The following is a 60,948-nucleotide window of genomic DNA, read 5'->3' as shown; positions in this document are numbered from 1 at the left end:
GGGCAATTACAGAAACTGGAGGAGAGATAGTCTTGCATTCCTGGCTGTACAGCCTGGAGTGGAGCTTCTGTCTCACTGGGCTGGGAGAGGGCACACGCATTGGCTCAGATACCACAGACTCACACAGTTCTCACTAAGCTTTAGTCGATTTTCTTGAATAAATGTTTCTCTATTTGAAATGGCTACAGGGCCATTTGCAGATGCTTTAAATGGTTGTTGGGGGTGGGGTTTCGTTTGTTTTTGTTTTTAAAGTCTTCACCAGTTTCACATGGAAGTGGATCTCTGGAGTTCCCCCTCATTGTCACGCTGCAGTGGGACTGCCCTGTGACTTTATTATTTCATAGCATTTGAACATAAGATAATCACAAGCTTTCAAAGGACTAAATGTTCGATGAAGAAAATGGCACAGAAAAAAAAAATGTCCCTTCTAAATAAGGACTCACTTGGTCCTCCACCAGCAACCAGGAGCACTGCCAAGTGTGTCTCTCTCCTTATGACGTGACCTTTTATCTTTAAAGGACACTGAATTTCACTCACATTATTATTTCTTACACAGTGTGTTTTTATTATTCAAGGTCACTAAGACTTTCTCCTGTTTTATTCCAAATGTTTTATTGTTTTATATTCAACATTTAGGTCTATGATGGGCATAGAGTTAATTTTATATAAAGTATGAGGTTGAGGTTGAGGTTTTGTTTTCGTTTTGTCTACGGCGGTTCAATTGTTCCAATGCCATTTTTTGGAAACGGTTCTCCTTTCGCGCGCTGGTATGAATGCGTTCCCCAAAATTCATGCGCTGTAACTTAACCCCTGTTATGGTGTTACTAAGAGGTGGGGTCTCTTGAGAAGTGATCAAGTCAGGGCTTTGCTCTCAGGCATAGATTAGTGCCTCATTAAAGGGCTGGGGGGGATGAGCTTGGGTCCTTTTTGCCCCTTATGTTTTCCACCAAAAGGACACAGCAAAGAGCCTCCACCAGATGCAGAATACTGGCACCTTGATCTGGGGACGTCTAGCCTCCAAAACTGTGAGAAATGTACTTCTATTGTTTGTAAAATACCCAGTCACAGGTATTTTGTGATTGCAGCAGACACTTCTCCATTTAGTTGTCTTGCCCCTTTGTCATAAATTAGCGCAGTCTTGTGTGTGCGAGTGACATCTCAACTCCGTGCTTTTCCCTTGATCTGTGTGTCTACCCCTCTGCCCATACCACACTGTCTACATTGCTGTCGCTTTATGGAATGTCTCAAAGTCAGCTAATGTCATTCTTCCAACTATATTTCTTGTTTCAAAATTGTTTTGGCTATTCTATTTTCTTTTCTTTTTTAAATGTTTTCTTATTACACTTTAAGTTCTAGGGTACATGTGCACAACGTGCAGGTTTGTTACATATGTATACATGTGCCATGTTGGTGTGCTGTACCCGTTAACTCGTCATTTACATTAGGTATATCTCCTAATGCTCTCCCTCCCCCCTCCCCCCACCCCACGACAGGCCCCAGTGTGTGATGTTCCCCTTCCTGTGTCCAAGTGTTCTCATTGTTCAGTTCCCACCTATGAGTGAGAACATGTGGTGTTTGGTTTTCTGTCCTTGCGATAGTTTGCTGAGAATGATGGTTTTCAGTTTCATCCATGTCCCTACAAAGGACATGAACTCATCATTTTTTATAGCTGCATAGTATTCCATGGTGTATATGTGCCACATTTTCTTAATCCAGTCTATCATTGATGGATATTTGGGTTGGCTCCAAGTCTTTGCTATTGTGAATAGTGCTGCAATAAACATACGTGTGCATGTGTCTTTATAGCAGCATGATTTATAATCCTTTGGGTATATACCCAGTAATGGGATGGCTGGGTGAAATGGTATTTCTAGTTCTAGATCCTTGAGGTTATTCTATTTTCTTTTGCCTTTCCTCATAAATTTCATAAACAGCTTATGAATATCTACCAAAAAATCCTGCTAAGATTGTTGTTGGAATCCAATTAAATCTGCACATCAGTTTTGGGGAAGTTGACGTCTTTATTATTTTGTGTCTTCAAATCTATGAATGCACGACTCTCTCCACTTATTTAGGTATTTTTTGATTCCTTTCATCAGTGTTTTGTATTTATAACATGTGCATTCTGTACATATTTTGTTAGATTTATAACTTTTTATTTTTGGACGTATTTCAGAAAACACACTATGTTTTAGGGCAGTTTTAGGTTCACAGCAAAATTGAGTTGAATGTATAGAAAATTACCGTATTTCACCTGCTGCCACACCTACATAACGTCCCCTGCTGTTAGCATCCTACACTAGGGTGGCCCATTTGTCATCATTGATGAGCCAACATTGACACGTGGTGAGCACCCAAAGTCCAGACCTAACCTTCACCTCCACTCTTCATGTTGTACGTTCTACAACACAAATGATGAACGTGGAATGCCATTTATTCACCATCACAGTATCATATAGAACAGTTTTGGGCCGGGCACGCTCACTCCTGTAATCCCAGCACTTTGGGAGGCCAAGGCAGGTGGATCACCTGAGGTCAGGAGTTTGAGACCAGCCTGGCCAACATGGTGATATCCCACACACACCTCGGTCATGTGTGTCTGCTCTTTTTTCTTGTCTGTCTTGCTACAGGCTTATCTTTTTTGATCTTTATTTATTGATCTTTATTGATCTTTTCAAAGAACCAGATTTTGGTTTAATTAATTTTCTTGTTTTATTTTTTTTATTTTTTTGAGATGGAATTTCACTCTGTTGCCCGGGCTGGAGTGTGGTGGCACGATCTCAGCTCAGTTCTCTGCAACCTCTGCCTCCTGGGTTCAGCTATTCTCCTGCCTCAGCCTCCCAAGTAGCTTACATTACAATCATGGGCCACCACGTCAGGCTAATTTTTGTACTTTTAGTGGAGATGGGGTTTTGCCGTGTTGGCCAGGCTGGTCTCGAACACCTGACCTCAAGTGATCCACCCACCTCGGCCTCCCGAAGTGCTGGGATTATAGGCGTGAATCACCACGCCTGGCTGGTTGAATAAATTTTCTCCGTTGTTTTGCTATTTTCTATTGCATTGATTTCTAATTTTATATGCATACATACACACTTATCCATAAATTTATATATTTTTTCCTGCTTGCTTTCAGATTATTTGTTCCTTGAAGGTTATGTAGAATTAACCAATGAAACCATCTGGCCTTGAAGGGTTTTTTTGTGTGGGAAGGCTTTTAACTACAAATTCTGTTTCTTGATAGAGATATTCAGGCTCCCTCTTCCTTCTTGAGTTTGGTGGTTCATGTCTTTCGAGCAATTGGTCCCTTTCCTCTTAGTTTCCAAATGTATGCGGCGTGCAGTATTCCTGCATTATCCTTTTAATGTCCGTGGGACCCGAAGTGATATCCCTTTTCTCATTCCTGATATTGGTAATTTGCATCTTCTTTCTTTTTCATCTTGCCAGTCTTGCTAAAATTTAAAAAATATGTTGATCTTTTCAAAGAACCAGCTTGACTATATTCTTTGTTTATATCTTTTTAATGGTTGTTCTAGAGTACGGGTATATTGCTTACTTTTGCACTGTGTACTTAGAATCGATATTTCACTAATTTAGGTGGAATCCAGGAATCTTCCCGCAATAGAGACCACTTGTCTCATAAATGACAAATACTCATTTTGAAAACCCCACCAGAGAATGGTGTGATTTTTGTTTACAACATCAAACACATTTTGAAGAGAATAACCCATTAGATTTACCCATATGTTCACCTAAAACTCTGAGGATAGGAAACTTTCTCTCTCAGAAGAGCCTTCGTGGTCCCAAGACAGTGGGTGAGCCCATTGTTTTAAATATTTAGCTGGTATTTTATCTCCTCATGTCCTCATTCATGGCCCTTGGTGTCTCCATGTGTCTCTGACTGCGGGTGCTGGCTCTTGCCCACGGTGGCTGCTTTCCTTGTGTGCTTGTGGTTTTCTGCTGTGAGCTCATGTTTGCCTCGGCTGTAGGTGGGGAGCTCAGGGCCTTGGCTGAGGACACAGACTTTGTCTGAAGTTTTGCTGCACTTCCTTCCACCGGGCTGCTCTGGGTCCTATCAATTCAGGACCACTTTAAGTGACTTGCTCAGCTTGTGGTTTTCTGGACCACAAAACTGATGCCAATGTGTGCCTCCCACCTGGATAATGGTGGGCCTGAAGTTGTCACTTCTCAAAGGAAATGTTTTTATCACCCATCTCAGACTCAGCAAACGTATTTCTCTGCTGTCTCCTTCTGGCAGTGGCTGGGTTGCCTTCTAGCTGCCCCCATGAGAGGGCACAGTCCCTTCCTTCTGGCAGCGGCTGGGTTGCCTTCTAGCCACCCCCATCAGAGGGCACAGTCCCTTCCGGGATCTCTGCTTTGGGCAGCAGCTCTGAGCTCCAACCACCCACTGTGCAGAACAAAGACTTGTCTTCTGCATTGCACCCTCCCACGCAGCTCTTAAAACCAAATCCTCTGAGTGCGTGTGCATGCTGCGCTGCACTCTTACAATTCAGGACCCAGCAACAGCCGCGAACGGGGCAAATTCCATGCAACACAGTGGATGAACCTCGCCAACATAGTCTGGGGCCAAAGGAGCTGGCCATGAGAGGACACGGCCTACGATGGCGTTTTATGAAGTCCAGTAACAGACAAAACTGGTGTCTGATGGGATAATTCAAGCTCATGGTTACTCTTGGTGGGGAGTGGGTAGCAATTAGAAATGGGTGCTTCTGGGGTGCCGGAATGTTCTATTTCTTGTTCTGAGGGCCAGTTCTAGGAAGGTGTTCAGCTTTTGTGGAAACTTATTGAGTTCTACATGGATACCTTGTCCACTTTTTTATAGTTTTATTTTAATACAATGTGGCAACAGCAGCGAGGGACCCTCTTCCCTGAGGGGCACCTCTATTCCACAGCTGTCACCCCAACTGACTCTTCACTCTGAAACGTGACAGAGCGTATTTCTGCTGTAAACTGTGCTGCTCCCTCCTCCAGGTGATGAAGCCTATGTGTCCCCTCTTTCCCTTTTTGCTCTGACTGCTAGGGAGCTCACATTAAAGGCTGGGCTCTCTGGTTGTCATTTTCCTGGATCTGGATGCCATGATATCGATGTCTCTTCTACCCTTTCTGGTCTTTTTTGGGTGGTTTTATTCCTGGGGAACTTTCACTCTAACATAATCCACACTTTTTGGGTGAGGCAGCCGGCATCCAAGAAAATCAGGGTAGCATCAGGCCTTGGGGACCAAGTGACATGGGCTGAGATTCTGGCTCTGTGGTTTTCACTTCCGTAACCGGGATAGAGGATGCAAAGCATTGAACTCAGAGCCTGGCAACATGATACAGACTCCGTGAGTATGAGTGCGATGATTATTTTTGAATCATAATGCATCCATGGACACACTGGAAGCACCAAATTAGACCCGAATGGAGTGGTCAGCAGGGAGACCTCCTGGCCAAGGATGGCCAGGCAGAAAGATGAGAGGCTGCTCCCCAGGGCCACCAAGTCACTGATGGCCTGGGGCTCAGGGGCTGAGGGCAGAGACAGTCAGGAAGGACTGGCAAGGCAGCCATACTGGGGCCTCAGGAAAAGGCGCCACTGACTGGCCAAGGTCCTCCCCAGGGCCTGCCCTGCACTACCTCTGCCCCCACATTTGCTGTCAGAGCCATGGTGAGACGGGGCCTGGGATAGGAGGTATCTTCCTGGTGATGTCCCTGAGTGTGGCTCCCGAGAGGAGAGCAGTCTCTGGCCAAATGTTCTGTTGTGGTTATGAGCAGCATTTGCAGTCGGACTGAGAGGTTAGAACTGCACCCATGCCACCTGCGTGTGGGGCCATGCCCAGGTGTGTGCCAGCTCTGCATCTCAGTCACAGCTGCTATGGGAGTCAAGAAAAAGGACACCCACCTTGTGGTCCCTGGAGGACTGGATAGGCTGTCTCCACCCAGGACCTGAGCTGCAGGGGAGGGTTCTGATTCCCTGTCAGCTGTGAGCACGTGGGATGCAGGAGGAGCTCAGTAAACACACATTCAGTGACGGGCCGGGAATGGGCTGACCCTGCAGGCAGATTCACTCAGGCAAGAGCTGCAGGGAAAGAGATGCAGTGGTAGGCGGTGCTTGTTATTTTGAGGTGTGTTCCTTCAGGACCTAGTTTATTCAGAGTTTCTGGCATGAAGGGATGTCAGCCAGGCACAGCGGCTCACGCCTATACTCCCAGCACTTTGGGAGAGCAAGGCGGGCGGATCACTTGAGGTCAGGAGTTTGAGACCAGCCTGGCCAACATGGTGAAACCCCGTCTCTGCTGGGCGCGGTGGCTTATGCCTGTAATCCCAGCACTTTGGGAGGCAGAGACGGGTGGATCACAAGGTCAGGAGATCGAGACCATCCTGGCTAACATGGTGAAACCCCGTCTCTATTAAAAATATAAAAAAAAATTAGCCGGGCGTGGTGGCAGGTGCCTGTAGTCCCAGCTACTCAGGAGGCTGAGGCAGGAGAATGGTGTGAACCCGGGAGGTGGAGCTTGCAGTGAGCCGAGATTGCACCACTGTACTCCAGCCTGGGCGACAGAGTGAGACTCCGTCTCAAAAAAAAAAAAAAAAGAAACCCCGTCTGTACTAAAAATACAAAAATTAGCCGGGCATGGTGGCAGAAACCTGTAATCCCAGCTACTCGGGAGGCTGAGGCAGGAGAATCACTTGAACCTGGGAGATGGAGTTTGCAGTGAGCCAAGATCACACCACTGCACTCCAGCCTGGGCAACAGAGCGAGACTCCATCTCAAAAAAATAAAAAATAAAATGAAGGGATGTTGAATTTTAACAAAAGCCTTTTCTGCCTGTATTGAGATGATCATGTGGCTTTTGTCTTTAGTTCCGTTTATGTAATGAATCACATTTATTCATTTGTGTAGGTTGAACCAACCTTGCATCATAGGGGTAAGGCCTACTTGATCGTGGTGGATAAGCTTTTTGATGTGCTGCTGGACTCATAAATCATTCTATCATAAACACACATGCACACGTTTATTACAGCCCAATTCACAACAGTAAAAACAAGGAATCAACCAAAATGCCCATCAATTGTAGACTGGATAAAGAAAATGTGGCACATATACACCATGGAATACTATGCAGCCATAACAAAGAATGAGATCGTGTTATTGGCAGGAACATGGATGGAGCTGGAGGCTATTATCCTTAGCAAACTAACTCAGGAACAGAAAACCAAATACTGGATATTCTCACTTACAAGTGGGGGTGGAATGAGGAGAGCACATGGACACACAGAGGGGAGCAACACACTGGGGCCTATCGGAGGGTGGACGGTGGGAGGAGGGAGAGGATCAGGAAAAATAACTAATGGGTACTTGGTTTAGTGATGAAATAATTTGTACAACAAACCCCCATGACACGAGTTTACCTGTGTAACAAATCTGCACATGCTCCCTGAACCTCAAATAAAAGTTTTTTTTGTTTGTTTGTTTGTTTGTTTTAAAGCCACAGTGAGAGCAAGCCTCATGGGTGGGAAATGTGTTTATTTAAAGGGTCTCAGGTCCTGCTGAACCTTAACTGAGAGAGAAGCCGCGAGAGTGGCCGTCTCCTGGGGAGGAAGGTTTGGAGCCTTTGGGGATGGGGGCAGATCTCCACTGCCTCCCCGACCTGCAGCTGCTCTAGAGAAGGAGGACAGGAGGACTGATGGACAGGGAGGGCCCTGTCGCAGCAGGACCTGGCAGGGAGCTTGTTGGAGGAGATTGCAGGGCTCTGGGAACTGGGAAGGTGTTGGGCACCAGGAGAGAGGAAGAGAGTTCTCATGAAGAATGACCAGAAAGGGAGTCAGGAAAGGCCAAGAACCTGGAGTCATCACCTTCTGCAAAATTCAGGGGACACAACTCCTGGAGCTGTGGGACAGCCAGAACTGAAATGCAGCACTGGTCACTTCTTGGGTGGTGTGGATATGCTGGACTCACCTGAGGTCCAAAGTCAGAGCCTCAGATTTTGCACTGGCAGCAAATGGGGACACAGCAGCTGGCCTGGGAACAGCAGGGCTTGCAGCAGCTGGACTGGCAGCAGGATGACCCACAGCCTGAGGAACAGTAGCAGGGCTTGCAGCAACTGCACTGGGAGCAGCCACAAGAGCCACAGCCTCCCTTGGAGCCCCCACAAGAGCCACAGCCCCCTTTGGAGCCCCCACAAGAGCCACAGCACCCCTTGGAGCCCCCACAAGAGCCACAGCTGGTGCAGGAACAGGCTGGCACACAGCAGCACACGGGCTTGCAGCAGCAGATGGGCACACAGCAGCTGGACCCACAGCCCCCACAGCCAGAGCCACAGCCCCCACAGCCGGAGCCACAGCCTCCAGAGCAGCCACAGCAGCCCATGGTTCTGGTGGATTGAGGGTGGAGCAGGTAGAGGAGCAGGTGAGAGGGAGGTGTGCAGGTATGGAGCTCCCTGAGCCTGGGCCCTTTATATCCCTGCCCAGGATCAGGTGTGATGCTGGACACACAGTCATTTCCTGGTTCCTGTTTGTGCCATTTCCTTAGGGAAACTGTGTTTGTTTGCTTAATCTTAAAATAACCTCAGTGGTGTACATAGTTTTGCACTTTTTCTTTAGTTCATGATTTCCCTCACATGTCCTCTGAAAAATGACAAGGCCCCTGTCCTTCTGTGTTAGTAAGGGCAACGGGAGCAGGGACTTGGCTTTGATGCTGCGCTCATCTTTGCTACCAGTGTTCATTTCCTGGGGCTGCCATAACAAATGGCCCCCAACGGGAGCCTTAAAGCGGACATTGGTGCCTCGCGGTTCAGGCAGACAGAAGTTCAAGATCAAGTTCTCCGTGGGCCACACACTCTCTGAAGGCTCCAGGGAAGGATCCTTTCTGCGTCTTCCAGCTTCTGGTGGTGGCCAGACATTCTTGGCTTGTGGCTGCATCCCCCGTCTCTGCCTCCATCCTCAAGTGGGCTTCTCCACTGAGTGTCTGTGTCTGACCTCCTCCCCTCCTTTCTCTTACAGGGACACCAGACATTGGATCAGGGCCCACCCTACTCCAGTACAACCTCATCTTAACTTGATTACATCTGCAAAGACCCAGTGTCCAAATAAGATCACATTCAGAGTTTCCAGGTGGACAGGAATGAGGGGGTCCTATTCAACCCACTTCTATGCTGATGCTGATGCTGACTTGACTCCGAAAGTCTCAGGGGAAGTTTACAGAAGGCACAGGGAGACCACGCATGGAGACACCCTAGAGCAGGTGACCCCATCCTGGGCTATCACCCGTGGGTAGAACAGGATGAAACCCAGGATCTCATAAGAGCCAGGATCAGGAAATACTCAGGATCAGAATAGGACTCAGGATCAGGGCAGGCTCAGGACAGGACTCAGAAACAGGGCAGGAACCAGGATCAAGACAGGACTCAGGATCAAAACAGGACTCAGGATCAGAACAGGACTCAGCATTAGGGCAGGTCTCAGGATCAGGCAGGACCCAGGATCAGGACAGGACTCAGAATCAGGGCAGGACCCAGGATCAGGGCAGGATCAGGACAGGACTCAGGATCAGGGCAGGACGCAGGATCAAGACAGCACTTTGAATCACAATAGGACTCAGGATCAGGGCAGGATCAGGACAGGACTCAGGATCGGGGCAGGTCTCAGGATCAGGACAGGACCCAGGATCAGGACAGGACTCAGGATCAGGGCAGAACCCAGGATCAGGGCAGGTCTCAGTATCAGGGCAGGACCACAGGATCAGGGCAGGAATCAGGATCAGGACAGGACCCAGGATCAGGGCAGGTCTCAGGATCAGGGCAGGACACAGGATCAGGGTAGGACCCAGGATCAGGACAGGACTCAGGGCAGGATCAGGTCAGGACCCAAGATCAAGACAGGACTCAGGATCAGGACAGGATTCAGGATCAGGACAGGTCTCAGGATACCTGGGATCCTGCTGTCTTGGTTGGAAAGAGGGGGCCTGAGTGCAGACCCAGGAATCGTGACCCTGCAGAGTCATTTCCCTGGAGCTGGATGACTCCAGGCTCAGTGGTTTAGGGCTTAGAGATGCTGTCAGTCAGCACACTGTGAGGCACCAAGGGCATAGTCCAATGAACCGGCAGAGTTGGAGAAACAAAGGAGGTGGCAGCTCAGGAGCCCCCCACCTTTGGGCTTTGCTGACAGAGGAGGACACAGGGATAGAAACTCTGAGAAAGCCAAAGCTGTGGGAGGGTCCCAGTGCCCCACCCCACACACAGGACAATGGCCGCCCACAGACCACGGGGCCTGTGGCTTGTATGCCCAGTCAGGTGACGACGCCATTCAGAAACTAGATCTCATAGGGTGCCCAGCTGCTGAATCTCAGGCCAGGTCTGCAGTGAGTGCAGTGCCCCAGGCCTGGAACACTCTGATACCATAGGGACCCAATGCTGAGTGCACCCAGGAGCTGTGGGTCTGAAACAGTGGTCAGAGGTCACCGACATGTGGAGGAGGCCCCTAGAGTGTGGGAGACAGAACCCCCAGGTGTCAGTCTTGGCCGAAGGCTTTGCAGGACTGAGCAGGTGGGGAAGAAGGGCAGGGAGCAGGGCTGCCATAGGAGAGACCTGTCCTTGGATGTGGGTCTCCAGAGCAGGGCAGGGCAGAGCACCGGCGTGGAGGTGTTTTGTGCATATGCTGGATACCTGGCAACTATGGCAGCGTGGGCTCAGGACGGGCTCCCGAATTTTCAGGGTCCAAAGCAACGTGACAGCGCAGGCCCCTTGTCCGAGCATGGCAAAGGAATTCAAGACCATCAGAGCCTCACGCTGAGCAGGGTCCTTCTCACTTGCATGGCCCCTGCATCTCCAATCCCCACTGCATCCCGTGCGCCCGGATATCTTCGGGAATTAGTGCATTCTTGTGAAACACGGGGTTTTATTTTGAGGCGCGTTTTCAATTCTGCAACGGGGGTGTGCACGGCCTTGCTCTACCGGTCACCCTCCTGCTTCAGCTCTGGGTCTGAAGGTGGCTCCACGTGGCTCCGGGGTCACTACATCCACACCCAGGGACCCCCACCTCGGCCGCTTCCAAGCTCTGCCCCGCCGTGTGCCTCGAGGACAATCGCCTGGGGACAGACCCGCCCGCCGCCCCACCAGTCGTGTGACATCAGGCAGTCCACAGCCTCCCTGGCCCTCAGTATCTTCATCTACACAACGAGAGGAGCATTGACCACTTTGCAGAGCTGCTTTGGAGGCCAGAGGTCATGAAATGAAGTTGCCGGCCTCCGCTGACCCACGGTTGTCGTTTTAGCTCTCCGCTTCCTGACCCGGGGTTCTCGGTCTCCCCTTTAGTCTCTCTTCCTCCCCAAAGCGCAGTGCCTCCTCCCCCGGGCCAGTAGGGCCCAAGGCTGCAGGGATGCGGCTGGAGGAGCGCAGCGGGAGGGGTCAGAGCTGCCCGCGGCAGAAGCGCAGATGAGCAGTCCTTGAGCGCCCCCTGGGGGCCGTGAGCTCCGAGCCTGTGGCCGAGGGCGGGGAGGCGCCTGCTGGGCTCTGCAGAGGTCACAGGCAGGGACTTGGGGGTTCCTAGGGGCCCCGGCACAGGCTGGCACGGAGGAGGAGGCATCGCCCGGCCCCCCCTCGGGGCTGTAGCTCAGAGCAGCCCTGGTGCCATGACCACCCCCCAACCCCTGGCCCAAGCGGGCAGAGCCCTCGGTGTGGGGAGACCTTCCCTTCTGCCCCTTTCTCCTGCGTGTTGACCTCACAGAACAGGAAGGGGGCCAGCAGGAACATGGCAGGGGGCGTGACAAGGGCAAGGCCCTGGGGTCGGCTCGCCTGCTCCTTGCCCTGTGCCAGCCGACCTGGGCCTCCCTGTCTCCGCCACATCCCTCGCCTGTCTCGACCACGGCCTCCGTCCCCAGGCACTGGCCCCTGGTCCCCAGGCTCTAGGTGGTGGCAACCCCTCGCTCGGGGCCACTGGGGGCAAAGAGGGGGGGCAGCTCCTGCCTCTGCTGTCTCTGGGTAGACTCCCTTTCTGTCCCCACGGTAGCAGCTCTGGTTTTCTCTGCACCTGAGTCCCTGTCCCCATCCCCCAGAAGGTTCCTGTGTCCGGGGAAGGGTCCTTCGTCCCTTGCGACTTTCTCCAAGTTGCTATATATGCACTCCGAGTCTCCTTTTCTGACCTGTAAAATTGTGATGGGAATAACAGGGCCGTCGCCATTCCTGGGGAAACGAGACTGCAGGTCCTGCGGCCCGGGCTGGCCGAGAAGCGCCACCTGGTGGCAGGAGGGCCCCGCGGGGCGGCCGGCGAGTGGGAAGCAAAGGCTCCTCGCAAGACCACTCCCCTAGCCCCGGGGTCGGCAGCTCTCCAGGGGCCATGTCCCCGGCTGGTTCGGCGCCCAGGGACAGCACCCCAGACCAACTTGCGCATTCCTTCCAATCACAATGACTTTGATGCTTTTGAAAAAACAAAAATTAAATTAAAAAATAAAATAACACATCCTTTAAGTTTTGTATCTGTGGGCTCCTCTTTCTGGGACTCAGGGCGAGTGCCTAGCCCGCCCGTGCACACCGTCAGAGCAGCGCAGCCAGACCCCAGCCTCTGCTCAGCCAGGGTCTCTAGGGAAGGTGCCTGCAACCAAGCCCTCGTTTCTAGTTTGTAATGCACGGCTTCTATTTTGTGGCATGCACTGATGCTGGTTTAGAACGGCTCCCACCCTTCCCTGTCTTCGTAGCAGGTAGTGAGTAGCTGTGACCCTCTGAGAACAGGACAGGGGCTCACCCCTCCAAGCCATCTCCTTCCTGCTCCTCAGCCCTGGAGAGTGGAAGTGGGTGCGTGGGAAAGTTGAAGGCTTCATGCTCAGGGCTGGCATGGCCAGGGGCACCGAAGGAGGTCGGGGGAGGAGGGACATTCGAGAGCCGGGCTCTCAGAACCTGGGTGTCTGTGGCTTCCTGGGGATGCAGGGATGGATGGAGTTGTGCCTGGCCAAAATCTCACCCTGCACCGTCACTCCAGCCCCTGCCCCTCCCCGGGGTGAGAGGCGGCCTCTGGCTTCCCACCTGCCCACAGGGCCTTGCCTGCCTGGGGCCCAGCAGGTGGTTCAGCTTAGCTCCATGACTAATTTCCCTCCGCCTTCACCTGAACACACAGGTGCACCCCGAATCTGCTCCCACACCCCCTCCTCCAGCAGCTTAGGGTCGAGGACCAGAACCAGTTTTCAATGCATTTAATGACCTCTGAGGAAGTCCCCTTAGAAGATTGCGGCAGCAACCGGGGATGGGAAGGGGCTGTTTCCAAATGAGGTGAACCTGGGGAGGTTGCCTGAGCCTCTGGGCCTCAGCCTCTGTTTTCTGGCAGGCAGAATGGAATGAGCATTCCCTTTTCTCCTGGGCCACTGGGAGACTTTGCCATTGTGAAGGCAAAACGCCTGGCAACAAGTGGGTCTTCTGTGACCATGGCTCTCGCCGTAGGCTTACAGCAGCAGCCGCTGCTTCCTGGGCCTCTGTCCCTCTGTGAAGGTCCCCGGTCTCTCAGACAGAATCTTCTGTCTGGGTCAGGGTCTGGCCACACTGTCCCTGAGCTCTCCTTCCAGGCATCCCAGCTGGGGGCAGAAGTGAACCCACAGAAACCCCCATCCACCCCGGACATTGAGGCTGCCCCTGGGAGCTGGCAGATCCTGAACTCTAATAAGGCCTGTCCTAGGCGTGGAGCTGGCTGGTAGCTTGAGGGTTTCAAGCCCTCTGGATCCCACCTACACAGGGATTCCCTGGAAACACCCGTCCCTCCTACTCCACACCCCAACCTGACCTCCTGAGGCAGTGGCTGCAGGGGCCCTGGGGGTTCAGCCCCAGCAGTGAGATGGGCCATGGGGCTCTGGAGCCCTGGGTCGTGTGGGGCTCAGGCCTCAGGGCAGATACCCTGGCCCTGGCCTTGGCAACAGCGCCCCTCTTGTTCCCTGGGGCATTGCTCTGCTGCTCGTCTCCTTTTTGCAGCCACCATTTATGTAGCGCCGACTATGTGCAGAGTCTGGGAAGGTGACACAGAGAAGAATAAGAAGAGGGAGTGGTCCTGCCCCAGGGGTGCGGGGCCAGCTGTGAGGCGTTGCAAAGCGCGAGGAGGGGTCCGCGGCTGGTCCGGGGGCCCATGCCTGCGCTTGGGGGACGTGCTGGACAGGGCACGTGGAACCAGGCCAGAGCTGACTTTGTTCTGGGAATGGGAAGAGTTTGTTATTTAGCTTGTTCCTTTCATCTATTTGCATTGCAGAAGTAATCCTTAAATCCAGCCCTTATCTAATCACTAGAAGAGTTACAGAGACAACCAAAGTGCTCTTTGATCCTTCCCCACATCCCAGTCATCTGGGAGCACCCAGGGAGTCACATGGGAAGGGCTGGGATCAGATCTGAGGGTCTAGCAGGGTGTGTCCCAGGGCAGAGCCCTTGCCAGGGGTGAGCAGTGTCCGGGGAGGGAAGGGCCCCAGGGACAGAGCACAGCTGGGCCCTGAGAAGCCTGGGAGGCTGAGGTGGGCAACATGGAGCTGGCTGGCTTCTGAGCAGCCCAGTACCTACCAGGCCCACCCACCCTCAGCCACTGCCAGGAAAACCTGCTCAGGCCCCACTCAGAGCCACTGTGGAAGTGGGAGCTCCACCAAACCTGAGCCCCCAAAGGTGTTTCTCCAGGATCCCCTGCCAGCCCCACCTCCCACAGCCTGAGCACAGACCCCGGGATGCCCCACAGGACCACCTGCTCCCACACAGCCCCGTCACATTCCCCACAGCCCTGTCGCACTCCCCACAGCCCTGTCACACTCCCCACAGCCCTGTTGCACTCCCCACAGACGTGTCAAAACTCCCCACAGCTCTGTCACACTCGCCACAGACCTGTTGCACTCCCCACAGCTCTGTCACACTCGCCACAGACCTGTCGCACTTCCCACAGCCCTGTCACACTCCCCACAGCCCTGTCACACTCCCCACAGCCCTGTCGCACTCCCCACATCCCTGTCACACTCCGCACAGCCCTGTCACACTCCGCACAGCCCTGTCAAAACTCCCCATGGCCCTTTCAAAACTCCCCACAGCCCTGTCGCACTCCCCACAGCCCTGTCACACTCGCCACAGACCTGTCGCACTCCCCACAGCCCTGTCCCACTCCCCACGGCCCTGTCAAACTCCCCATGGCCCTGTCACACTCCCCACGGCCCTGTCCCATTCCCCACGGCCCTGTCCCACTCCCCACGGCCTTGTCCCACTCCCCACGGCTCTGTCACACTCCCCACGGCCCTGTCAAACTCCCCAAGGCCCTGTCACACTCCCCACAGCCCTGTCACACTCCCCAAGGCCTTGTCACACTCCCCACGGCCCTGTCGCACTCCCCACATCCCGTGGCATCTGGCTGTACATGGAAGTGAGGAAGCTGCTGTCTCCCCCAAAGAACATTGCTCCCAGCCAGGGCTCAGCCCTGTGGGGCAGGACTCAGAGGCTCCTGGTTCAGAGACCAAGGCCCTTGTCACTTGCAGCGTGAACAGCAGGGAACTTTGCCCCCGAGTCCCACAACAGAGGTGGGGACCTTGTCACGGTGGGCCCAGGTGACAACACAGGGCCAGCGATTCTTCACCCGGCAGCAAACACTGCGGCAGACGACAAACATTGCAGCCCTTGGCAAACAAAAAGCACGCAGCAAACAGCGTGGTCAGCGAAAAGACCCTCCCCTCCCCGGGGATCAGACAGTGCAAGGCCATCCCCGGGATGACCTGCACCCACCCGGCTGCCTGTGTGACCAGCCACAGAACCCACTCTGCATTAGCACCCACGGCCGGGACAGGCAGGGAGCTGCGCCCGTGGCTTCCTGCATCTGCCGACACCACCCGAGGCTGCCAGGCCACAACATGAAGTCAGCTGTGCCAGGAAATCCCAAGCCTCACCCACACCTGGCCCCGGGCTGTCGCTGCATGCCAAGGGGTTGTGGGACCTCGCAGGCCTGCAGGCAGCATGGGTGGGCGCTGGGCTGGGGTCCGAGTGTGCCCCTACTCTAGGGCATGGCCGGTGGGCAGGGACAGGGGAAAGGGAAGGAGCAGGATGCCCACCTGGCTGTGGCTGTCTTACCCCATGGAATCCAGGCTCCAACTGACCTCACCATTCTGTGGGTTAATTTTCATTCTTAAAACCTTCATCTAAAGACCTTTGCTTCCTGGAATACAGGCCTGGGTTTTCCCAACAGTCGTGGGCACCCGGCCTGGCACGTGCTGCTCAGTGGAGGGACCTCACAGCCCGTTCTATGTGAGCCGTGCAGGAAAAGCTCCACGGACAAACTCACTCTCCGTGACAATCAGGAGGTTTCTTCTCCAACCACCAGAAGGAGCTGGGGGAGCTCATGAGGCCAGGAAGAGAACAGTCCTAATCCCATCCTTCCCCTCCTCAGCAGTGACCCCAGGGTCTGCTGTCCTGCCCCAACCCGCACTTCAAAGAAGGAAGGACACCTGCCTTCCCCTGCTACCTCACACCCCGAAGCATGGGGAGCATGGGGACCCTCGGCAGAGTCCTTTTGTAGTGAAGAATAACAGACTAGTGTAAAATAGCAGAAAAGAAGCTAATGGCCAAACACATCCAAGCTGGGGAAAACACCTGTTAAATATAATGACAGAATATGCTCTCATCAAAACCCAGGAAACTTTAAGAATACACTAAACCTCACAAAATGGGGGCGAAATACAATGATGACCACACGTATGAGAAATGGTCAATGGTAGAATTGAAAGAAATGCAAGGGAAATAAAAGGTAAGGGGTCCTTTCCGAGCAAAGTGGCAACGTCACAACAGCTCACAGTCAGGCTTGGCGGGACAAGAATGCTGGGCAGTGCTGGTTTGCAGGGAGGGGTCAACTTTTCTGGAAGCAGCCCAGCAAAGTGCCCCAGAGCCATCAATTATTCCTGTGCTTCGCAGCCACAGCCCACGAATGCAGGTGCAGCCACAGAAGCGCTGGCAGAGGGGAGGCTGAGAGTGGCGCTGGTTGAAGATTTCTCACAGGAAACAAAAGGCACAGCCTCCACGTGGCTCATGGCCATGAAAACCCTTGACTCAAACCATTCCACGTCGTGAGGAAGACGCGGGTCAGCTGCCCTAGTTGGGTGATGATGATGCTGTCAGGGAAAGCGTCGGTGCCTATGTGGGGAGAGTAGGGGAGTGAGAAACAAAAGCAAAGCGTGGTGGCTCTGTGGCTCCGGTGCCCCGGAGGCCATGGCTCACTTTTTCACAATGAACATGGGCTATTTTCATTTTTTAAAGTCTGCTAATGTTTCTAAGGAGACCATACAGAACCGAAAATTCTGAATAACCTTGTCTTCCATAAGGCAGACTTTTCATTTCTGTCATCTTTCCGGAAGGGCTGGACACAGAGACTGTGGGTCTGTGATGGAGGTGCCACCATCTCACCCCGAGTCCACGGCCCTCAGTCTCTGTGCTCCCCGAGCCGAAGGTGAGGAATCCATGCCTTATGGTTGGCGAGGGCTGCTGGGGCACCTGCCATCTCATCTGCATCCTGGGAAGCAGGAAGGAGCACAGAGGAAAACACAAGCCTGCTCTGGCCAGCTCAGTGTGCTCCTTCCAGAAACAGGTAAACACAAAATTACCCTGCGAAGCCGCCATTCCATTCCTAGGTCTATCCCCAAAAGAAATCAAAGCAGGGACTCAAATACTTGCACAGCCCTTACCACGACCTGGATGTAGTCAGTGCATCTGTTCCCAGCAAAACTCTTGTTGAAACGGGACCCCCAGTGTGGCAGCGTAGGGAGGTGGGGCCTGAGGGGAGGGAGACGTGTGGGTCGTGGGAGTGACTCCCTGGGGAGTCCGTGGTGCTGGGAGTGATTCTCCTCTTGTGATACAGGGTGAGTTCCCATGGGAATGGATTTGTTCCCATGAGTGGGGCTTGTTCTGAAGCCAAGACATCCCTGAGCTTTATCTCTCTTCCCGTGTCTGCTTCCCCTTTGACCTCCTCCAGCAGAAGCCAGGGCCATGCCATTGAACTTCTCAGCCAGCAGAACTGTGAGCTTGATGAATTACCCCATCACAGAGGTTCTTTTATGGCTACACAGAATGGACTCAGACACCCATGCTCACAGCCGTGCAGTCACAATAGCCCAAAGGTGGAAACAACCCAGCAGGTGAGGGGATCTGAAATGGGGTAGACAAACACATCGGGGTCTTACGGAGCCTGGAAAAGGAGTGTGCTCTGACGCCTGCAGCAACGCCACCAACCTTCACAGCCTCGTGCCGAGTGAAGCCAGCCAGTCACAATAGGACCAATGCTGTGACCCCACAGATGGAAGGCCCCCAGAGGAGTCAGATTCAAGAGGAAGATGGCAGAATGGTAGTCAGCAGGGCCAGTGACAGAGGCCGATGGGAGTGAGTGATTAGTCAGGACGGAGCTCCAGTTTCGCGCGATGAAAAGGTGCTGGAGCTGCATGGTGGCGACAGTGGCACAGCCACGTGCAGGTTCCCAATGCCACGGAACTGTGCACTTACCATGGGGATGGTGGGAACTCTCATGTACCCGCATTTGACCAGAGAGGAAGGAAGGAAGGGAGGGGGGAGGGAGGAGGGAGGGAGGTAGCAGAGAAGGAAGGAAGGAAGGGAAGGGGGAGGGAGGAGGCAAAGAAGGAGGGAAGAGGGAGGCAGGGAAGGGGGGAGGGAGGGAGCAGAGAAGGAAGGGAGGGAGGCAGGGAGGGAAGAAGGAAGGAAGGAAGTGAGGGAGGGAGGAAGGGAGAGAAGCAGGAAGGAAGGAAGGAAAGAAAGAAGGAAGGAAGGGAGGGAGGGAGGAGGAGGGAGGAGGAAGGGAGGGAAAGAGGGAGGGAGGGAAAGAGGGAGGGGGGGAGCAGAGAAGGAAGGAAGGAAGGGAAGGGGGAGGAAGGAGGCAGAGAAGGAGGGAGGAGGGAGGCAGGGAAGGAGGGGGAGGGAGGAGGGAGGGAGGGAGCAGAGAAGGAAGGGAGGGAGGCAGGGAGGGAAGAAGGAAGGAAGTGAGGGAGGGAAGAAGGAAGGAAGGAAGGAAGGACGGACCAGCCTGTTAGGCTGACTGACAGAGTACCCCCTGTCCTCCAATGCTGCCCACGGCAGGCATGTGGCAGTGGCTGACAGGGAGTGAGTCTGGAAGCGACCCTTGTCGGGGCAGCCTCCTTGGTCCTGTGATTCAGGACAGGGTGAAAGTCAGTGGCGGCCATTGGTGCCTCTGGCTGGGGTTCCTCACAGGGGCCCGCAAGGGGACAGCGAATGGAGCGTGGAGGGTGGAGGGCTCCTTCTCCGGACCGGAGCGATGGGTTCGGGAGCCATTCTGTGCCTGTCTTTGCTGCTGGGCTGAGGAGCTGGATGGCATGCTGGGAGTAGTGGGAGCTGCTGAGGAGTTTGGTCCTGGAGCGAAGAGGCTGAATCCGCATGTCTGGAGTCACCGTGGAGGGCACAGCTAGAGGGAGCAGCAGGGTGTCCCAGGGAGAAGACACCAGGGCTGGAATTAGAGGGACATCAAGGCTGATACTTAGAGGCATCCAATATATGGGGCCTGCCTGATGGGCTGCTCTCAGGTGGGATTTGGGGGGTGTGAGAGGGGTCAGTGCCCAAATGACCATGGGGTCCGTGGCCTGTATGCCCAGTCAGGTGACGACGCCATTCAGAAAGTAGATCTCATGGGGTGCCCGGCTGCTGAGTCTCAGGCCAGATCTGCAATGAGTGCGCTGCCCCAGGCGTGGAACACTCTGGTGCCATCGGGACCCAAGGCTGAGTGCACCCAGGAGCTGTGGGTCTGAAACAGCGGTCAGAGGTCACCGACATGTGAAGGAGGCCCCTGGAGTGTCAGAGGTCACCGACATGTGAAGGAGGCCCCTGGAGTGTGGGATACAGAACCCCCAGGTGTCCAGCTAGGCAGGAGGCTTTGCAGGACTGAGCAGGTGGGGAGGAAGGGCAGGGAGCGCGGCTGCCAGAGGAGAGAGGGCACTGGGGGTGGCTCGACCTGACGAGGCTGCTTGAAGGAGACACTCTTGGAAACTGACAGGGCTGCAGGCACTCCTGGGAGCAGGAGGAGGGTGGCCTGTCCTGGGCAGACCAGCCTCTCTGGGCTGTGTGGCCCCAGCTCCCTGAGCCCAGAGGGAGGTGAGGGTGAGAAGGCCTGGACCAGGCAGGACGCAGCCCCCAGGGCCCCTGCTGGGAAGAGGTCAGAACCTCCCAAGGACCCAGAAGGCCAGGTAACTGAGAACGGGGCTGCTCTCTGAATCTCCAGGGAGGACAAAGGCGGCCATGGCAGCAAGGGGACAGGGCAGAGGGGAAGGCGGGCAGGTGGATGTTGGAAGCCGCAGATTCCCATCCAGTATCCTAGAGGAGGAGACCCAGGGCTGTGTCCTAGGAGGCCCAGGAAGCCTGGTCAGCCTGGAGGCTGAGGGCGGGCCCGGGAGATCTGGTAAGGACATCAGTGTCTCCACGAAGAGCAGCAGGGTCTCAGCCCATGGCAGCCGCAGGCCCCATGACTGGGGCCGCAGCCTCCAGAGCCGCCACAGCAGCCCATTGTTCTGGGGGGTCAAAGGTGGAGGCTGTCAGAGGGGCAGTGCAGGGGGCTGCTGGGGTGAAGCCCCCTGTAGCAGCAGCACCCAGCCTGCTGTGGCTCTGCCCTCCTGGACCCCCTGTCCTCCTGGACCCCCTTCCCTCCTGGGCCCTCCTGGACCCCCTGCCCTCCTGGACCCCCTGCCCTCCAGGACCCTCTGCCCTCCTGGACCCCCTGCCCTCCTGGACCCCCTGCCCTCCAGGACCCTCTGCCCTCCGGGACCCCCTGCCCTCCAGGACCCTCTGCCCTCCGGGACCCCCTGCCCTCCAGGACCCCCTGTCCTCCTGGACCCCCTGCCCTCCTGGGCCCTCCTGGACCCTCTGCCCTCCTGGACCCCCTGCCCTCCTGGACCCCCTGCCCTCCAGGACCCCCTGTCCTCCTGGACCCCCTGCCCTCCTGGGCCCTCCTGGACCCTCTGCCCTCCTGGACCCTCTGCCCTCCTGGACCCCCTGCCCTCCTGGACCCCCTGCCCTCCAGGACCCCCTGTCCTCCTGGACCCCCTGCCCTCCTGGGCCCTCCTGGACCCCCTGCCCTCCTGGACCCCCTGTCCTCCTGGATCCTCTGCCCTCCCGGACCCTTTGCTGTCCTGGGTCCTCTGCCCTCCTGGACCCCCTGCCCTCCTGGACCCCCTGTCTGTGGCCCCTGCTCCCCTCCTCCTTCCCCGACACATGACTGGACCCCCCGATCTGCAGCCGGGGTCTGGGCACTGGGGGTCCTGTGGGCCTCTCGGTGTCTGGGGACAATCACAGGTTCCCGTGCCCACACCCAGCCTCTGCTTCCAGAACACACTAGAGGGTCCCGGCATCCTGATGAGTCCACTGTCCCCGCGATGGTTTTCAGGGATGGAGAAGGCTCCCTGTCCTCCGCTGGAACCCTGCAGCCGGGCTGACGGTACCCCCACCACCCACCCAGGGGCCCCCAGACCCTCCCCATCTCCACCGCCAACCCAGGCCCCGGCTGCGCACGCGGGGCCAGGCCGTGAGCTGCTGTCCCCGGATGGGGCCGCCCCGGGCTGGCCTGGCTCACTCCGTGTCACAGATATTCCCACAGAGACCCCAGCGAGACCTGCAGAACATTACAGCAGAATGAAGGAGAGCCAGAGGAAGAGGCAGATGTGCTGGCCTGTAAACAGTCTGATTTCCAATGTAAACCAGATTCAGGCCCACGACATCAGGTAAACATCTGCATCAGAGCCCCCGGCCCCCCACCGCCCGGGAGGCCCCGGGGTCCACACGGCCGACTCTGGGACCCGTCACAGTGACCGCCGAGACATTTCGTAATTAGGCAAAATTGATCCTTGCATTCCTTCCCTAAATCCCAAATCTCTGCAATTTTACTTCTTCTCAAAAATGAAAACATTTGGCAATTAGCTGATCCAAGTGAAAAAGGTAGAGAATGTGCTCTCAACTGGAAAATGCCAATTAAGGAAGCAGCTCTGACTTCCCACCCGCCCTGGCTAAGCTGGGAGCTTATCTTCCCCGAGAAGAATCTGCTGGGATAAGGGGGCTTGGGAAACACCGAGGGCAGGGCTGCCTCCTCACCTCCTCAGCTTCCTCTGAGAGCAGATTAGCCGTGGCCTTGTGCCAGCAGGGCCTGGGTGCCACACCGGGTGGCAGCGGGTGGCAGAGCCGGGCCCCGCTCCGGCACTGGGATTTGGGGTGGCGGGACCCAGTGGGGCACCCGCTTGTGGGCAGCACTGAGGGCGGTGACGTAGGCAGCGGGTGCCGGTGTCTGCCCCTCCATCTGGCCGGGCTCCCCACCCTGCTCCTGCAGCCCTGGACCTCAGGGCCCATTTGCGGTGCAAGGCGGCTCTTGGTCGGTCTCCACTCCTAAACATTTATGCGTTGAAAATGCCCATTTGTTTGTTTTCTTGTGTTCCATTTATGTGTTCTGTATCCTTTTTTACTTAATTTAAATAATTTTTAAATGTGAAATCGTTAAGTAACCTCAGACGCTCAAACTTTCTGTTCTCCACTCACCGAGTCCATGAGTTCTGTCTCCTTCTTCCCGTGGTTTCTGTTTGCAACAATAACGGAATACCTGCATGTCTAATTTTTTTTTTATTCAAAAGGCAGCATACAATGTATATTCTCTTTATCAAGCTCGTGATTTCTTTTAAAGATTTTATTTTGAAATCATTACAGATTCACAGGAAGTCTCAAAACTAGTACAGAGATTTCCACATGCCCCTCAACCAGTTTTCCCAACGGCTTCGTCTCCCTTAGCTGGAGTGCGTGTCTAAGCCAGGAAGCTGACCGTGCTACAGTGTGTGTATCTGGGTTTTTGCCATGTTGTAGGATGTGGGAATTTGTGTACACACCACCAGGAACAGGACACAGAGCTGTCCCACTGCCACGGCCATCTCCGGGGCTGCCTCATCCCAGAGACTCACTGCCCATGTCCCCGTTCCTTCCTCCTCACACCCTCTGGCCTTTTCCTATGGCTATAAATTTGTCATTTTGCAAATGTGATGTAAATGGAATGCGTGGGACCCTTTCAGATGAGCTCTTCACTCAGGAACATGCCCTTGAGACCATCTAAGCTGCTTCCTGTGTCAACAGTTAGTTCCTTTTTACTGATAAGTAGCCTCCCCTGGTAGGAAAGGACCTCTTTGTTTACCATTCACCTACTGAAGCTTTTGACTATTACAAATAGCGCTGCCATGAGCAATCACGTATAGGTGTTTGTGTGAACATAAATCTTTCTTTCTCTGGGACAAATGCCCAGGAGTGTGACTGCTGGGTCAAATGGTCAGAGTCTGTTTCGCTTTTTTAAGAAACTGTCAAACTCTTTTCCATGGTGGGTGCGCCATGTTACATTCCACACGCAGTGAATGTCATACCGTTTCTCCGAATCTCTGCCAGCATTTGGTCTTGTTATTATATTTTGCGTTAGCTGTTCTAATAGGTACGGAGAAATATTGGGTCATGGTCCCAGCCTGTGTTTCCCTGGGGCCACGCGGGTTGAAGGCCGTTTTGTGACTTCATCTGCCATCTCCACCTTGTCTCCATGATCCTTCTTTCATTGGATTATTTGGCCCTGTTCCGTTGAGTTTTGAGAGTTCTTCTTATATTCTAGATACGAGTCCTTTGTCAGACATGGGTTTTGCAAACATTTTCTCCCAGCCCACAGCTTATCTTTTCATCCATCCTAACAGGATCTTTCACGGCATAAAAGTTTTTAATTTCAATGAGATCTAATTCATTGATTTAAAATATATATGAATCATGCTTTTGATGTTATATCTAGGAAGTCCTTGCCAAGCCCCAGGTCCTGGACACTTTCTTCTATTCTAAAAGTGTTATTGTTTTTGATCCAATTTGAGTTAATTTCCTTTATTTTTACTTTTTTTTTTTTTTTGGGGGGGGACGGAGTCTTACTCTGTCTCCCAGGCTGGAGTTCAGTGGCGTGATCTTGGCTCACTGCGACCTCCAACCCCCAGGTTTAAATGATTCTCATGTCTCAGCCTCCCAAGTAGCTGGGATTACAGGTGCCTGCCACCACGCCTGGATAATTTTTGTTTATTAATGTATTTATTTATTTCGAGACGAGTCTCTCTCTGTTGCCCAGACTGGAGTGCAGTGGCATGATCTTGGCTCACTGCAACCTCTGCCTCCTGGGTTCAAGCGATTCTCCTGCCTCAGCCTCCCAAGTAGCTGGGATTACAGGTGCCTGCCACCACGCCCAGCTAATTTTTGTATTTTTCATAGAGACAGGGTTTCACCATGTTGGCCAGGCTGGTTTCGAACTCCCGATCTCAAGTGATCTGCCAGCCTCGGCCTCCCAAAGTGCTGGGATTACAGGCATGAGCCACTGTGCCCAGCCCCAGTTTGAGTTAATTTTCATATGAACGTGTAGGTCTACGGCCATTTTTGAACCCATGAGTCTGCTCTAGCATGGCTTGTTGGGAAAGCGGCTCTTCTGGCATTGACGGCTCTTGGTCCCTTGTGGGAGGCCAGGTGGCCGTGATCCTGGGGGTCTGCACGCCCCTTTACCTCCACTCTCTCTCTTCCCTGGGGTGACACTCTCTTTTTCAATTTTCTATTTTTTTAATTTTAATTAATTTTTTTTTTTTTAATTTTAGAGATGAGGTCTCACTATGTAGCCCAGGCAGGTCTAGAACTCTAGCCTCAAGAGATCCTCCTTCCTCAGGCTCCCAAAGTGCTAGGATTACATGCATGAGCTGCTGTGCCCACACCCACGGTGACACTCTTGATTACGGGAGCTTTTGAGTAACTCTTAACATTGAGGGGCACGATTCTTCCTTTCTTCTTCTTTTATCATTTAGCTATTCTAGTTCCTTTGCCCCTTTGTACACATTTTAGAATCAATTTATCTAATAAAAAATATTTTTGATATTTTGGTGTGTTGATTAATATGTATTCCTGGTATTTTTGATAAAAAATCTATCTAGATCAATTTAGGAAAAACTAAATTAAAATATAAAAGCACTCAATGTAATTTACTACATTAATATATTTATTGAGAAAAACTATATAGATGACACTCAAAACTATTCCCTAAAACTTAGCCCCTCTGTGAATTTTAAAGTTTTTCTTTTTCTAAACATTATTCCATAAAAAGTGTGAGAATTAATATTCATACGTTTAGTCCATTTTTCTACTGAGCTGCTATTGATTTGTATAATCAATTTGGATATCAGAGATATTAATTTTTATTGTTATATTTGTAAGAAACATTTTCTCTGAATCTGTACTATGTCATTTTTTTACTGTGATTTTCAATAAAGAAGTGTTTCCTTTTGAAACAGTGAAATCTCCCAGACACTCCGTTAACAATGCTTGTGTTTCGCGCCATGCTTTAAGGCCCCCCCAATATCGGGAATACATTCCCCACATGTCCTTCCAGGAATTTTGTACTTTTATTTTTTTGTGTGCATTTGGATTCCTCGTGGATGTGCTCCAGCTGAGATGGGACTGCCTAGCTGGGTGGTTGCTCTGTGTCTCAGCTGAGACGGAGATGGGACTGCCTTGCTGCAGGTGCGTGGTTCTGTTGTTACGTCCTCTGCAGCAGGCCCTGTCTCTTCCTGCTGGCTCAGACACCCCGTCCACGGGGTCCTGAGTTACACTGAGAAGGCTGCCAGGGCCCGGCTCCACTTCCTCCTTCAATTTATGTAATCCAGAAGCAAGGCAGTGCTGTTTTAATAACTGTAGCTTTATAGTCTGTTCTGATAGCTGTCTGGGAAATCACCACTCATTCTTCTTCCTTTATATTTTGCTTTTAAATTTTTAATGGCTATAAAAATTTAAAAAAATTATAAAGACATCCCCCCAAAATTTAATGGCTACACTTGCCTATACATTTTGATGAGAATTTTAGAGAAAACTTGGCAAGATAAAAGTAATTATTTATTTTAATTGGAATATAATTAAATCCATAGGTTGATTTTTAGAGACCTGAAGTTGTAAGTGTTCTCAATCAAGAAGCCTGTTATATCTCTCCATTTATTTACATCTTATGGGTAGGAGGCTTTTTTTTTTTTTTTTTTTGAGATGGGGTTTCACTCTCATTGCCCAGGCTGGAGTGCAATGGTGTAATCTTGGCACATTGCAACCTCCGCCTCCTGGGTTCAAGTGATTCCCCTGCCTCAGCCTCCCAAGCAGTTGGGATTATAGGCATGAGCCACCATGCCGAGCTAAGTTTTTGTATTTTTAGTAGAGACTGGGTTTCGCCATGTTGGCCAGGGTGGTTTCGAACTCTTGACCTCAAGTGACCTGGCCTCCTCAGCCTCCCAAAGTACTGGGATTACAGGTGTGAGCCACTGTGCCCGGCTGCCCATAGAATTCTATAATTTTAAAATTATAAATGGGAAATGTTGTCATGTGGTATTTTCTCTACATAGTGTCTAGAAAATCCGTTGATTTATAATGTTGTATCTTTACTCAGCTTTTGTTCTAGTTGTTTCATTTCTTCCTTTTAAATATTTTGAACTGTATTTAGTTTTTAGTGTGTCCCAATGCTATCATTCAAAACAATGTTTAATAAGACAGGTAGTAGCTGCTTCTCCTAATGTTTCTATGTGACTTTTAATATCACTTCCCGAGGGATATTCTTCAGAAGTTAGATATTAATAGCTTTTCAAGTTTTTCTTTTTTTCTAACATAAACGAATGCTGAACCATAGCAAGCTTTCGAACTTTGTTGAACTTTACCAGCTTTTGCAGCTAATACTTGAGTAGTCATAGGTTTCATCCTTTGTGAATTTCCAGAATCACATAAATAGACCCACTGCTCTTCCTGCCTCGCTAGAATAAACCATACTTGAGCTCAGTGTCTGGCACATGGCAGTTGCTCAATAGATATCTGTTGCGTAAAATGAACGAAGGGGCAAGAACATGGAGAAAACCACCTCTGTGGTTCAGGCATGAAGGGCCTGCTGCAATGGAGCTGTAGGGGCACTGAGGAAACCCTCCCTGGGGCCGGGCGTGGTGGCTCACACCTGTAATCCCAGCACTTTGGGAGGCCAAGGCGGGCAGATCACGAGGTCAGGAGTTCGAAACCAGCCTGGCCAACGTGGCAAAACCCCATCTCTAATAAAAATACAAAAAAATTAGCCCAGCGTGGTGATACACGCCTGTAGTCCCACCTACTTGGGAGGCTGAGACAGGAGGATGGCATGAACCCGGGAGGTGGAGCTTGCAGTGAGCTGAGATCACGCCACTGCACTCCATCCTGGGCGACAGAACAAAACTCTGTCTCAAAAAAAGAAAAAAGAAAATCCTCCCTGGTCCCCAGCCCCAGGCTTCAGCACCAGGTAAGGGTGAGCTTGCCTAGGAGGCCTCGCAGTCTCTGACGCCCTGAGGTAATGGCGGCCACACCTCACCCTGACCCGGCCCACCCATGGCCCAGGCTGGCACAGATCCCACATTCATACCCAGAAGAAGGGGATCCAAAGCCATCTGGGGCATAAAGGCTACCTGCCTCCGTCTCTATTATTCTCTGGACACAGTGTCTGAAATTCAATTAAAATTTATGAGATAGCAAGGAAGGAAGGTAAAATGAACCATGGCCATGTGATAAAACAATTAATAGAATCCAACTTTGAGATGACTCCAATGTTGACACTGTTGCACAGGGACTTTAAAATAACTCACAGGCCAGGTGCGGTGACTCACTCCTGCAATCCCAGCACTCTGGGAGGCCGAGGTGAGCGGATCATGAGGTCAGGAGTTCGAGACCAGCCTGGCCAACAAGGTGAAACCCCATCTCTACTAAAAATACAAAAATTAGCTGGGCATGGTGGCAGGTGCCTGTGGTCCCAGTTACTCGGGAGGCTGAGGCAGGAGAATCGCTCGAACCCGGGAGGCAGAGCTTGCAGTGAGCTGAGATTACATCACTGTACTCCAGCCTGGGTGACAGAGCTAGACTCCATCTCAAAAAAACAAATAAATAAATAAAAATAACTGTGATGGGTATGTTTAGTCAATATGCATTAACAGGTGAGGAATTTCAACAGATAAATGAAAACTGAAAAAAACTAGAACACTGTTTTTATTTATTTATTTTTGAGATGGAGTCCCACACTGTTGCCCAGGCTGGAGTGCAGTGGTGTGATCTTGGCTCACTGCAACCTCTGCCTCCCATGTTCGAGTGATTCTCCTGCCTCAGACTCCCCAGTACTGGGATTACAGGCGTGTGCCACCATGCCCAACTATGTTTTGTATTTTTAGTAGAGACGGGGTTTCACCATGTTGGTCAGGCTGGTCTTGAACTCCTGACCTCAGGTGATCCACCCACCTTGGCCTCCCAAAGTGCTGGGATTATAGTCCCAGCTACTTTGGAGGCTGAGGCAGGAGGATCTCTTGAGCCCAGGAGTTAGAGGCTGCAGTGAGCTGTGATCGAACCACTGCACTCCTGCCTGGGCAACAGAGCGTGGCCCTGTCTCAAAAAAAACAAAAGTCAAATGGAAATAGCCTCTCCACCACCGCCCCCCCACCAACAATATCAACATTCTTATCATAGGCTAATTAACACACTGGAAAGAACTAAGGAAAGAATCCATAAACTGGGAGACAGGTGAGTAGAAGTCATCCAAAATGAACACAAAGAGAAAAAAGACAAAGAGAGAGAACTAAATCAAGCATCCAAGACCTTTAAAACACTTCAACACACTCTAGTGAATGTCCACTTATGATCCTAAGAGGAAAGAAGAAATCGTGGAAGAAAAGCTACTTGGAGAGATGGTGGCTGAGAGTCTCCCAAAGCTAGTCAAAGACAAAAAAAATCACATATTTGAGAATTTTGGAGAGCCCTAAGCAGAATAAACACAAACACTCCTGTTAGAACTAATAAAAAATCCAGCAAAGGTGCAGAGTGTAGTATCAATACACAAAAATCCACTGAATTTCTATACATTAGTAATAGACAATCTGAAAATGAAATTAAGAAAATTTTAAATAATAATAGAATAAAATACAGAAGCATATACGTAACCAAAGAAGTATAAGAGTTAAATGCTAAAACCCCCAAATCCTGCTGAGAGGAATTAAAGAAAACATGAGCAACTGGGGAGGCCGCCCGTGTTCATGGGCCAGAGGCACAATCACGTTAACATGGCAATTTGTAAATCCAATATAATCCCTGTCAAAATCCAGCAGGCATTTGTGCAAAATTTGACAAATTGATCCTAATATTTACAAATGAAAATGAAAGGAAAGCCACCGATTAGGATAAAATATTGACAAATCATATAACTGATAAAAGATTGTATCCAGAATAGAAAAAAGAGCTAAAAACTTCATGACAAAAATAACTTAAAGGACCCGGTATGGATAAAACAATTTTTTAAAAGAACAAAATTTAGTAACAAAGACAGTCTCGTATTGGTTTCACTGTAGCCACACAGATCAATGAAACAGGATCAAAAGTCCAGGAAAAAAAAAAAACGTTTTATGTAGATTGTCAATTGATTTTTGACAAAGGCAACAAACAGAACTCAGTCGGGGGACAGACAGTCTTTTCCACAAATAGTGCTGGGACATCTGGATAGCCACATGAGAAAGAAGTTTGGAACCCTATCTCATGTCCTCCACAAGAATTAACACAAAGAGGGTTACATGAAAACCGGGAACTAAAACTTGTAGAAAACATGGGAGAAAGTCAAGGAAGCTGTGGGCCAGGTGCAATTCCTTAGCCATGACATCAAAAATAAGATCGTAAAATAAAACATTGATAGGGTGAACTTCATCGAATTTTTTTCAAATGTGTGCTTCAAAAGACACTAACAAGAAATCGGAAGATAAGTCGCAGATCTGGAGGATGTATTTGCAAACCATATCACTGATGAAAGATTGAACCCAGAATGGAAAAGGAACTAAAAAATTAATGACAAAAACAGCTCCGTTAGAAACAGGCAAAACATCTGCGTAGACATCCAATTTCATAATTTGTGAGAAATGTATTTAGTACCGTACACCTCTCAGTAACAGCTGCTTCACTCTGCCCCGTCCTTCTAATGTGCAATGTTTTTATTACTTTTTAATAATTATGATTATCTCTTTAACCCCAAATTTATGGTAATAGACTATTTGGTTTCCAAACATACAATATTTGCACTATCCCTTTTGTGACTTAATTTCTAATTTTTTTTTTGCCCTGTGGTTGGAAAATATATTTCTGTATGTTGATCATTTGACTGTCAGAAAGCTGCATTGTGGCTTAATGTTTTAATCCTTTTGTAGCCTTCTTTCAGTCCACATACAATTGGCTTGCATTTTCCCTTCCTGTTATTGTCAACTATTCTGTGTCTCTCGCGGGTAACATCGTTTAACTCCATCCATACTCTTGTGTCTTTTAATTGGTAAGTTTAATTTATTCGTTCTTCTGATAACCTGTTGTATCAGGATTCAAAAGTCCTGCTGTCTTAAATCAGGTTTTCTGTTTTGCTGTAGTCCTTTTTCTTTCTTATTATTTTCATGACCATGTTCCCTTCCCAGGGCTGGTCATTTGAGGAGCTGCCAGATTAAGACCTTTGTTGTCCCAGGACAAGCTCCGTTGCAGAGGCCGCAGAGGCCACCAAGAAGAGGGCTCCGTGCGGAGAGTGCATCCTGATCCCCGGGACCAGGCCAGGTGCGAGGCGTGCCCTGGCTGAAACTCAGTGCCTTGGTATTTTTGGAACCTACTTGGGGAAGAAAAATCTGGAAACCCTGTCCTCCCAGTACTGAGCGTTTTCTGTCTCGGAAGAGGTGGTAGTTGCAGTTCACTTCGGAGCCGCCTGCTGTTTTCACTTTGGGGGACTCTGGAGTTTTAGTTGCACAAACAAGGAATTGCCTGCATGTTCCCTGGATGCAAATGTCTCAGGAGGGGAATGTGTGTGTGTGTGTGTGTGTCCTGTCGTACGTGGGTGCTCCCCCCTGCCCTCCTCTCAATCCTCATCAGTGCCTGACGAGCTCTGGGCAGCACACCGAGGGATCCAGGCTGGTGCCTTGGGGCTGAGACTCAGGAAGATCATGTCTCCTCCCTCCCACTGAGGTCTTTGCCCAGGACCTCACTTCCTAGACGAGGAGCAGCCTCTTTCCAGGACAACCCAGAGTGGAAAGGTCCTCCTTGGGACAATTACTCCAGAACTCAGGCGGTGGGTTTCACTCTGTCCAGGTGGCAGCTGCCTGTCCAGCTGATGAACACCCCACAGCGTGCAGAGGCCGTGCTATCCCGTGGCTGCTCTGCACACATGATTTCAGAAAATCCATAAAATTGATTAATCTTTCCCCTGTCTAATCACTAAAGAGAGAGACTGCACAAATTAGCAAGATTGGGAAAGAAGGAGATTCTATAAATATGTAAAAGGATGAAAGGGACTATTCAGAACATTCAGGTCAATAAATCTGACAACTCAGATGTGATGGATACATTTTTTTGAAAGACACGAATTATTAAAGTCACTAAAAAAATAGATAAACCAAAGAGCCCTGTATTTGTTAAGAAAATTAAACTTGTAGTTCAAAAACCTTCCGACAAAGGAAATGACAGGTCAAATTGTTTCACTGGTAAATTTCACCCAGCAGTCAACAAATAGAGAATCCTGACTCTGTACAACTTTTTCCAGGAAACCGAAGACCAGAGAACATTTCCTAACACATTCTACGAGGCTTATCCTGATACCAAAACCAAACAAAGATATCACAAGAGAACTACAGGCCAATACCCCTCATGAACATAGAGGCAAACATTTAGCAAACTGGATACAGTAATATGTACAATAATAATACATGATGACAACGTGGAGTTTATCCCAGTAACGCAAGATCAACTGAATATTTGAAAGATCAGTGCATTTCACCACATTCACAAGCTAAAAAAGAAAAGCCATATGATCATCTCCATAGACACAGAAAAAAATCTGATATCCGTTATGCATTTATAATAAAAACTCAAGCCAAATGAGAGCACAAGGGAATGTTCCCAGTCTGATAAAGGGGCGTCTCCGAAGCAGATGCAGCAGGCATCTTGCTTCCTAGCAGAAGATTGCCCGCTTTCCCCCAAGAGAAGGAACCAGCAGCAGTGCCTACTCAAAGCGTCTCTATTCTAGTTGGTGCAATGAGGCACGGAAAGGAAAACAAAACAAAACAAAACATAGATTGCAGAGGAAGAAGTAAGACAGGGTCATGGCCATCCCTGTAGAAAATCTAACAGAATCTTCTAGAAAGCTACTAGAACTAATGAGTGACTTAAGCAAAATAGTAGGCTATAAGATCAGTATACAAAATCAGTAGTCAGTAATAAAGGGATAATTAACCCCATTTAAAAAATGATAGACATGTCTCCAAAGAAGAGATACAAATGGCAAATAGCACAGGAAAAGGTGTGGCATGTCACTACTCATTAGGGAAGCACAAAACACACTCACAGTGAGGCATCATTCCACACTGTCTCTGGAACAGCGTCAGTGAGGCCGATAATCCGTGTTAGTGAGGACGTGGATAAGTTCGAACACTCCTATGTTGTTGGCGGGAACACAACATGATTTAATCGCCTTGGAGAACAGTTTGGCAGTTCCTCAAAATGTTAAACATAGATGTATCCTATGATTTAGCAATTCTACTCCACCCAAGAAAAATGAAAACGTGTCCACACAAAAACATGTGCACAAATGTCCACCATGGCATTGTTCTAATAGCCACATGGAGGGAGCAGCCCATGTGTCCCAGCACCAATAAATGGTTTCACAAAACGCAGACTAGCCACACAATGGGGTATTTCTCAGCTATAAAAAGAAATGAAGTTCTGGTCACCATGACGTGCATGAACCTTGAAACCTTGCGCTAAGTGAAAGAGGCCAGACACAGAAGGATGAACATAGCAGAACCCGATTTGTATTCAGCAGAGGCAAAGCCGCAGAGAGGGAGGAGAGATCAGTGGTGGCCAAGGCCAGCGGAGAAGCTCAGCGGGAGGAGTAGGGAGTGACTGCTGATGGGTATGGCTTCTTTGAGGTGATAAAAATGTTCTAGAATTACATTGTGATGGTGGTTAGAGCATGGTGACGGCTGGACAACTCTGCGAATATATGAAAAACCACCGAATTGTGTACTTGAAGTGGGTGAAGTGTGTGATATGAGTTTTATCTTCATGAGGCCACTAAAAATCAATTGCATTTCTGTATTACAGCAGAAATTGAACTCAAATGCCATTTAAAATTACAGAGAGAACATGAATCCTTACGAATAAATCTCACAAAAGATGTACGAGATATGCTAAGAGCACGGCTGGGAGAAAGTCAAGGTGAATGAAATAAATGGAGGTGCGCACCACGTTCACGGGTCAAACTCTTGATATTGACGGGATGCCACGTCTTCCCAAATGGGTTAATGAATTCAGTACCATTGCAATCAGAATCCCAGAAGCGCTTCTTTTCTCTTAAGAGAAATTCCCATGTTGATTATAAAAAATATAAGGACATGCAGAGGACCTAGAATAACCAAAAGAATCTTGAAAAAGAGAAAACAGTTGGAGGACCAAAGATCTGTGATTTCAAGACTCGCCGTGAGGCTACAGTCATGGAGACAGAAGGGGATTGGTGTCAAGAGAGACAAACGGGTCAGCAGAACAAAATATACAGTATGAGGAGGGGATTTTAAACGACGCAACCGCTTTGAAAAACAGTTTGGTGGGTTCTTAAACGGTGAGGTCCACGCTTTCCATATGACCAATTCTACACCTAGGTATTTAGCAAGAGAAATGAAAGCATTTGCCCACGAACGCTCACAGCAGCTATGGGCGAAGTCTCCCGGGTTTGCTTCTGGATAGGATGAAGGAACTTAGCAAGTCCTCTCTGTCTTTCTCTCTGTTTCTCTCTTTCTCTCTGTCTGCCTCTCTCGACAAGCCTAGCTTTCCAGCTGACTGTCTTGTTGCAAGATCCTATTTTGAATATTAAAAAATGAATGTCAGCTCTCTTATGATGATTAATTTTATGTGTCAATTTGGAAAGTGTATTTAGAGGACATTAACTTCATTTATTTATTTTTTTTGAGACGGAGTCTGGCTCTGTTCCCCAGGCTGGAGTGCAGTGGTGTGATCTCGGCTCACTGCAGCCTCCACCTCTACCTTCTGGGTTCAACCGATTCTCCTGCCTCAGCCTCCCGAGTAGCTGGTATCACAGGTGTGTGCCACCATGCCCGGCTAATTTTTTGTATTTTTAGTAGAGACGGGATTTCCCCATGTTGGCCAGGCTGGTCTCAAACTCCTGACCTCAGGTGACCCGCCTGCCTCGGCCTCCCAAAGTGTTGGGATTACAGGCATGAGCCACTGCGCCCAGCCTGAGGTTAACTTTTAAATGGATGAACTTTGGGTGAAGCATGTTGCCTTCTGTAATGTGGGTGGCCTCTTCCGATCAGTTAAAGTCTTGAATACAGCAGAAAGCCAGCCTTCCTGAGCAAGAGAGATTCTCCAGCGGACGGCCTTGGGACTTCATCCGCTCCACGGACTCTGCTGGGTCTGCAGCTGGCCAACCCACACTGCCTGCACTGCCCACACTGCCCACACTACCCACACTACCTACACTATCCACACTACCCACACCACCCACTCTATCCACACTACCCACACTACCCACACTGCCCACATTACCCACACTGCCCACACTATCCACACTACCCACACTATCCACACTACCCACACTGCCCGCACTGCCCACGTTACCCACACTGCCCACACTATCCACGCTACCCACAGTACCCACACCACCCACACTATCCACACTACCCACACTACCCACACTATCCACACTACCCACACTACCCACACTGCCCATGTTACCCACACTACCCACACCATCCACACTGCCCACACCACCCACACTACCCACACTGCCCACACTATCCACACTACCCACACTGCCCACACTACCCACACTATCCACACTACCCACACTACCCACACTATCCACACTACCCACACTACCCACACTACCCACACTATCCACACTATCCACACTACCCACACTGCCCACACTACCCACACTGCCCACACTACCCACACTATCCACATTACCCACACTACCCACACTGCCCACACTACCCACACTGCCCACACTACCCACACTGCCCACACTACCCACACTGCCCACACTGCAGATGCTGGACTTGCAGCCTCCATTACCCCATGAGTCCCCGCCTTATAATAAATCTCCTTCTCACTTTATGCACCCCCCTACCCCCAGTTCTGTTTCTCTGGAGACCCCGACTCAGCTACTGTGATCCCAGGGAAAGGGAGCCTCAGAGAAAGGAACCCTGTGTCCACCGGGCTTTCTCTCCAGGGATTTGCTGACACCTCCACTGTGCATGGCTGGGGTGAGAAGCCAGGCAGAAAACAGCTGCTTCGAGGCCAGAATTACAGGTAAAGAGTTCAGCATCCTCCCCTTTGTGGGGGAACTGTGGAGCACGAGGCCTTCCAACGAGAGGCCCTGGCGTCAGCACAGACCACGAGAGGGCTGGGCTCAGGATCAGCGCCACTGAAGGACCCTGCCTGCATGGAGGCGCGTGATCCAATGTTCTTTCCTTGCTGGCAGCAGAAAATGTTACTGGCTCCGAAGGAAGATGACAACATCCTGCCTCTTTGCTGAAGTACGTGCACAGCATCCAATGCACCCAGGACCTCTCAGGGCGCCAGACCCTGGCTCTGTGCTTCGGTTGCGTGACTCGGGCAAGCTTCTCATTTCTCCCGCCTTAGTCTCCTCTCACCTCACAGGGCTGTCATGAGGCATGCTGGGCACATGCAGCTCACAGAGAAGGGCTGGCTTCCTCCTTGCACCCTCGCTTCCCTCCTTCCTCTCTCCAGCAGGCAGGCTGATTGTGGAGATGTCTCCTGGGCAGCATGCGTCAGCAGGGATTTCATGGGGACGGTGAGAATTAGCATCCACTCTTGCGGGCGTCAAGTCACTGAAGGACAAATCCCCGGAGGCAGAGGAGGCTGTCACCCTTTCCCCAGGACTCCACATCTGTGGCTGCTGGTCCCCCAAAACCCTGAGAGTTAATAATCCATGCCTGACCTAGGGCAATGGAACGAGGTCTTATCAGGAAAAGCAGGCAGGTCCTCTGCCTTCCTAAAAATTAATGTTTTATCATCAGACTATGAACATGATAATTTTTAAATCTCGATGCTGGAGATCACAGGAAAACATTCTCTCAGGGGCAACATGGAAATCGCTGCTTTGCACAGGGTGACCCAGCCCACACTGTCAATCTGGTGAACTCCCTCACTCTACAAAGCCCACCTCAAATCCCCCCTGCTCTCTGCACAGAAAGCCGCAAATTGTTTCCTGCAATAAAGAGCCTGACTCCGTTTTTATGATGTTTGACGGCTCACTGCTTTGACACCTCACCCATCCCTCTTCCCGTGTGCCCCACAGCAGGGCAGGTGTCTTTGGTGCCAGTGAGAGGCTCAAGCCCTGCAGGCTCCTGCCCATGTGAGGCCATCACCCCACCCCCGAGGCATAAGAAGAGCCCCACGCCAGCTCCCTTCCTGAAGCCACCGTGCACCCCGTGAAAGCCCAGCTAGGTAAGTACCAGACCCTTTCATCTCGTCCCGGTGTGTGGGGGCGTCTTCAGGGTTGACGGAGGAACCACATTTGGGTGGGGTCCCTCCTCTTTTTCCAGAGTGACCACAGCACTCCACTATTTCTTCTTTTCTTTCTTATTTATTTATTTATTTATTTATTTTTTTGAGATGGAGTCTCAGTCTGTTGCCCAGGCTGGAGTTCAGTGGTGCTATCTCTACTCACTGCAGCCTCTGCCTCCTGGGCTCAAGTGATCCTCCCACGTCAGCCTCCCGAGTAGCTGGGACTACAGGCACACGCCACCACACCCGGCTAATTTCTGTGTTTTCAGTAGAGATGGGGTTTCACCATGTTGCCCAGGCTGGTCTCGAACTCCTGACCTCAAGTGATCCATCCGCCTCGGCCTCCCAAAGTGCTGGGATTACAGGCGTGAGCCGCCGCGCCCGGCCAGCACTCTCCAATTTCTGATCCAACTGCATTGTCATACAGAAATCACACCTTGATCGTGTTTACAGACTCATTTCTACGCATAGATACATGTCTCTGATTCCATGCACTGCAACGGTCATTGCATTTAAAAAAGAGGCAAACGCCAAGTCTCCCAGCGCCTTGGAAGACTCAGCCTCTGGGGGCTCCATGGTTTCTGCTTGAAAGGCCGATGGCTGCTTTGCAGAGAACCAGTCCTGAGACTCATACCTTTCTATTCCGATGAGAGAACATTTCTGCACAAGAACCTAGGTCAGGGTTCATGTGTCTGTCCCTTGCGTTCTGCAAAGGACCGGATCATAAATGGTGCAGCTCTGGGGGCCACCCGGGCCCTATGGAAGGAACTTGTCCCTGCCGTCGTGGGGGATGCAGCTGCACATGGCCTGTGGACGTGCTCCAGGAAGGCGCCTGCGGGGGTGGCTGTGAACTCCCGCTGTCCCCAGCACATTCCCTGTTGACACATCCTGGCTGGGAGATGTCTCCACAATCAGCCTGCGTGCTCCGAAGTGAGGGGGAGAGGGGAAGGAGGGAGGTGAGGGGGCAAGGAGGAAGCCATCACTTCTCTATGAGCTGCGTGTGCCCAGCAGGCCTTGTGACAGCGCTGTGAGGTCGTGCACGTGAGAAGAGACTGAGGCGGGAGAAATGAGAAATAAAAACTGAACATGAGTTCAATTCATCTTGCGTTTCCTTCAGGACAAAATGTGAATTTCATGTCAGTAGTTTGTGCAACCAAGTCCTCTTTGTCCTGTGACTTTTATTCAGGCACTGAACAGTGTAAACTGATTCACACCTTCTGGGCTGCACCACCACAGGGGCCAGCAGGCCTGGGTCCCCCCACCCACCTGGAGTGAGGGGTGCAGTTAGGCCGGCCGGGCATGGTCCCTGCAATCAAGTCTCTAGAGCGGGGGTGACGGCCACGGGGCCTGAAAAGCGGTTCCATAGTGTCTGCAGCTTCTGAGCACTGAGGGATGAGCCCACACACGCATCACAAAACAGCCACAGTGACCTGACCCACACTGTCCAGACGATGGGGCCACATAGGATTCCCACAGTGGGAGATGCTGACCTGGACAAGAGAGGGCAAGGGACAGAAGCTCCCAAGACCCAAGGTAGGGCCCTGCGGGCAAAATGGCCAAGAGCCGCCTTGCACCGCAAATGGGCCCTGAGGTCCAGGGCTGCAGGAGCAGGGTGGGGAGCCCGGCCAGATGGAGGGGCAGACACCGGCACCCGCTGCCTACGTCACCGCCCTCAGTGCCGCCCACAAGCGGGTGCCCCACTGGGTCCCGCCACCCCAAATCCCAGTACCAGAGCCGGGCCCGGCTCTGCCACCCCTGCCACCCTGTGTGGCACCCAGGCCCTGCTGGCACAAGGCCACGGCTAATCTGCTCTCAGAGGAAGCTGAGGAGGCAGCCCTGCCCTCGGTGTTTCCCAAGCCCCCTTATCCCAGCAGATTCTTCTCGGGGAAGATAAGCTCCCAGCTTAGCCAGGGCGGGTGGGAAGTCAGAGCTGCTTCCTTAATTGGCATTTTCCAGTTGAGAGCACATTCTCTACCTTTTTCACTTGGATCAGCTAATTGCCAAATGTTTTCATTTTTGAGAAGAAGTAAAATTGCAGAGATTTGGGATTTAGGGAAGGAATGCAAGGATCAATTTTGCCTAATTACGAAATGTCTCGGCGGTCACTGTGACGGGTCCCAGAGTCGGCCGTGTGGACCCCGGGGCCTCCCGGGCGGTGGGGGGCCGGGGGCTCTGATGCAGATGTTTACCTGATGTCGTGGGCCTGAATCTGGTTTACATTGGAAATCAGACTGTTTACAGGCCAGCACATCTGCCTCTTCCTCTGGCTCTCCTTCATTCTGCTGTAATGTTCTGCAGGTCTCGCTGGGGTCTCTGTGGGAATATCTGTGACACGGAGTGAGCCAGGCCAGCCCGGGGCGGCCCCATCCGGGGACAGCAGCTCACGGCCTGGCCCCGCGTGCGCAGCCGGGGCCTGGGTTGGCGGTGGAGATGGGGAGGGTCTGGGGCCCCTGGGTGGGTGGTGGGGGTACCGTCAGCCCGGCTGCAGGGTTCCAGCGGAGGACAGGGAGCCTTCTCCATCCCTGAAAACCATCGCGGGGACAGTGGACTCATCAGGATGCCGGGACCCTCTAGTGTGTTCTGGAAGCAGAGGCTGGGTGTGGGCACGGGAACCTGTGATTGTCCCCAGACACCGAGAGGTCCACAGGACCCCCAGTGCCCAGACCCCGGCTGCAGATCGGGGGGTCCAGTCATGTGTCGGGGAAGGAGGAGAGGAGCAGGGGCCACAGACAGGGGGTCCAGGAGGGCAGGGGGTCCTGGAGGGCAGGGGGTCTAGGAGGGCAGAGGGTCCAGGAGGACAGGGGGTCCAGGAGGGCAGGGGGTCCAGGAGGGCAGAGCCACAGCAGGCTGGGTGCTGCTGCTACAGGGGGCTTCACCCCAGCAGCCCCCTGCACTGCCCCTCTGACAGCCTCCACCTTTGACCCCCCAGAACAACGGGCTGCTGTGGCGGCTCTGGAGGCTGCGGCCCCAGTCATGGGGCCTGCGGCTGCCATGGGCTGAGACCCTGCTGCTCTTCGTGGAGACACTGATGTCCTTACCAGATCTCCCGGGCCCGCCCTCAGCCTCCAGGCTGACCAGGCTTCCTGGGCCTCCTAGGACACAGCCCTGGGTCTCCTCCTCTAGGATACTGGATGGGAATCTGCGGCTTCCAACATCCACCTGCCGGCCTTTCCCTCTGCCCTGTCCCCTTGCTGCCATGGCCGCCTTTGTCCTCCCTGGAGATTCAGAGAGCAGCCCCGTTCTCAGTTACCTGGCCTTCTGGGTCCTTGGGAGGTTCTGACCTCTTCCCAGCAGGGGCCCTGGGGGCTGCGTCCTGCCTGGTCCAGGCCTTCTCACCCTCACCTCCCTCTGGGCTCAGGGAGCTGGGGCCACACAGCCCAAAGAGGCTGGTCTGCCCGGGACAGGCCACCCTCCTCCTACCAGTGCCCTCCCTCCTCCGGCAGCCACGCTACCTGCCCTTCCTCCCCACCTGCAAAGCCTCCTGCCAAGCCTGACACCTGGGGATTCTGTCTCCCACACTCCAGGGGCCTCCTCCACATGTCAGTGACCTCTGACCGCTGTTTCAGACCCACAGCTCTTGGGTGCACTCAGCCTTGGGTCCCGATGGCACCAGAGTGTTCCACGCCTGGGGCAGCACACTCACTGCAGATCTGGCCTGAGACTCAGCAGCCGGGCACCCCATGAGATCTACTTTCTGAATGGCGTCGTCACCTGACTGGGCATACAGGCCACGGACCCCATGGTCATTTGGGCACTGACCCCTCTCACACCCCCCAAATCCCACCTGAGAGCAGCCCATCAGGCAGGCCCCATATATTGGATGCCTCTAAGTATCAGCCTTGATGTCCCTCTAATTCCAGCCCTGGTGTCTTCTCCCTGGGACACCCTGCTGCTCCCTCTAGCTGTGCCCTCCACGGTGACTCCAGACATGCGGATTCAGCCTCTTCGCTCCAGGACCAAACTCCTCAGCAGCTCCCACTACTCCCAGCATGCCATCCAGCTCCTCAGCCCAGCAGCAAAGACAGGCACAGAATGGCTCCCGAACCCATCGCTCCGGTCTGGAGAAGGAGCCCTCCACCCTCCACGCTCCATTCGCTGTCCCCTTGCGGGCCCCTGTGAGGAACCCCGGCCAGAGGCACCAATGGCCGCCACTGACTTTCACCCTGTCTTGAATCACAGGACCAAGGAGGCTGCCCCGACAAGGGTCGCTTCCAGACTCACTCCCTGTCAGCCACTGCCACATGCCTGCCGTGGGCAGCATTGGAGGACAGGGGGTACTCTGTCAGTCAGCCTAACAGGCTGGTCCGTCCTTCCTTCCTTCTTCCCTCCCTCCATCCCTCTCTCCCTTCCTCCCTCCCTCACTTCCTTCCTTCTTCCCTCCCTGCCTCCTCCCTCCTCCCTCCCCCTTCCCTTCCTTCCTTCCTTCTCTGCTACCTCCCTCCCTCCTCCCTCCCCCCTCCCTTCCTTCCTTCCTCTCTGGTCAAATGCGGGTACATGAGAGTTCCCACCATCCCCATGGTAAGTGCACAGTTCCGTGGCATTGGGAACCTGCACGTGGCTGTGCCACTGTCGCCACCATGCAGCTCCAGCACCTTTTCATCGCGCGAAACTGGAGCTCCGTCCTGACTAATCACTCACTCCCATCGGCCTCTGTCACTGGCCCTGCTGACTGCCATTCTGCCATCTTCCTCTTGAATCTGACTCCTCTGGGGGCCTTCCATCTGTGGGGTCACAGCATTGGTCCTATTGTGACTGGCTGGCTTCACTCGGCACGAGGCTGTGAAGGTTGGTGGCGTTGCTGCAGGCGTCAGAGCACACTCCTTTTCCAGGCTCCGTAAGACCCCGATGTGTTTGTCTACCCCATTTCAGATCCCCTCACCTGCTGGGTTGTTTCCACCTTTGGGCTATTGTGACTGCACGGCTGTGAGCATGGGTGTCTGAGTCCATTCTGTGTAGCCATAAAAGAACCTCTGTGATGGGGTAATTCATCAAGCTCACAGTTCTGCTGGCTGAGAAGTTCAATGGCATGGCCCTGGCTTCTGCTGGAGGAGGTCAAAGGGGAAGCAGACACGGGAAGAGAGATAAAGCTCAGGGATGTCTTGGCTTCAGAACAAGCCCCACTCATGGGAACAAATCCATTCCCATGGGAACTCACCCTGTATCACAAGAGGAGAATCACTCCCAGCACCACGGACTCCCCAGGGAGTCACTCCCACGACCCACACGTCTCCCTCCCCTCAGGCCCCACCTCCCTACGCTGCCACACTGGGGGTCCCGTTTCAACAAGAGTTTTGCTGGGAACAGATGCACTGACTACATCCAGGTCGTGGCAAGGGCTGTGCAAGTATTTGAGTCCCTGCTTTGATTTCTTTTGGGGATAGACCTAGGAATGGAATGGCGGCTTCGCAGGGTAATTTTGTGTTTACCTGTTTCTGGAAGGAGCACACTGAGCTGGCCAGAGCAGGCTTGTGTTTTCCTCTGTGCTCCTTCCTGCTTCCCAGGATGCAGATGAGATGGCAGGTGCCCCAGCAGCCCTCGCCAACCATAAGGCATGGATTCCTCACCTTCGGCTCGGGGAGCACAGAGACTGAGGGCCGTGGACTCGGGGTGAGATGGTGGCGCCTCCATCACAGACCCACAGACTCTGTGTCCAGCCCTTCCGGAAAGGTGACAGAAATGAAAAGTCTGCCTTATGGAAGACAAGGTTATTCAGAATTTTCGGTTCTGTATGGTCTCCTTAGAAACATTAGTAGACTTTAAAAAATGAAAATAGCCCATGTTCATTGTGAAAAAGTGAGCCGTGGCCTCCGGGGCACTGGAGCCACAGAGCCACCACGCTTTGCTTTGTTTCTCACTCCCCTACTCTCCCCACATAGGCACAGACGCTTTCCCTGACAGCATCATCATCACCCAACTAGGGCAGCTGACCCGCGTCTTCCTCACGACGTGGAAAGTTTTGAGTCAAGGGTTTTCATGGCCATGAGCCACGTGGAGGCTGTGCCTTTTGTTTCCTGTGAGAAATCTTCAACCAGCGCCACTCTCAGCCTCCCCTCTGCCAGCGCTTCTGTGGCTGCACCTGCATTCGTGGGCTGTGGCTGCGAAGCACAGGAATAATTGATGGCTCGTGGGGCACTTTGCTGGGCTGCTTCCAGAAAAGTTGACCCCTCCCTGCAAACCAGCACTGCCCAGCATTCTTGTCCCGCCAAGACTGACTGCGAGCTGTTGTGGCGTTGCCACTTTGCTTGGAAAGGACCCCTTATCTTTCATTTCCCTTGCATTTCTTTCAATTCTACCATTGACCATTTCTCATACGTGTGGTCATCATTGTATTTCGCCCCCATTTTGTGAGGTTTAGTGTATTCTTAAAGTTTCCTGGGTTTTGATGAGAGCATATTCTGTCATTATATTTAACAGGTGTTTTCCCCAGCTTGGATGTGTTTGGCCATTAGCTTCTTTTCTGCTATTTTACACTAGTCTGTTATTCTTCACTACAAAAGGACTCTGCCAAGGGTCCCCATGCTCCCCATGCTTCGGGGTGTGAGGTAGCAGGGGAAGGCAGGTGTCCTTCCTTCTTTGAAGTGTGGGTTGGGGCAGGACAGCAGACCCTGGGGTCACTGCTGAGGAGGGGAAGGATGGGATTAGGACTGTTCTCTTCCTGGCCTCACGAGCTCCCCCAGCTCCTTCTTGTGGTTGGAGAAGAAACCTCCTGATTGTCACGGAGAGTGAGTTTGTCCGTGGAGCTTTTCCTGCACAGCTCACATAGAACGGGCTGTGAGGTCCCTCCACTGAGCAGCACGTGCCAGGCCGGGTGCCCACGACTGTTGGGAAAACCCAGGCCTGTGTTCCAGGAAGCAAAGGTCTTTAGATGAAGGTTTTAAGAATGAAAATTAACCCACAGAATGGTGAGGTCAGTTGGAGCCTGGATTCCATGGGGTAAGGCAGCCACAGCCAGGTGGGCAACCCCTTGGCATGCAGCAACAGCCCGGGGCCAGGTGTGGGCGAGGCTTGGGATTTCCTGGCACAGCTGACTTCATGTTGTGGCCTGGCAGCCTCGGGTGGTGTCGGCAGATGCAGGAAGCCACGGGCGCAGCACCCTGCCTGTCCTGGCCGTGGGTGCTAATGCAGAGTGGGTTCTGTGGCTGGTCACACAGGCAGCCGGGTGGGTGCAGGTCATCCCGGGGATGGCCTTGCACTGTCTGATCCCCGGGGAGGGGAGGGTCTTTTCGCTGACCACGCTGTTTGCTGCGTGCTTTTTGTTTGCCAAGGGCTGCAATGTTTGTCGTCTGCTGCAGTGTTTGCTGCCGGGTGAAGAATCGCTGGCCCTGTGTTGTCACACCTGGGCCCACCGTGACAAGGTCCCCACCTCTGTTGTGGGACTCGGGGGCAAAGTTCCCTGCTGTTCACGCTGCAAGTGACAAGGGCCCTGGTCTCTGAACCAGGAGCCTCTGAGTCCTGCCCCACAGGGCTGAGCCCTGGCTGGGAGCAATGTTCTTTGGGGGAGACAGCAGCTTCCTCACTTCCATGTACAGCCAGATGCCACGGGATGTGGGGAGTGCGACAGGGCTGTAGGGAGTGGGACAGGGCCGTGGGGAGTGTGACAGGGCCGTGGGGAGTGTGACAGGGCCTTGGGGAGTTTGACAGGGCCGTGGGGAGTGGGACAGGGCCGTGGGGAGTGTGACAGGGCCGTGGGGAGTGTGACAGGGCCGTGGGGAGTGGGACAGGGCCGTGGAGAGTGGGACAGGGCCGTGGGGAGTATGACAGGGCCGTGGGGAGTGGGACAGGGCCGTGGGGAGTGGGACAGGGCCGTGGGGAGTGGGACAGGGCCGTGGGGAGTGGGACAGGGCCGTGGGGAGTGTGACAGGGCCGTGGGGAGTGGGACAGGGCCGTGGGGAGTGTGACAGGGCCGTGGGGAGTGGGACAGGGCCGTGGGGAGTGGGACAGGGCCGTGGGGAGTGTGACAGGGCCGTGGGGAGTGGGACAGGGCCGTGGGGAGTGCGACAGGGCTGTGGGGAGTGCAACAGGGCAGTGGAGAGTTTGACAGGGCCGTGGGGAGTATGACAGGGCCGTGGGGAGTTTGACAGGGCCGTGGGGAGTATGACAGGGCCGTGGGGAGTGGGACAGGGCCGTGGAGAGTGGGACAGGGCCATGGGGAGTATGTTTATTGGTACCCATGAGACAGTCATAGACTGACATTCAGCTTCTAAGCAGGGTAGGGTCTCCAGCCTGACACACGTCTTCGTGGTCACCCAAGCCCCCGAAGGCAGTGTTCTGTGCTCATCATCCCTCTGCGCCTGTGGTGACCCGCACAGCTCACCCCGTCCAGCTTAACGCCCTCTCTCCTCTCACCTGCTGCCCCTACCCTCCCGGCTGTCCCCTGTGTAGGCTTCGCAGCTTCTCCGCGTCCATCAGCTCTGAGGCTCCTGGAGGCCTTCTCTCTTCTCCTTCTCCCCCTCCTCCTCTCCTTCCCCTCTCCCAATCTCCCGCTCTCCCAGTCTCTTTACACAACATCTGTGCACCAGAAATTTTAAATATGATCCTGCAGTCCCTAACTGTGCCCAAGGGGCAGTCTCATCATGGGCTGTGTTCTGCACACCTCCTGGCCGTGTCACAGGCGTCTGATCTCGGCATACGTATGATGCACCTTCTGATTCGACCCACAGCCTTTACCCTTCTGATTGCTGGTGCCACGCCCCATTGTGAGAAGTCAGGAGTCACATCAGAAACTTGCTTTTCCTCAGCGGCACCTCCTGCTCGTGACGGGCCCTGTTCCTTTCCCCTCAGAGACGTACCTGGGATCCATCCTGGCCTCTCAGTCAGGGCCGACTTCCCCACCCCAGTGTTTGCTACCATGATTGTGACCTGTTCTAAGCTGAGTTTCTGCAGCTTTGCCGGTCACATGCATTCTTTCCTCCCCAAGACAACCCCTCATCACACAGCAGAGACAGTGGTCACTGAGAACATGGTCTGCCTCCCATCTCTCCCCTTTGTGGGCACCTCAGTGGCCTCCTGCTGCGCTCCGAACAAAAGCAAGAGACCCTGCTGAACCTGGGATGGGTTGGTAGAAGATGGGCTCCCCACGGGACCCGGGCGGGGGACAGCCCCCTCAGCCTCACGGCTTCCCAGACAGAGCGAAGGTGTCCTTCCAGTCTCTCCACATGTCATCTTAAATAAAGTTAGTTAATTCCATGCCTGTGGTTCTGAACCTCCTTTGTCTAATTGCTTCTGGTAATTCCATCCTCCAGCCGCCGCGGCAGGGGAACATTAAGTGGGGCTACCAGGTTTTGTGGGTGTTGTTTTTGTCCTGGGTGCCAGTCCGCGCATGAACAATGTCCTTATCTGATGGGAAGGGGCTGCTGCAGCCACAAGCACAGGCCCCCGCCCCGCAGACAACGCGGCTTCCTTTTCCTGACTACACTCGACCGGAACACACCAAACACCAGACACCTGCTCTCCGTTTGTGAAATGCTCAGCTCTTCTTTTCTATTTCTTTAATTTATGTTTTTTGGGTTTTTGTGGTTGTTGTTGTTTTTGAGACGGAGTCTCGCTCTGTCGCCCAGGCTGGAGTGCAGTGGCGCGATCTCGGCTCACTGCAAGCTCCACCTCCCGGGTTCACACCATCCTCCTGCTTCAGCCTCCTGAGTTGCTGGGAATACAGGCGCCCGCCACCACGCCCGGCTAATTTTTTGTATTTTTAGTAGAGACAGCGTTTCACTGTGTTCTCCAGGATGGTCTCAATCTCCCAACCTTGTGATCCACACACCTCGGCCTCCCAAAGTGCTGGGATTACAGGTGTGAGCCACCGAGTCTGGCCTAATTTATGTTTTTATCTTTACCAACTTCTTTCTTTAAAAAAAGTATGGTTAGAAATTTTGGTTTTCATTTTTCTAGACATTATTTTTACCTAAAAGAAAGGCCCACAATAGGCATGCATCTTTTTCAACTTTATTTATTTTATTTTCTTCAATGGATTACTTCCTTTAATTATAAAAGGAATACCCGACCATTCTTACTGGGTAAACAATAGGGGGTACAAAAATTAAAAGCGAAAAACTTCCCCCAACCCCTTCTCGTCCTGATCCTTCCGCTGTCAGTGTGAACACCTCTTAGTGTCTGTTTCACCCACTGTCTGTGCTCATGCTCATAAACCTGCAGATTTCTTTCTTATTTTTTTTTCTTTTTTTTTTGAGGCGGAGTCTTGCTCTGTCACCCAGGCTGGAGTGCAGTGGCACGATCTCAGCTCACTGCAACCTCCGCCTCCCGGGTTCACGCCATTCTCCTGCCTCAGCCTCCCGAGTAGCTGGGACTACAGGTGCCCGCCACCACACCTGGCTAATTTTTTGGATTTTTAGTAGAGACGGGGTTTCACCGTATTAGCCAGGATGGTCTCGATCTCCTGACCTCGTGATCCGCCCACCTCGGCCTCCCAAAGTGCTGGGATTACAGGCTTGAGCCACCGCGCCCAGCCTAACATGGGACGGTTGTAACATCAATATGTATATGCACCTCCTTTTTTCCATCAGCTTCCACGGTTACGTTGGATCGTCGTGAATTCGGCGGTCACCTGTTGATGGAGATCTCAGCATTTCACGTCGTGTGTTTGGCATCGTTTTGTTGTTTCTGTGACACTGAAGGCAGTGCCAGTGCCCTTGTTCATGCACCTTGTGGTGACAGGGCGCAATTCAGACTAAGGCCCAAAACAAGATGGAAGAGCCACAGGGTATTTACATTCTGAACTTAAAAGATGAAGACAAAATCTTTGTAGAAATATGGGCTGGGTGCCGTGACTGATGCCTGGAATCCCAGCACTTTGGGAGGCCGAGGTGGGTGGATCACGAGGTCGGGAGTTCGAGACCAGCCTGGCCAACATGATGAACTCTTGTCTCCACTAAAAATGCAAAAATTAGCCAGGCATGGTGGCGGGCGCCTGTAATCCCAGCTACTTCGGAGGCTGGGACAGGAGAATTGCTTGAACCCGGGAGGTGGAGGCTGCAGTGAGCCGAGATGGCACCACCGCACTCTAGCCTGGGCAACACAGTGAGACTCCGTCTCAAAAAAAAGAAAAGAAATATGGGCAAATAATACACACAGGAAACTTATATCTTACAGGAAACACTCATGGCCAATGTGCATGCAAGAAAGTTAGCAGCCATCACACAAATGCAAAGAAAAACAAAAATGAGGGGCAGTTTCTTCAGGGCTGGTGAGGGGCGGGGAAGGGCGCCACCAGTCACAGCCGCTAGGGCGACCCACTCACTCCCGGAGACTGCCTTTTTAAAATGATTCTTAGCATTGAAAGCCCTGCATCCCTGGAAATCTCTCATACTTGGGCAGACCGGGCCACTCAAGTGGCTGAGGAACATTCAAACCTTTCTGTTTTGTTTTGAGATGGAGTCTCGCTCTGTCGCCCAGGCTGGATTACAGTGGTGCAATCTCGGCTCACTGCAACCTCCATCTCCTGGGTTCAAGCGATTCTCCTGCCTCAGCCTCCCAAGAAGCTGGGAGTACAGGCATGAGCCATCACACCCGGCTAATTTTGTTTTTGTTTTTTTTTTGTTTTTTTTGGGGGGGGTCTTTAGTAGAAACGGAGTTTCACTATATTGGCCAGGCTGGTCTTGAACTCCTGATCTCAAGTGATTTGCCTGCCTCAGCCTCTCAAGCGCTGGGATTACAGGTGTGAGCCACTGTTCCCGGCCCTATTCAAACCTTTCTCAAGGCATATGTCAGCAACAAGCCCAGACCCCAGCAGCACTCACCTCACCAGCAGGACACCCCACTCAGGCAGGCTGCAATTTTCTTCCTTTCTTTCCTTTCTTTTTTCTTTCTTTCTTTCTTTCCTTCTTTTCTTTTTTTTTTTTTTTTTGAGATGGAGTCTCGCTCTGTCACCCAGGCTGGAGTGCAGTGGCACCATCTCGGCTCACTGCAACCTCCTCCTCCCGGGTTCAAGTGATTCTCCTGCCTCAGCCTCCCAAGCAGTTGGGACTACAGACAATTGCCACCATGGCCAGATAATTTTGTGTTTCTGATAGAGATGGGGTTTCACCATGTTGGCCAGGCTGGTCTCTAACTCCTGACTTCAGGTGATCTGCCCACCTCAACCTCCCAAAGTGCTGGGATTCCATATGTGAGCCACCATGCCCGGCCAGGCTGCAATTTCCCTACATGGCCTGTGTTATTCTGTGATCCTCCTGCGGTGGCTAGAACCAAAATAAATGATGGGGGTGACGGGGACCACGTTAGTTCTCATTCGAATGACAGTGGTTTGCATTTCATATGTTAAGGTCGTGTTCACCACTGGCTCCTGAGAAGCACGATTCCTCATGTTTGAGCAGTTTCCTCCCATCTCTCTTTGGCTTTGGGTTTTGCCATGAGTGGCTTTGGAGTTTTGTCAAGGGCATCTTGGGCACCTATAGAGAAGGTTTGCTATTTTATTTGGTTTTCTGGCAGCTGATCATCTTTCCGGCTAGCACCCTTGTTTCTTTGGGGGAAAACACTTCATGTGTATAGTTTTTGTTACATGAGTATTTTCCTTCCACCACTAAAGGCGAAGAAGCACAGTCCCCCGGCCCCCAGCAGCAGAAGGCAGGTGAGCACGGCAGCCAGCCCCACTTGACAGCCAGCCCTGCTCAGCGTCCCGGATGTGCAGGAGACTGGGACCCTGAACAAGGCTGCTGCCAGGGCAGCATCTGAGTGGGTGCCAGGCATGCTCCTGGCTTCCCCAGACAGCTGTGGTCTTTTACTGGTATAACTCTGCCTAAATCATCCAGGGCCTGTGGACGCTGACCCATGGGGTTGAAGGACACTGCGGCCCCCTCCCAGTCAGAGTGGAAGTGTGTGGAGAGCAGACGACTGCCTGGATTTCAATGCAAACCGCTCAGGGCAGAACTTGCATGGACTCTACAGCTGGCCTGCAGCTGTCCCCTCGGGCACTGGACAAAGTGTCTGCACGAATGTCCTCAGTGACCACAAACCTCTGTGTTGGCTGCATGGACCCACAGCTAGAAGCGGCGAGGTGGGTCCTGCAGCTGTCAGTCCATCCCCGACAGGCGCGTGAGAAATGGCACCTCTTCCAGACTCCCAGGAACCATTCTACACCAGGGACTGGGGGTCCAGAGGCTTCCGTCCCACCCATTGCAGCCCCCCAGGTCTAACAGCACAGATCGCCCACACCTGGGTATAGGAATGACAATAGTGGAGTTGGATCAGGACTCCAGCAGCTACCGCTCCGGGACAGTTGGCTTGCTGGAGCAAATCATTGCGGTGTCTGGTGTCTGCCGGGGGGCTGAGATCTGGGCTGTGTTTGTCCCTATCCAAACAGACAGAACATTAGAATGAGGTTGTCTTTACTGCGTATCCCTGATGTTCGGGAGCCTGTGTGGGCGAGCCGTCACCTCCTGGCACTGCCTCAAGGCGGCACCACCTTGCAGGGTGCCCTGCTGGTCCAGCATGCGGGAGCCCTGGCACCCATCAACCCCAGAATGAGGCACAGCGGGCAGCTGGGGATAGAGCCCGTGGCATCCCAGAGGGTGCTGCCCAGGCATGTCCTGGCACTCTTCTACCTGGATGCCCATGCCACTCAGAGAGGGGCACCATGACTGGCTGTCCTGCTCGAGGAAGGAGGTACCCCAGCAGCACCTCATTCTGTGGTTGGGACGCATTTCCCTGGGATCCAAGGGGCTGTCAGCCCTGGGGGAGGCCCAGGTGAAGGAGCCCACTCGTGGGCCCGGCCCGCAGTGCCCCCACTGTCCCTGGAGGCCCCCTGTGCTCCAGGTGGCCCGGCAGGCTCACGCTCCACAGGGAGCTTCAGGAAGCCCCAGGAGATGAGTATGCAGGGCCCAGGGCCTTGGAGCACAGCCAGGCCTTCTCCATCCACTGAGGAACACTTCTTCCTTTGACTACAAACAATCCCTACTTTCTCCTAAATTTCTGTGGGAAAATAAACTCTTGAGTACGTGACACCAAGTGGCATGAGGCCCCACAGGGTGCACCAGACCCGAAGCCGCGGGTTCCAGGGGGCTCCTGATGCAGGAGGAATGTGACAGTGGAGAAGGCGTGTGCTCCTCAAGGAAGAAGGGGACGGGAATGGGAACAGAGGCACACGCAGGCCACAGCCCCCTACCCCCTGCCCAGCCTCAGGCCTGTCTGTGGACAGCTGCATCCGCCCGGATAACCCAGGCCCTGCTGCGGTCACAGGGAGCCCTGAAATCACAAGGCTGTTATCTTAGTTTATGTTTCCTCAAAAACAGACACTGAGCCAAAGGCTGGAGGGCAAAGCTCACGGGTTGGGGGCGGATTCGGGGAAGCGCAGGGAAGAGGGAGGAGGAGGCCAAGGAGGCCTCAGTGCAGGAACAGCTGCTGGGGACCCTCTGCAAGGCTGCAGGGGACGCCATGGTGTCCTCTGAGTTATTTCTCTTTCATTAGTACAGATTGCCCCTAGAAGGGCATTAGCCTCCCTGACTCCAGCCTTCCCCACAGGCTGGACTCCATGCTGGTGTCCACAGGTGACCTCGAGGTGGGCGAAGATGTGCACACAGGGCCCAGCTGTGTCTGCTGCAGTCGGCTTGTGCGTATCACAAGCTGACGCGACATGAAGCCCTTCAGAGTCCCCTCAAGTAAAGGCTTGGGGAAGTGAGCTCCCACCGACACATGGGCGGCCATTGCTGCATCCTTCATTCCCCATCATACAGATAAGAGAGACAGGGTGGTAGGGGTGGGGGAGAGAAAGGGGAGAGAAAGGGAGAGAGCGGGGGAAAGAAGGAAGAGAGAGAGCAAGAGACAGAGAAAGACGGAGAGAGAAGGGAGAGAGAGCAAGAGAGAGGGGGAAGAGAAGCAGAGACAGAGATGGAGACAGAGACGGAAACAGAGGCAGAGACAGAGATGGAGATGGAGACAGAGACAGAGATGGACTCAGAGAGATAGACAGAGAGTGAGGATGATGAATAGCGAACAGCTGCCAGGTGAGGTTTTGCAGAATACATGCAACAGGCAGGCTCTAAATGGCTGAAAGTCTGCTTGTTTGGGGCTATTTTTAAAACAATTGAATGTATAAAAATCTGAGTTTGGTGCCAGTGGGCTCTTGAACTAATGAGCTCAGCCTGCAGGGAAGAAATAAGTGACCCAAGGGCCAGTCCCCAGAGGCCATCTCTGGCTCGTTTAGGTAACGACCACTCGTCCTTGCCCTCAGCATTCAGGTGGGCCTGGCCCACACTGGGTGAGAAGCAGGGGCCACCGGAAGAGATGGGCGGCCTCCTTGGAGGCTGAAATCATCCCCAGGCCCATCTGGGCTCCGTGGGCCTCTGGACACACAGGCACACATGGGTGCTACAGCCAGGGACAGTGGTATGGACAGCAAGTCTGCGCCCCGGTGGTGGCAGAAAATCATTTCCTTTATTTGATTCTCATTCACTGACTTCTTTTCTTTGGTCATGGGAAAGCCCAAAGCCCTGAGTTGACTGGATTCTCTGAGCAGAAGTGGACGCCGGCATCCAAGCTGGGTGTTGTCTGGAGTCCCCCGTTTCCCCAACTCAGGCTCCCAGGCCTCAGGGTTAACACAAAGCAAGGAGCCCAGCAGGGAAGGGCTGTCCCAGGCCACGAGGGTACCCAGTGCATGTTCGGATGCTTCCACTACGCCCTTCAGGGGCAGGCGGGAGCACACGGGCCCAGAGAATCCTCATAAGACTGTTCAGACCAGGCCAGGCTCGCCTGCCTCTGCACCCAGGGCGTGCAGGCTGGCAGCCAGGAGGCCCAGGTCAGGCGGTGGCCACCCGCCCGGGTCGCCCAGCATTGGAGGGAAGGGACAGCCACGGTGCACCCCGACCCGCGGTCTGCCTGTGTGCTTCAGGGGACAAGGAGGCCTTGGAGGGCCGTTTCCGAGACCAGGCTGCAGGTCCTTCACCCTGAATGCCAGGGATGAGCTCACAGGAAGAGAGCTGGGTCTTCCCTGGGCTCCCTGCTTTAAAGGGCACCCCCAGGCACCTGCCAAAGGAGAGCTTTATCCCTCCAGGGAAAACCAAGTTGCACCCCCGGAAAGCACGCCGCCCCCTCCTGCAGCTCCCTCCACCCGGCTGGCCCTCCAGGGCTTCCGCGCAGCCCGGCCCGGTTCTCCAGCGCGGAGCCGCGTTCCTTTTGCTATGCAACAGTGCCACCTGGTGGCCAGCCCGCGCAACAGCCTCCTGGAAAGGGAGCTCTGGAACCAAGGCCCCTGCGTGGAATTTTGATTTTTTTTAAAAAAATGACTGAGCCATTAAAGGTGCCCACGTTGAATTCAACAGTGAAGAGTGACGTTCCTGACGCCGCGCTTTGGAAAGCAGCTCAGGGGCGCTGATGCCGGCAGAAACGTGGCCAGCGCGGTTCCTGAGTGGGAAAGGCTAACCCCACTGCCAGGCCCACGGCTTTGCCAAGCGACACGTGGCGGTTTATGCAGAAGGAAGGTTCATGGAATATGAGCGGTTTGTCTCTGGTTTTTCCTTTAGAGTCTGTGCGCATATAATTTTTTAAACAGCCCACAGAGTGCACGCTTTGGGCGGTGATTGTCCAAGATTCGGTTAAAGTGACAAAAACGACAAAGTCCTTCCTCATCTCAAGGTCCAGACGGGGGCAGGCGGGGGATCCTGAATGTTCCCTGTCACTTCTCGCTAGGCGTCGGTTCTTTCTCGATGGCCAACGTGGGTCTCTGCTGCCAGGGTGAGGAGGAGGGTCACTCCAGCCTGGGCATCCGTTAGTTGGTGCCTGGCGGGGTTTCCGTCTCGATCTCATGTAGTTCAGGCCTGCGACTCCACGCACACCTTTCAAAGGCAGCAGAGACAAGCAGCGTCTGATGCCTCCGGGGGCATGCGGTGGCAAAGCCAGTGAGCCTGCATTCATCAGGGTCGGCTCCAGTGGACGGGGTGTGCTGTCCCATGCCTGGGGGAGCCCAGGCTCCAAGGTGGCTTCAGAGAGGTACTCAGGAGGGTGACGCTTTGGTGTGAATGCATCCCATCCGAAATTCCTGCAATGAAATGTAACAGGCCGGGCCTTTGGGAGGGGAGTAGGCGGTGAGGAAGGCCTCCTCTCATGCGAATGGGATTAAGACTCCTCTGAAAAAGGCTCCATGCAGCATTAGCAATGTCCCAGCTTCTGGCTCCTAAACTTCTCCTTACACAGAGCACTTGAACATGGACATAATTCAGCCAAGATCTTTGCCATTTTGCAACAAGGTCGGTCTTTCCTCTAGCGTCCAGTAAGATATTCCTCACTTCTGGCTGGGTGGGGTGGCTCACGCCTGTAATCCCAGGACTTTGGGAGGCTGAGGTGGGAGGATCACTTGAGCCCAGGATTTCAGACCAGTGTGGGCAACATGACGAAACCCCAAAAGACAGAGAGAGAAGAGAAAGGGAGAAGAGAAGCAGAGACAGACAGTGGGGATTATGAATAAAGAACAGCTGCCATGTGAGGTGGCAGGGCGGGGTAGGGCAGCCTGCAGTCCCAGCTATTTAGGAGGCTGAGGTGAAAGAATCATTTGAGCCCAGGAGGCTGAGGCTGCAGTGAGCTGAGATCTCGCCACTGCACTCCAGCCTGGGTGACAGAGCCAGACCCTGTCTCAAAGAAAAAAAAATCCTCACTTCTAAGACCCCATCAGAATAGTCTTCACTCTCCATATTTCTACTAACTTTCTGTTCACAACCATTTAAGTGTGAGGAGAACTGGGCTTTTCCGCAGCACCCTCTTCCGAGGACCTGCCAGAATCACCCTTAGTGGTGATTCTCTGTGGTCATGAGAATCTAGGCTGCTTCTAGCATGCACCTTCCAAATCCTCCAGCCTCTACATTACCCAGTTCCAAAGCTGCTTCCACAGTTGTAGGTATTTGTTATAGCAACAGCCTCACTGCTGGATGTGCCCTTCTGCTGCCTCCCACTTGAGGACACAGCGTTCACCTCCTCTGAAGGTCACAGCCAAGGGCACCAGCTATGAAGCAGACTGGGGCCCTCACCAGACACGAACCTACCAGTGCCTCGATCTTGGACTTCCCAGCCTCCACGACTATGAGAAATCAGTGTTGTCCTGTATACATCCCCCAGTCTCAGGGATTGCATTACAGCAGCGCAAACAGCCAGCAACAATGACATAGGTGCCCTTCTCAGCCAGTATGCAGGAGAGCTGGAGAAAAGCCAGCTGTGGACCTGCAGCTAAAGGAGCCAGAAAAAACGGCAAAGGGAAGAAAGAGGAGGAATCCGGGGCAGGCAGGAGACGCCACGGGTGATGCAGGCCCCAGGCAGGAACCTCTGGGTGTGGAGGTTCTAATCCTGGCACCCTCGGGCCCCGAGCACCCCAGGGTCCTGGTCCAGCACATCCACCGTGGGGGTGAGCTTGAGTGTGGGACTCCTTTCAGGAAGCACAAGGGACACCGCAGAAATCTGCTCTTTACGCTCCAACCTTCTCTCATGCTGGAGACAGCAAGGCCATTTATGGAGAGATTCGCAAACCAGTCCTAGCATGCCCCCATCCCTTCAGGACAGGACGTCCCCATGTGTCAGAGTTGCTGGAGCAGTTCAGACAGCTCTTTGACACAGAAGAGGGATGGAGTGCCACAGCGCCCTGCAGGCACAGGGAGGTCATGAGCTTCACGTCACCTAGGTTGGGCCACAGTGCCAGGCTGTTTGGCCAAACGCCAGTCTGAATGTTGCTGTGAAGGTCATTTAATCAAAGTCATTTTAGATCAGTAGGCTTTGAGTGAAACAGATGTCCCTCTGACAATGTGGGTGGGCCTCATCCAGTCAGAGGAAGGCAGGTGGGCCTCACCCAATCAGGTGAAGGTCTTAAAAGGAAAAGACTGAGTTCCCACAAGAAGGAAGGAATTCTCCCTTCAGGCTGTAGACTGCAACAGCAGTTCCTGTGGGAATGACCAGCCTCCTGCCTGCCCTGTGAGTTTTGGAGTTGCCAACCTCTACAATAGCACGGGATAATCCTTTGAAATAAATCTCTCTATGTCTCTGCTCTCTCTCTCTTTTTACATATACATGCATGTGGATATAGATGAGTGTGTACAGAGATAGAAATATCTAGCTATAGAGATAGATATCTGTCTGTGTCTATATAGGTACATACAGATAGATAGATATAATAAATATTTATATTCATATTAATATTATTTAATATTTAATGCATAATTCATAATCTTTTTATTTATATTATTCATATTTCCTATACTTAGCATATATTATTATATACTATATGTATTATTTTGTATATTTTTATTAATGTATGTGTATATGTTACTCATATTAATTTATATATTAATTTTTTTTTGAGATGGAGTCTCGCTCTGTCACTCAGGCTAGAGTGCAGTGGTGCAATCTTGGCTCACTGCAACCTCCACTCCCAGGTTCAAGCGATTCTCCTGCCTCAGCCTCCTGAGAAGCTGGGATTACAGGCATGTGCCAGTGCACCCGGCTAATTTTTGTGTTTTTAGTACAGACAGGGTTTCACCATGTTGGCCAGGCTGGTCTTGAACTCCTGACCTCAAGTGATCCACCAGCCTTGGCCTCCCAGACTGCTGGGATTACAGACTTGAGCCACTGCCTCCGACCTTCAATTTATATATTAATATTAACAAGATCTTAAAGATGATTCTGTGGGTGTACATAACATGGTAAATACAGGTGTGTGCTTGTGAGTGAGAGCACGCAAGACGTGCCCTCGGCCTGGTCTTCCCTCCAGCAGCCTTGGCTGTGGCTGGAAGGAGCCACTCCAGGATCCAGGGAAGCCCTTGTTTGGCCACTGCCTGCACCCCTCACCATATGCACCTTTTACTGAGTGCCGTGGAGCACCTGCCACCTGGAGCCACACAGACAAATCAGGAGCCGGCGCTGGCTCGGTGATCTGTGATTAGCTTTGTGGCTCAGATGCTCTTCCTGAACGATGGGCTCTCTGCTCACAAAATGAGAAAGACGTCTTTCTCGTGGCGCCATTCCTCCCGATTCCGTGTCACCTCGGAGGCCCTAAATCATCCCTGCTTCCTTTGCTCTTCGAATGAGCAGACAGCAGGACGCACACGCATCCCTGAACCTGGGCGCTTTATGCTGAGAGCGCCACACAGGTTATTTTTCCTCTTTATGTCATCTCCTACGGTCCTGCTGATAATTTAAAATTTAAAATTGTACTTATCAATAATAAGATATATCCCTGTCCCAGGCCCTCCCCTGCCTCTCTGGATGGATAATTCTTCAGTTACCACGGGAACCCTGAACGTGGAAGAAGACCTTGGACCCAGATCCTGCTCCACACCATCACTCACCCCGCGGTGAGCAGCAGAAGGGCCTTTGAGAGGGTCGCCTCTTCTGTCGCTGTTCCGGTGGGGGAGGGGCGCAGACCCCTTTCCTGGGGACAGGAGGCCGTGGGCATCAGCAGCAGGCAGGAGGGACCACCTCTTTCTCCCCGCCATGCAAACAGCCACACTCGCCACTGCCCAGGTCCTCCTCCGGCTGCCACTGTAAACTGAGGCAGCTGCTGCTTCCCCCCAAACTGTCCCCCAGCCAGGGCTCGGCCCGCAGTGGGACCCTGCGGGCCATCTGACCGCGCTCAGCTTCTCATCCGCCCGAGATGCCAGGCTCCGGAGGCACCATCCCTCACGGGGACTCCGCGGTCTTGGAAAGGCCGCTGTCCTGCTTCGGGAAGGCCGGGTGGCTGCGCCCTCTGGCCGGTGAGAAGCTCAGTGCGGGCCGGGCCGCCTCCCCGCCTTCAGGAGCATTTGCCATTCCTGCATTACCTAGGACTGCAAAGGTCAAACTATGTCTGTTTGAAAGGTAGCCAAAATCTCAAGCTAAAAGATGATCATTCAGGATGCTTTTACATTCAAACATCTTAAGTGACGCTCTAGTCTCCCACTGAAATCCGTCCAGGTCTGCGGAGAGGCCCTGCAGACAGCCTAGAGCAGTGACACCCTCCAGGCCGCGTCTCCATGCGGGAGTCCGTAGCCACCTTTACCAAACACGGAAGACCTCCAGCGGCTGCTGCTGCTTTGTGTGTGTGCAACACCGGGACCCTTTGCTATTTTCCTTCGTGCTTTCCTTTCTTTTCTTTTCTTTTCTTTTCTTTTCTTTTCTTTTCTTTCTTTTCTTTTCTTTTCTTTTTTTTTTTTTTTTTTTTTTTTTTTTTGAGACGGAGTCTTGCTCTGTCGCCCAGGCTGGTGTGCAGTGGGGCCATCTCGGCTCACTGCAAGCTCCGCCTCCTGGGTTCACGCGATTCTCCTGCCTCAGCCTCCAGAGTAGCTGGGATTGCAGGCGCCCGCCACCACGCCCACCTAATTTTTTTGTATTTTTAGTAGAGACGGGGTTTCGCCGTGGTCTCAATCTCCTGACCTCGTGATCCGCCCGCCTCGGCCTCCCAAAGTGCTGGGATGACAGGCGTGAGCCACCGCGCCCGGCCGTGCCTTCCTTTCTTGTTTAGCCACTAACATGTATTACTTTCATAATTCAAAAAATTGTAAGTGCAAGAATTCCAAGTTACTGTGTGTCCAAGGCATGAAGCAAACCCAAAAGCTGCAACCTCTTTCCCTGCCGCAAAACCTCATTGCTGTAGTCCCCCTGAATAAAGTCTGTCTCACTGCCTAAAAAGAAAGAAAGAAAGAAAGAAAAACAAGATGGGGCAAAGTACAGAATCTGTGTTATTTCCATTTACAAAGCATCATTGTCCCAAGAGAAAACATTATTAAACTAGACTATTTTCACCATAGAGGCAGTAAAACTTGCTTTTAGGTATGAGAAATAGTTCTCATTAGGAGTGAGAGTTGGTAAAAGATAATCAGAAATGGCTCTATGTTACGCCCTCCTGGCAAGAAACAGCACCTTCTACCACAGCTGTCAATCTTCTTGTGCCAAGAGGGCTCCCATCCGTGCCAGGTCTCAGCACACAGGTCTGCTCTGCGTCCTAGAAAATGCAAAGAACCGGCTGGGTGCAGTGGGTCACACCTGTAATCCCAGCACTTTGGGAGGCCGAGGCAGGCGGATCATGAGGTCAGGAGACTGAGACCATCCTGGCCAACATGGTGAAACCCTGTCTCTACTAAAAATACAAAAATTATTCACGTGTGGTGGCGCTCGCCTGTAATCCCAGCTACTCAGGAGGCTGAGGCAGGAGAATCGCTTGAACCCGGGAGGCGGAGGTTGCAGTGAGCCGAGATCACACCGCTGCACTCCAGCCTGGGCCACAGAGCGAGACTCCGTCTCAAAAAAAAAAGAAAAGAAAAGAAAAAAGAAAATGCAAAGAACTTTCCACAACCCACAGGTGGGCCCCTCTCTGGAAAGGTGGTCGCATTGGAAAGCGGTGCTGTGGAGAGGCTGGTTCTCAGGATGAGCTAGATTGTAAATATTTCTGCTTAAAACAAATACCTCTAAGATACAAAGTTTAAATATAATGTCATCTAAAGTTCCAAAAGTCACTTTAGTGAAAAGTGTTTTGGTCTTTACATCTTAGTGCAAACGGTGCTGAAATGCATCCTCTGGTGACATCTCTCAGCCTCCTTCCGCAGCCAGGCAGCTCAGAGGCCAAGGTGGGCTGACTGAAGGATTTCCAGAAGGAGAAGGAGTGTTGAGAACAGCTCATCTTGAAATCCATCGCCCACCTTTTAGAAAGTGATAAGAAATTAGGATCTTTCTTTTTTTTTTTTTTTTTTGAGACCAAGTCTCACTCTTGTCTCCCAGCCTGGAGTGCAGTGGTGTGATCTTGGCTCACTGCAACCTCCACCTTCCAGGTTCAAGGGATTCTCCTGCCTCAGCCTCCCGAGTAGCTGGGATTACGGGTGCCTGCCACCATGCCCAGCTAATTTTTGTATTTTTATTAGAGATGGGGTTTCACCATGTTGGTGCTGGTCTGAAACTCCTGACCTCAGGTGATCTGCCTGCCTCGGCCTCCCAAAGTGCTGGGATTACAGGCGTGAGCCACCTCACCTGAGAAACTATGATCTTTTGTAGGGAGGAGATGTTACCATTGACACACTCACCGAATGTTCATTATACTCACAGGCGCACACAGTATTTCAGGCTGCTATCATTTGTCAATCCTGAAGTATTGCTTCAAAATCAATGAACAATCTTGGTGATGACGGGCAAGCATCTACTGTCCAACTCTATGGCTTGACTAACTGACCACTTTCCTCAATATCAAGGGACTCAGGTTTCGATATTTTAATACAAGCTGTAAGAGTTTAGAAAATGTCATTAGACCCCAGCATCAATAATGGGTCCAGGAAACACAGCTCACCAGTGAAAAGCAGGCCAGTGGCCCCTGTTCTCTTGTCAAATTTAGAATAACGGGTTTGGACCAGGTGCCCGCACTGACGATGCAGACCTCGGCTGGTTATGGAAGCCCACGGTCAGGGGAGCTCTTTCCAGAGGAGTCAGCAGTGCTGAACTGCCTGAGACAGGAACCGCAGGCCCTTGGCACCCTCAGACACTGGGGACTGAGAGGGGCTCAGAGGGTGATGCCCTGGGCGACTGGCGGGTGGGGACTGCCCCTCCTGAAGGGACCAAGGTTCCACATGTTCCCCCTAAAAGAGGAAGTCCCAGGAGCACAGGTGTTGAGGCTCCTGTGGATTAAAAGCCCCACCGTGTTACACGGGCAGGTGGCTCCTGTTTTCTGGACGGCTGGGCACAGTGGACTTGACCACCGGAAACCCCCAGGCAGGAGGAAGCCCAGCAGTCCTCAGGCCCTAGGCCAGGGTGGGTGGTGGAGGTAACAGAGAGCCCGGGGACTGCTCCGTGGGCGTTCCTGCCTGCAGCCTTCCCTACTGGCCCACCACCCCCTGTCCTGCTGTGTCACTCAGGAAAGGGGTGAGCGACGGGCCAAGGGGAGGAAGCCTCCAGCAGAAGCCGGAGGTGTTGGTGGAGCCCACTCTGCATGGCCGTGCCCAGAGACCCCAGCCCCTCTGCTGCTCTGCAGAAGCGCTGGCCAGAGAGATGGAGCAGGGAGGGGTATCATTTTCTCTACACCACAGCCTCCTAGTGGATTCCCCGTGGCAGCCAGGGGTGTCCCCTCCCAGGCACTGAAGCTGGCGCATGTGGGGAGACACAGGTGTCCAGGTGTCCTATGGGGGTCCCTGGAGCACCTGCCTCATTCCGCCCGGGTCCACCCCACACTCTGCTATCCCTGAGGGTCACTCACATCATGGTGAATGGGTCCCAGAGCCTCGGTTTCAGGGTGGGTGCCTTAAAACCTTGGCACCCTGGACCTCACCACCCTGTCGCCGAGCTGGGCCGGGCTCCGTCATGTCTCACTCCTACCCCCACACCCCTCTGGACAATGCTCATGCAACAAAGCAGCGCCCCGGGGTTCCCTGTGACTCTGGGGAAGGGGAGAGTCCTACACCTTTTGCACCTGTAG

At 52.7% G+C, this 60,948-nt stretch overlaps 1 protein-coding gene and 4 long non-coding RNA genes across 5 annotated transcripts, besides 3 other annotated features; 2 read left to right on the top strand and 3 right to left on the bottom strand.

Annotated features, from left to right (window-relative positions):
- Positions 1 to 7,855: 7,855 nt before the first annotated feature.
- Positions 7,856 to 8,416, bottom strand: KRTAP5-6 (keratin associated protein 5-6). Its single transcript, NM_001012416.1, has one exon. The coding sequence runs from the start codon at positions 8,363 to 8,365 to the stop codon at positions 7,976 to 7,978; it is 390 nt and encodes a 129-aa protein (NP_001012416.1). The 5' UTR covers positions 8,366 to 8,416; the 3' UTR covers positions 7,856 to 7,975.
- Positions 8,417 to 10,870: 2,454 nt separating this feature from the next.
- Positions 10,871 to 17,981, bottom strand: LINC02708 (long intergenic non-protein coding RNA 2708). The gene is made up of 3 exons (NR_187232.1): positions 17,657 to 17,981; positions 17,282 to 17,546; positions 10,871 to 17,108 (listed from the first exon to the last, which is right to left on the bottom strand). It is a non-coding gene; the product is annotated as a long intergenic non-protein coding RNA 2708 (long non-coding RNA).
- Positions 19,877 to 20,646: an enhancer, noted in NCBI's record as "H3K4me1 hESC enhancer chr11:1706195-1706964 (GRCh37/hg19 assembly coordinates)". NCBI's record gives its function as "activates a minimal SCP1, AML or CMV promoter by ChIP-STARR-seq in primed H9 embryonic stem cells {active_cell/tissue: H9 hESC(primed)}" and the evidence as "EXISTENCE:reporter gene assay evidence [ECO:0000049][PMID:30033119]".
- Positions 19,982 to 22,341, top strand: FAM99B (family with sequence similarity 99 member B). Its single transcript, NR_026642.1, has 3 exons — positions 19,982 to 20,173; positions 21,309 to 21,417; positions 21,577 to 22,341. It is a non-coding gene; the product is annotated as a family with sequence similarity 99 member B (long non-coding RNA).
- Positions 31,418 to 31,712: a silencer, noted in NCBI's record as "tiled region #10567; HepG2 Repressive DNase matched - State 5:Enh". NCBI's record gives its function as "represses a minimal TATA promoter and a strong SV40 promoter by Sharpr-MPRA in HepG2 cells {active_cell/tissue: HepG2}" and the evidence as "EXISTENCE:reporter gene assay evidence [ECO:0000049][PMID:27701403]".
- On the bottom strand, positions 37,755 to 40,012 carry FAM99A (family with sequence similarity 99 member A). The gene is made up of 3 exons (NR_026643.1): positions 39,847 to 40,012; positions 39,068 to 39,176; positions 37,755 to 38,909 (listed from the first exon to the last, which is right to left on the bottom strand). It is a non-coding gene; the product is annotated as a family with sequence similarity 99 member A (long non-coding RNA).
- Positions 40,013 to 43,338: 3,326 nt separating this feature from the next.
- Positions 43,339 to 45,782, top strand: LOC124902609 (uncharacterized). The gene is made up of 2 exons (XR_007062547.1): positions 43,339 to 43,529; positions 45,257 to 45,782. It is a non-coding gene; the product is annotated as an uncharacterized LOC124902609 (long non-coding RNA).
- Positions 50,194 to 50,798: an enhancer, noted in NCBI's record as "H3K4me1 hESC enhancer chr11:1676043-1676647 (GRCh37/hg19 assembly coordinates)". NCBI's record gives its function as "activates a minimal SCP1, AML or CMV promoter by ChIP-STARR-seq in primed H9 embryonic stem cells {active_cell/tissue: H9 hESC(primed)}" and the evidence as "EXISTENCE:reporter gene assay evidence [ECO:0000049][PMID:30033119]".

This window comes from Homo sapiens, chromosome 11, assembly GCF_000001405.40.
Source record: "Homo sapiens chromosome 11, GRCh38.p14 Primary Assembly".
Classification (NCBI taxonomy): Eukaryota; Metazoa; Chordata; class Mammalia; order Primates; family Hominidae; genus Homo; species Homo sapiens.
This window is presented reverse-complemented; position numbering and strand designations above follow the sequence as displayed.

Coding starts and splice junctions, on each gene's coding strand:
- KRTAP5-6 (NM_001012416.1), bottom strand. CDS start 8,365: ATGGGCTGCTGTGGCTGCTCTGGAGGCTGTGGCTCCGGCTGTGGGGGC.